Source organism: Arachis ipaensis, chromosome B10 (genome assembly GCF_059453495.1).
Source record: "Arachis ipaensis isolate K30076 ecotype BB chromosome B10, ASM5945349v1, whole genome shotgun sequence".
Taxonomy (NCBI): domain Eukaryota; kingdom Viridiplantae; phylum Streptophyta; class Magnoliopsida; order Fabales; family Fabaceae; genus Arachis; species Arachis ipaensis.
In genome coordinates, this window is record NC_142435.1 from 102000876 (window position 1) to 102058082 (window position 57207).

Genomic DNA, 57207 nt, shown 5'->3' on the forward strand with positions numbered 1-57207 from the left:
GGGATTCGCGTTCTCCACTCCCCTTGTAGGTTTGGCCATGGTGCTTTTGTCAATGGCCTTGCACTCTCCTTTTGGGTTCTCTTCTGTATTGCTTGGGAGAGTACTGGGAGGGATTTCAGTGATCCTTTTACTCAGCTGGTCCACTTGTGCTTCCAAATTTCTAATGGAAGACCTTGTTTCATTCATGAAGCTCACAGTGGCCTAGGATAGATCAGAGACTAGATTTGCTAAATTAGAAGCATTTTATTCAGAGTTCTCTGTCTGTTACTGAGTGGATGATGGAAAAGGTTTATTATTGTTAAACTTGTTTCTTCCACCATTATTAAAGCCTTGTTGAGGCTTTTGATCCTTCCATGAGAAATTTGGGTGATTTCTCCATGATGAGTTATAGGTGTTTCCATAAGGTTCACCTAAGTAATTTACCTCTGCTATTGCAGGGTTCTCAGGATCATAAGCTTCTTCTGCATAAGAAACCTCTTAAGTACTGTTGGATGTAGCTTGCATTCCATTCAGACTCTGAGAATTCATATTGACTTGCTGAGTCAATATTTTGTTCTGAGCCAATATGGCATTCAGAGTATCAACTTCAAGAACTCCCTTCTTCATAGGCGTCCCATTACTCACAGGATTCCTTTCAGAAGTGTACATGAACTGGTTATTTGCGACCATGTCAATGAGTTCTTGAGCTTCTGCAGGCGTTTTCTTTAGGTGAATGGATCCACCTGCAGAAGTGTCTAGTGACATCTTTGATAGCTCAGATAAACCATCATAGAATATATCCAGGATGGTCCATTCTGAAAGCATGTCAGAAGGACACTTTTTGGTCAACTGTTTGTATCTTTCCCAAGCTTCATAGAGGGATTCACCTTCTTTCTATCTGAAGGTTTGAACATCAGCTCTAAGCTTGCTCAGCTTTTGAGGAGGAAAGTACTTGGCTAAGAAAGCCGTGACCAGCTTATCCCAAGAGTTCAGGCTATCTTTGGGTTGAGAATCCAACCATAATCTAGCTCTGTCTCTTACAGCAAAAGGGAAAAGCATGAGCCTGTAGACTTCAAGATCTACTCCATTAGTCTTAACAGTATCACATATCTGCAAGAATTCAGTTAAGAACTGAAAAGGATCTTCAGATGGAAGTCCATGAAACTTGCAGTTCTGCTGCATCAGTGAAACTAATTGAGGTTTCAGCTCAAAGTTGTTTGCTCCAAGGGCAGGAATGGAGATGCTTCTTTCATGTAAATTGGAATTAGGTGCAATAAAGTCACCAAGCATCTTCCTTACATTATTATTATTTTCGGCTGCCATCTCCTCTTCCTGTTCGAAAATTTCTGAAAGGTTATCTCTGGATTGTTGTATTTTAGCTTCTCTTAATTTTTTCTTCAGAGTCCTTTCAGGTTCTGGATCTGCTTCAACAAGAATATTCTTGTCCTTGCTCCTACTCATATGACAAAGAAGAAGGCACAGAAAAATAATAATAATAATAGAGATCCTCTATACCACAGTAAAGGGATCCCTGTGTGAGTAGAAGAAGAGGGGGAGACAAAGAATGTAATATAATGGAAGAAACACAACTGTGAGGAGGGTTGAGATGTGAGATGAGATGTTAGTAGATGAATAAATAAATATAATAAGATGAGAGAGAAGGAACTTTCGAAAATAATTTTTGAAAAAGAGTTAGTGATTTTTGAAAATAGTTTTTGAAAAATGTTAGTAATTTTCGAAAATTAAGATTTAAAAATTAAAATAATTAATAAATTAAAAAGAAATTTTGAAAAAAGGGGAGGGGGGAGATATTTTCGAAAATGAGAGAGAGAGAGTTAGTTAGGTAGTTTTGAAAAAGTTAAGAAACAAACAAAAAGTTAGTTAGTTAGTTGAAACAAATTTGAAAATCAATTTTGAAAAGATAAGAAGTTAGGAAGTTAGAGAAGATATTTTGAAATTAGATTTTTGAAAAAGATAAGATGAGAAGATATTTTTGAAAAGATATGATAGAAATTAGTTTTTGAAAAAGATTTGATTTTTTTAAAATCACAATTAATGACTTGATTCATAAGAAATCACAAGATATGATTCTAGAACTCAAAGTTTGAATCTTTCTTAACATGCAAGTAACAAACTTGAAATTTTTTGAATCAAAACATTAATTGTTATTGTTATTTTCAAAAATTTGGTATAAAAATAAAAAAAAGATTTTTGAAAAATATTTTTGGAATTTTCGAAAATAACTAAGAATTTTGAAAAAGATTTGATTTTTGAAAAAGATTTTGAAAAAGATAAGATTTTCAAATTGAAAATTTGATTTGACTCATAAGAAACAACTTGATTTTAAAAATTCTTGAAAAAGTCAACTCAAATTTTCGAATTTGATGAGAGAAAAGAAGGAAAGATATTTTTTTGATTTTTGAAATTTTTATGAAAAACATGAAAATGATGCAATGCATGAAAATTTTTTGGATCAAAACAATGAATGCATGCAAGAATGCTATAAATGTCAAGATGAACACCAAGAACACTTTGAATGCCAAGATGAACATCATAGACACAATTTTGAAAAACTTTTAATGCAAAGAAAACATGCAAGACACCAAACTTAGAATTCTTTAATGCTTAGACACTAAGAATTCAAGAATGCATATGAAAAACAATAAAAGACACAAAACAAACAATCATCAAGATCAAACAAGAAGACTTACCAAGAACAACTTGAAGATCATGAAGAACACTATGAATGCATGAGAATTTTCGAAAAATGCAGGATGCACATGCAATTGACACCAAACTTATGGTATGACTCAAGACTCAACAAGAAACAGAAAAATATTTTTGATTTTTATGATTTTCTAATTTTTTTTTAGATTTTTCGAAAATTAATTGAAAAAGGAAAATAAGGATTCCAAAATTTTTAATATGAATTCCAGGAATCTTGCATTCTTAGTCTAAAGCTTCAGTCCAGGAATTAGACATGGCTCACTAGCCAGCCAAGCTTTCAAAGAAAGCTCCAGTCCAAAACACTAGACATGGCCAATGGCCAGCCAAGCTTCAGCATTTAACACTAGAGTATATTGCTCTTGATAACAAATTGCAAGCCTCAGTCCAAATAAAGTTAGACATGACTTTACAGCCAGCCAGGCTTCACATGCCTCATGAAACACTAGAATTCATTCTTAAAAATTTTGAATAAAAATATATTTTTGAAAACATTTTTATTTTTTTCGAAAACAGATGACAAAATTTTAGAAATATTTTTGAAAAAAATTTTTGAAAATAAAATAAAAAGAAAATTACCTAATCTGAGCAACAAGATGAACCGTTAGTTGTCCAAACTCAAACAATCCCAGGCAACAGCGCCAAAAACTTGGTGCACGAAATTGTGATGTCCAGGCTCAAACAATCCCTGGCAACGTGAGCAACTTGGTACGCGCAATCGTGATTACACTTTGATTATGTAAAATTCATGGCTCTTTCTTTCCCTGGCAATGGCGCCAAGAACATGGTGCCAATACCATGGTTCACAACTTCGATACAACTAACCAGCAAGTGCACTGGGTCGTCCAAGTAATACCTTACGTGAGTAAGGGTCGAATCCCACGGAGATTGTTGGTATGAAGCAAGCTATGGTCACCTTGCAAATCTCAGTTAGGCGGATATAAATTGATAATGGTGTTTTCGAATTTAATATAATAAAATAGGGATAGAAATACTTATGTAAATCATTGGTAGGAATTTCAGATAAGCGAATAGAGATGCTTTTCGTTCCTCTGAACCTCTGCTTTCCTGCTATCTTCATCCAATCAGTCTTACTCCTTTCCATGGCTGGCTCTATGCAAGGGCATCACCGTTGTCAGTGGCTACATCCCCTCCTCTCAGTGAAAAATATGCTCACATGCTCTGTCACAGCACGGCTAATCATCTGTCGGTTCTCGATCATGCTGGAATAGGATTCACCCTCCTTTTGCGTCTGTCACTAACGCCCAGCACTCGCGAGTTTGAAGCTCGTCACAGTCATTCAATCATTGAATCCTACTCGGAATACCACAGACAAGGTTTAGACTTTCCGGATTCTCTTGAATGCCGCCATCATTCTAGCTTACGCCACGAAGATTCTGGCTAAGAGATCTAAGAGATATTCATTCTAGCTTATTTCATGTAGAACGGAAGTGTTTGTCAGGCACGTGTTCATAGGGGAGAATGGTGATGAGCGTCAGACATAATCATCACCTTCATCACGTTCTTGGCTGCGAATGGATATCTTAGAAGCGAAATAAGATGAATTGAATAAAAAACAGTAGTACTTTGCATTAATCTTTGAGGAACAACAGAGCTCCACACCTTAATCTATGGAGTGTAGAAACTCTACCGTTGAAAATACATAAGTGAGAGTCCAAGCATGGCCGAGATGGCCAGCCCCTCTGATCTAAGAACCAGGCGTCCAAAGATGGTATACAATTGATCAAAGATCTGAAATACAATAGTAAAAGGTCCTATTTATAATAAACTAGCTACTAGGGTTTACATGAGTAAGTAATTGATGCATAAATCCACTTCCGGGGCCCACTTGGTGTGTGCTTGGGCTGAGCCTGAGTGTTGCACGTGTAGAGGTCCTTCTTGGAGCTGAACGCCAGTTTTTGTGTCAGTTTGGGCGTTCAACTCTGGTTTTGGCTCCTTATCTGGCGCTGGACGCCAGGTTTGGGTAGAAAGCTGGCGTTGAACGCCAGTTTACGTCATCTATTCTTGGCCAAAGTATGGACTATTATATATTGCTGGAAAGCCCTGGATGTCTACTTTCCAACGCAATTGGAAGCGCGTCATTTTGAGTTCTGTAGCTCCAGAAAATCCACTTTGAGTGCAGGGAGGTCAGAATTCTAACAGCATCAACAGTCCTTTTTCAACCTCTGAATCTGATTTTTGCTCAAGTCCCTCAATTTTAGCCAGAAAATACCTGAAATCACAGAAAAACACACAAACTCATAGTAAAGTCCAGAAATGTGAATTTAACATAAAAACTAATGAAAATATCCCTAAAAGTAACTAAATCCTACTAAAAACATACTAAAAACAATGCCAAAAAGCGTATAAATTATCCGCTCATCAATACCCCATAGCCAATAATATGCACATTTCATTGCAACTCCTAGGGAAGACGACCTGGGAGTTAAATACTCTCGATTTATATATTTATTTTGTATTGTGACATCTTTAGAGAATTAAAATTTGACTTGAGCATTACTTGTTGCTTGGAGCTATACTTGCAACGCCAATCTTATTTTGAGAAAAATTCCTAGCCGACGGTTATGCTCTTTCAAATTTTTGGCGCTACTGTCGGGGAGTTGCAATGGTGTTGTTGTTGGCTATTGTGCATATTGTGAATATTGTGAATAGCTTCTGAGCATTAAGTCTTTATTTGATTGTCTAGATGAATTTTGAGTTTGATTCATATGTTGTAGCTACCGTATGCATTAGACTATATCCTTTTGTGGCATCTTGAATTGTGCACTTCTACTTTAGTGAATTGAGTTAAAATCACTTGTTCACCATAGTTTTCTTATTAACTTAATCACATAACAAGATACTTGTTTGTTTTTAATGCTTTGCATTTTTTTGAGTGACTTGACTTGATTCTTATCTAGCTTGTCACTTTTTGCAACAAGTACCTTTATTATGTGACTATTGCATTATGTTTAAGGATGAACAAGTAGTTTGCTTTTCATCAATGAATTGGTTATTGTTGATTGTGCCATTTTCTATTCACCTTGAGCTTTCACTTGCACAAATTCAATAACCAATGTCTTATATATTCAATTCACTTTAGTTGTGGCTATCTAGGTTTGTTTGTGTCCTATCTCTTGCTTATTCTTTACTTGCAACCTAGGCCACTTAATTGAGGAACAAATGCTAGTTATTTTGATTATGTGGTTACCTTTTTAACTGACCAATGTGTTGTGTTCTAAACCGTGCGCATTTAGAATACGTACATTACTTTTTTCTCATACCACACACAACTTACTTTTCCTTAATTCTTGTTTATTTGTTTATACAGCAACCCCGAGCCCCGGTGGCCACCAGCTGAAGGTAGAGCCTCACACCTCTTCACCCCCGGATTGAGTGCATGCACGGAGGATCGTACAATGTTTAAGTGTGGGGAAGGATCCACAATTTTTGGGGCGTAAATTCTCTTCTTCTCAACACTTTGCATTAATTTCTAGTTCTTAGTTATTAGGTATTTTGTGAATATTTATTTATTATTTCATTGCATTTCATCACTTTGCGTAGTTGCTTGTATATATCTTAGTTGCTTATAGTTTTATTTGCATGTTACCTAGTATAGGAAATAAGTTTGGTTAAAACAACAAAGAATTTTCAAGAAATCCCTTTTAGGGCATTCCATTGATTAGATTTGAAAACTTATTTTTGAACTTGCATAAAGTATTCTTTTTATGGAACATAGAAAAGAGCTTGAACAAAACACTTAGTGAGATTTGAGCCTTAATTGTGTGGTTGCACATTATCAACCACAAATTTTGTTCTTGTGTGATATACTCCTGTTTGTGATCTTAGATTTGCTCGAATCTTTATTTCCTATATTTGTTATTTTGAATGCATTTAGTATGATTGAGGCCATTTTTTATTAAACTCACTTAACACATATGGTCAACCCTTACGTTTACCTTTGTAAACCACTTTTGAGCCTTGATAATTCCCCTGTTGTTCAATATTGAGCACATTTTTTGCCCTAAGTGAAAAACCATTAATGTCCATGTAGTGTATCTTTGATTAGCTTGGGTTTGAGGAGTGTGCGTTATTCAAGTGTGGGGGGATTTGTGGGACACTTTGGTAGAAGGTTACTTTGGGTGCTCATTGAGAAAATTTTGAAAAAATGGGCAAACACGCATACATTCTATACTTGAAACATATGCTCTCTTTTTTATGTTAAAAAAAAAGAGAGAGAAAAAGAAAAAGAAAAGAAAAAGAAATGATAATAAGAATGTAAATAAAGGAGGCATGTGTGCGTGAATTGGAAAGAGGATGCAAGAGTGAATGTGAGAAAGAGGATAAATGGGTAGTTAGGTTGTTTTGTTATGTATATAGGATGATATAGAATTAGGTGGGATACTTGACCTAATCAAAGATCCAATCTATGAGCCCACTTAACCATATTAATCCTACCTTAACCCTAGCCCCATTACAACCCTCCAAAGACCTCATGATATTTGCATTCATTCATCAAATACTAGGTGATTGTTAGATGACTTGTAAATCTTTGAGAAATATGATTAAAGGAGGATTGAGTGATTAAGCCCTAAACACTGAGTGATTAGAGCGTAAACACATCCGGTGAGAGGTTCGATCGCTCAATTCTATGATTCCATCTCTCATATTGTGTCTTCTTGCAAGTTGTTGAAAGTAATTTTTGAAAACTTCAAATCAATTCTTTGGACATTGAGCATATTGCATTGATTTCCTTGTTTTGGCCTTGAGTTCTATTTTGGATTGATTGAGATTTTTTTGTTTGTTTTTGCCAAACTCAATACGAATTATAGTATATATATAAATAGATAGCATTTTAGTTGCATGCATATAAGTAGTTGCATTTAAAAAATTGCTTGCCCTCCTTATTCATCTCCTTTGACTGTGATTGGCATGAGGACATGCTATTGTTTAAGTGTGGAGGAATTGATGAATCCATATTTGACGATATATTTTGGTTTGATTCAAGTGGATTTCATAACTTAAACCCACATTTATTCATCTAAATAGCATACTTTTGTGTTTTCTCCTTAAATTGAGCTTAATTGTGAAAACATGCTATTTTGTGCTTAATTTAATCACTTTTATCCCATTCGATACCTTAATGGTTTTGATGAGTGATTTCAAGTGTATTAATGGCTTGATAAGAGTGGAAGAAGAGCATGAAATTGGGAGAAAATATGAAGAAAACAAAGGAGAAGCACACATTAGAGTGTGCGTGCGCACAACTACCTGTGCGTACGCACAAGAACTACACAGCCATGGGTGCGTGCGCACAACATCCTGTGCGTGCGTACAAGAAGAAAATCAGCATGTGTGCGTACGCACACACCTGTGCGTACGCACAAGTCTCAGCACGTGACTCACTTAATGCAAATTGCTGGGGGTGATTTCTGGGCCTCCAGAGTCCAGTTTTTGGACTTTCTAAAGTTGATTCTTCCTATATCAAAGGGCCTCACTCCATGTGGAAAAGGGGGGGGGGGGATTAGGGTTAGTTTAGTATTATGTAGGTTATTTTCTAGAGAGAGAAGCTCCCCCTTCTCTCTAGAATTAGGGTTTCTTAGTTCAATCTCCTTGTAATTTCTACTTTTAATTCTTGTTTTCATCTAGTTTCTTCTACATTTCTTTGCTCTATGGTCTTATTTTCCTTAGTTTATCTTGTTAATTTCTCATTTTGTTCACTTTTATGTTTATGCACACTCTTGTTATTTTAATTTACATTTAATGCAATTTATGTTTTCATGTCATTTGTTGCTTTATTGAGTTGCTATCTTTACTTTCCTTGCTTGGTAGTTGTAGCATTTATCATTTCTTGTCATTTTACCATGCTTTCCTTTTATGCCCACCAAGTGTTTAACAAAATGCTTGGTGGGATTTTTACCTAGTTTTTCACACTCTTGGTTGGAAAATTGGGTGATTGCGTGAAATTGAGTTGTGGATGTCCATTCCACATTGTGTGAGGATTGTTAATTGATTTTGTTTTCCTTGACTACAAGTGACCCATTAATAGTATTGACTAGGACTTAGGGATTGGAATCAATTATGCCCTTTTGACTAATTCTCGATGTTAGGATTGACTAATTGAGATTAATTCCACATAATTGCCATGTTTGTGGTCCATAACTAGGATAGGAATCCTTAGTTCCCTATTTCCTACCAAGAGCTCTTTTTAGCATTAAATTTCCATTTTCATTGCTTTTATTCACTTGCTTCTCATTTATTTTCTTGCATGTATGTTTACTTTCTTGCATTTACATTTCTTGCCTCTTCCAACCAAAACTCCAAAAATACCCCATAGCCAATAATATGCACATTTCATTGCAACTCCCAGGGAAGACGATCCGGGAGTTAAATATTCTCGGTTTATATATTTGTTTTGTATTGTGACATCTTTAGATAATTAAAATTTGACTTGAGCATTACTTGTTGGCTTGGAGCTATACTTGCAACGCTAATCTTATTTTGAGAAAAATTCCTAGCCGACGGTTATGCTCTTTCACTGAACAATGACAGAAAAAGCAGTGGCCATAGTGTAACAACTCAGTTTTTCAGTAAACTGACTTTTCGAGCTTTATATATTTGAAATTTGTAAAATTTGTGTGATAGGATTTGTCCCAAATTGACGGGCAGGATCCGAATCTACATAAAAAATAATAATATGATAATATTTTATTATTATCGTGGTCAACAACCACATCAAAAGTAAAAGAAAAGATTTCTATAATCATATAATTACCGAGCCCAAAATTCAATTGGTAAGAACTAATACTGGTACTCTCAGATCAATTTAACTACACTAGAATAATCTATAGGATATTCTAGATAATTTAGTGGATATTCTAGAGTCGAAATAATTATGACACTTGTGTCATTTATAGTGAAAAATTAAATATTTTATTCTAATAAAATAAAAATGTGATCAAATATATTTTGCTTTGGTTATTATCTCTAAACTTGCTTTTTGACCAAAGGTCCTTCCTTATCTTCCCTTTATTGACGTCAGTCATCATCTTTCTCCTTCAAACCACTTTCTTAAAACTTCATGAAACTAAAGAGAGAGAAAAGAGAGAACTTCCAGAGTTGTTAAGCTTAAGCTCGGCCTATAGGATCGAAGAACCAAGGCTCAAATCAAAATTATAAACAATTAATCTCTTTCTCTCATTGTCCTCTTTATCCTTATATAAATTTCTTTGAGATAAGCTCAACCATGGTGCACCCATGAAAGAATTTTCATTTTCTTGACTCTCTTGCATATGAAATCTTACGTAGGAGCCTCAACGACAAGAAACTATCATTTTCAAGCTTAAAATGTGAAAATATTTTCTTCTTTAACACTATTCAGGTTTGACCATATGTGCATCAAAGGTGAAGATCATGTTTGATTTTATTCTATTCATGAATCATATTCTAAGTGTCTCAGGAAGTTCATAGGCACAAGTTTCAAGCTCTAAGGGTAAAAAAATATCTCTCTTTCTCTCTCATTATGGTTCAATCATAATGGCCTTTATCTCTTAAAAGATTGTTTTGATTGAAATATAAGAAGGAGTTGGTACTAAAGATCTTCTAGGAAGTGTTTGACAAGCTTAGAATTGAAGTAATGGTTAGGTTAGTTTTATTCTTAGTTTTATTTTATTCTATTTTCTCTAAGTGTCACTCATCATGTCTGTATTAGCATCTTCATTCTGCATACTGCATATATATATATATATATAAACACTCCACGCGTGCGCATGGGCCACGCGTCGATTTCAAATCGGCGTCACCATCCAACGCCCAGAAAGTTGAGCTGAAATCGTGCAGCTGGTGTGCGTTAGGTACAAATTGGCCCACGCGTTCGCATCAATTACATTCTGGCACATCACGCGTGGGCGTGGACGACGCGCACGCGTTGCCTAAAAATTTTTGTCCCCCCAAATTGAAACAGAGAGTTGTGCCAAAACGATGCTGGAATCGTGCGTTGTGCCAAAACGACGCTGGAATCGTGCGTTTAGCACGATTCTGGTTGACGCGTAGGCGTGCTTCACGCGTTCGCGTCAATGACGCTTTCGCGTCGTTTCAATTTCACCTCATCCACGCGCACGCGTGACCCATGCGTATGCGTGGATTTAAATTCCCTAACCCCTCTCCCTGACGCGATAACCCTAGCCCCAGCATCACTTTTCCCCCCTCCCCCTCAGCACTTCCTCTTCTCCCTCCAACCTCCCAATACCGCCGCCATCACCGCCACACATCCACCGTCACTGACCCTCAAACCCGCCGCCATTTACCCCACCCTCAACCTTCCTTTTTCTCCTCTTCTTCTTCTCCTTCCTCCTCTCGACCCTCACTACCCCCTGCCCAGTTGCCGACCCAGCCCGCCGCACCCAATCGCCGGCCACCACCACCCCAACACCACCATCCCCTCCTCGCCCCTCCCCTTCTTCTCTTCCTCTCTCTATCCCTCCTTCCTCCTTCTCACCCGTTCCCCATCGCCGACCCCAAGCCCACTGCCGTGCTACCACAGTGCCACCATCAACTTCCCCTTCCCTCTTCATTTCAATTTCTTTCACTGCGCACCCTAGGTTCCACTGCACTCCGATTTCTTTTCCATTCAAGTTAGTTAGTTTGTATTTTTCAATTCTGTTCAATTTAGGTTAGTTAGAAATGAATGTTTCGTAGTGGATTCTAGTTGGTTAGATAGCTAAGATGTGGTTAGAGGATTCTAGGCCTGATAATTGCTCCGTACTTGCTGTTTGAATTTTCTGCTTTTCACTATTAGTTGCCTGTTGTTGTTGTTGCTGTTTTACTGTTTCATGGCTATTGATAATGTTCTGCCATATGCCATAATTCTTATATGTTGCATTTGTTACTGCTGCTTGCAATTGTTGCTCTGCATTATCTTGAAATCCATGTGCTGACTAAAATTGATATCCTTCTGCATAATTTTTGTTGCTGCCTTTCTGAATTTTCCTCTGATTCATCAAGTGCTCCATTTCAATATCCATTGTACCTTTAAACTAAAACCAGGCTTGATTGCTGATTGCCTTAATCCTATGCTACTGTTTTGGTTTCCATTCTGCCTCTATTCTATCTTGATTGAGAATTCTGCTCAAATACCATTTTACTTGCTGGTTTGATATAATTTGTTTTGAAATTCTTATAAACTGCTAATTCTGTTTGACAATTGCTGCTACTTGCATTATTATGCTGTTTGATTTTTTGGAAATGTTCCTTTTATAGCCGGAATGCTGCCCAAAATTTTCCAAAAACCGGTTTTACTTCACTGCTATTCATAACTCGCCTTTGGTACTTTCACATTGTGCTTTCCTTGGTTTATACCCAAAGTCGACTCATGACATGCTGGGCTAGCATTCACTATCTCTTTTGGTTTCCTTCCAACTTCAATTGCATTATTGATGATTCATAATCCTTTTCATGCTTCTTTTATTTTCATATTTATCATCAATAATCTGCAGTAGCTACCTGAATGAGAGTTACTTGTCCTTCAAGTTTGTGCATTTCTGTTAACTAGGAACTATAGTACCATGCCACTAACTTTAACCTCACCTTTTAACTCTTGACTTCATTGACTTTCTAACTTCTCTATCAGTTTACACTAACCCCTTTTAACCCCTTTCATCGCATGTTTATTGTTGTTTCCTGACAAACAAGCATTCTGCATTTCAGTTAATAGTTTTTGGATTGTGATTTCTACTTGAATTCTTTGAGTTTTACCTTGCATTCAGTCCAACATTCTATATAATTTTGACTCACTTCATGTATTGGCTTTTATTCCTCTTTTGCACATCTATTGCTTAAATTGCTTGCCTACTATTTGCCTTTTCTGTTTCGGTTTCATAAATCATATCCTGGGAACTCTATTTTTCAGGATGTCTGATCCAAAAGGGAAAGGCAAAGCTAAAGCTGGCACAGGAAAAAGGAAAAGAGGAGAATCATCTGCCACTATTTTAGATATACTACATGATGATTCCTGGCATGAGAAAAACTTTACTCTGCAGGAAAATCAGATCAATTAGTGCCTGTGACTGATCCAATAAAGTTTGCAAATCGCTACTGTGAACTGAAATATGAAGTCTTTGCGACTAAAAGGCACTTGTATTTGGAGAAAACCCTCAGAATTCCAGCTGAACTACAACAGTACACTACAGAGCAAATAAAGCGGAGAGGCTGGTTCTTTCTAGAAAGGAATCTAACTGAGATTAATGCACCCTGGGTCAGGGAATTTTACTGCAACTATTATAAGACGACCCTGGATGCAGTACACCTCAAAGGGAAGCAAATTTTAGTTACTGAGGAAGCTATTGAAGATATCCTGCATTTCCAACCCAAGTCAGATGAACCAGATGGTTACCAAAAAGCTGAGAAAGCTATGTGATTTATGACTTTTGATTGGGAGGCAGTGAAGCGAACCATATCCATTGATCCAGCTGTCCCATGGGTTATGGGTAAGTCGACAGTGAACCCAAAAGGCATAAAAATCATTTATTTAAACGATGAGGCTCGGCTATGGCAACAAATTCTGAGCAACTATGTGATGCCGAGCACTCACGAGACTGAGGTGCTAGCTGCCATGATTACTCTTATCTGGTGCGTGATGGAACGCAAGGACCTGTACCTTCCCCGATTTATATGGTAATACATGTCCAGGGTGCATGTCCGAGGCACTCTGCCCTTCCCATATTTGATTACTCAGTTGGGTCACCGAGCTGAGGTACCTTGGGAGCCTGAGGATGAGAAGCCACCCGCCGCCGACTACAAGAAAATCATCCCACATGGTAGGAAGTTCGAGGCTTTCGGCTACAGACTGCCCTCTCTTACTGCCTCCGCTGATACAGCCACATCTTCTGCTGCCCCTTCAACACCTGCTGCACCACCCACACCCACAGCACGCTCACCTGCTTCCTAGCCCATCTACTACCTTGTGCACCGATTATTCGAGCGCCTAGATTAGGTGGAGCATCACAATAAGCGACACTACGAGCATTTGAAGCTGATGATCCAGTCGGGACACGCTGACATCCCCTCCGAGCCTGACACACCATCAGAGCCATCTGAGGAGGAGGCGGATGAGCATGAGAAGGATACACGAGCAGAGGCTGAGCAGGCAGGACCCGAGCAGGCTGCGCCCCAGCATGAGGAGGCCCAACAGATACAACCAGCAGATCCATAGGCCCCTATACAGACAGAGCCTCCGCTTTAGCAGGCAGATCCCCATGCACCCACACACCCTACAGAGCCAGCAGAGCACCTTTCTGAAGATGACGCTTCTTCACACCCAGCTTTATTGAGCATCGAGGACGATGCTATTATTTAAGTGTGGGGAGGTCACCATCTCTGGCGAATCTTATTTTGGTGAACTACTTTCAGACTCTTTTTAATCCCATTTTATTTTTTTCTGTATTTTTATTTTATTTTATTTTATCTTATTTTCCTTTTAGTACTTGCACATTTTCTTTTGTTGTATTTCTGTTTACTGTCTCACATTTTGCACTTTGCGTTGTATATATCTCAGATATTTAGCTTGATTTGCACTCTTAGTTATTAGTTGTGATATAGAAAAATTGATATTATTAAGTTTAGTTTACCCTTTTTAGCATATGATAATTTGGTTTAATTGAAAAAGAGAGTAAACTAAAAATGTTTTAGATTTTCATAATCACAACAATCCACTTAGCATAGATATATAGTAATAAATGTGTTAAATTGACAACATTTTTCAAAGGATGTATTTATTTCTTTACAAAAGCCATTTGGTGCGTGATGAGCGGATATTTTATACGCTTTTTGGGGTTAATTTCATATAGTTTTTAGTATGTTTTAGTTAGTTTTTAGTTTATTTTCATTAGTTTCTAGGCAAAATTCATATTTCTGAACTTTACTATGAGATTGTGTGTTTTTCTATAATTTCAGGTATTTTCTGGCTGAAATTGAGGGAGCTGAACAAAAATCTGATTCAGGCTGAAAAAGGACTGCTGATGCTGTTGGATCCTGACCTCCCTACCCTCGAAATTGAATTTCTGGACCTACAGGAGTCCAATTGACGCGCTTCCAATTGCGTTGGAAAGTAGACATCCAGGGCTTTCCAGCAATATATAATAGTTCATACTTTGGCTGAGTTTAGACGACGCAAAAGGGCATTCAACGCCAGTTCCATGTTGCTGTCTGGCGTCCAGCGCCAGAAACACGTTACAAGTTGGAGTTCAACGCCAGAATTACGTTACAGCCTGGTGTTGAACGCCCAAAACAGCCCAGGCACGTGAGAAGCTTTAGTCTCAGCCCCAGCACACACCAAGTGGGCCCCAGAAGTGGATTTTTGCACTATCTATCATAGTTTACTCATTTTCTATAAACCTAGGTTACTAGTTTAGTATTTAAACAACTTTTAGAGATTTATTTTGCATCTCATGACATTTTAGATCTGAACTTTGTAATCTCTGACGGAATGAGTTTCTAAACTCCATTGTTGGGGGTGAGGAGCTCTGTTGTGTCCTGATGAATTAATGCAAGTATTTCTGTTTTCTATTCAAACATGTGTGTTCCTATCTAAGATATCCATTCGCACTTCAACATGAATGTGATGAACGTGACAATCATCATCATTCCCCCATGAACGCGTGCCTGACAATCACTTCCGTTCACCGTAGAATGAATGAATATCTCTTGGATCTCTTAATCAGAATCTTTGTGGTATAAGCTAGATTGATGGCAGCATTCAAGAGAATCCGGAAAGTCTAAACCTTGTCTGTGGTATTCCGAGTAGGATTCAAGGATTGAATGACTTTGACAAGATTCAAGCTCGCGAGTGCTGGGCGTAGTGACAGACGCAAAAGGATAGTAAATCCTATTCCTGTACGATCGAGAACCTGCAGATGATTAGCCGTGCGGTGACAGCGCACCTGGACCCTTTTCACTGGAAGGATGGATGGTAGCCATTGACAACGGTGATCCACCAACACACAGCTTGCCATAGGAGGACGCGCGTGCGTGAATCAGAAACAGAGGAAAGCAGAATATCAGAAGGCAAAGCATCTCCAAAACTCCAACATATTCTCCATCATTGCATACAAGTATAATTTGTGTTCTGCCCTTTTATTCCTTGCAATCAAATTTGATAAGTGAATTATTTTATTGTTTTCCTGACTAAGAGTTACAAGATAACCATAGATTGCTTCAAGCCAACAATCTCCGTGGGATCGACCCTTACTCACGTAAGGTATTACTTGGACGACCCAGTGCACTTGCTGGTTAGTTGTGCGAATTTGTGAAGAATTGTGATTTCCAATTTCGTGCACCAAGTTTTTGGCGCCGTTGCCGGGGATTGTTTGAGTTTGAACAACTGACGGTGAATCCTGTTGCTTAGATTAGGAAAATTTTGTCTTTTGGGTCAGAGTCTTTTATATTCTTTTCAAAAAAAAAAATTAAAAATAATATTTTTCCTTAGTTATTAAAAAGATTTTTCAAAACAAGTGTTACATTTACTGCCCATTTGGCTAGAGCGTTAGTCTGTGCTCTTGATAAAGTGGGTACCTTCTTTTTAAAATTCTTTTTCAAAAATAATTTTTACATTAAATCCTGTGCCAAACTTTAAGTTTGGTGTTTTCTTGTTGAGTTTTCTTTGGTTTTCGAAAAATCTTATTTTGGTTTTCTAAAAATTTTAAGTTTGGTGTTCTTTCTTCATGTTCTTGTGTTCTTGTGAATCTTCAAAGTGTTCTTAAGTTTTCCTTGTGTCTTGATCTTAAAATTTTTAAGTTTGGTGTTCCTTGGTGTTTTCCCTCCAAAATTTTCGAAAACAAGGAGCATTAGATCTAAAAATTTTAAATCTTGTGCTATCTTATTATTTTTCTCTCTCCTCTTTAAATTCAAAAATATCTTTTCTCTCTATTTTAAAGCAAATTTTCGAAATTTACCTTAAAATTCAGATTTTTATTTCAAAAATTTAAAACATTTTTCAAAAATCATCATATCCTTTTCAAAACTTCCTAACCACTTTCTCTCTCCTCATTTTTTCGAAAATCTTCACCCATTTTTATTTATTTTATTTTAATTTATTTTATTTTCAAAATAAATAAATAAATAAATAAATAAATAAAAATAATTTTTTTATTACATCATCTCCCTTTCTCCATCATGGATCTAAGTGGAAATGAACAGTCCAGAAGGACTCTGGGGTCATATGCTAACCCCTCGACTGCTTCATATGGGAGTAGTATCTGCATACCCTCCATTGGAGTCAGTAGCTTTGAGTTGAATCCTCATCTCATTATCATGGTGCAGCAAAGCTGCCAGTATTCTGGTCTTCCACAGGAAGAACCTACAGAGTTTCTGGCACAGTTTTTACAAATTGCTAACACAGTACATGATAAGGAAGTAGATCAGGATGTTTACAGATTATTACTGTTTCCATTTGCTGTAAAAGACCAAGCCAAGAGGTGGTTAAATAACCAACCTAAAGCTAGCATAAGGACATGGAAACAGCTGACAGAAAAATTCCTGAATCAATACTTTCCTCCAAAACGGATGACACAGCTAAGGCTGGACATCCAAGGCTTTAAACAAGGAGATAATGAATCTCTTTATGATGCCTGTGAGAGATACAGAGAGATGTTACTTAAATGCCCCTCTGAAATGTTTTCAGAGTGGGTTCAGTTAGATATCTTCTATTATGGGCTTACAGAAAGAGCTCAGATCTCTCTAGATTACTCAGCTGGTGGATCTATCCACATGAGAAAGACAATTGAAGAAGCTCAAGAGCTCATTGATACAGTTGCCAGAAATCAGCATCTGTACCTAAGCAGTGACCCTTCCATGAAAGAAGAGGTTAAAACAGTAACTGCTGAACTCAATCCTGTAGAACAAGCTGCTGAATTCAATCAGCAATTGGACTTTCTAACACAACAGTTAGCCGAATTCAAAGATAGACTACAAGAGACAAGGATGGCTAATATAAATATGGAAGAACAATTGAAGCAAACAAAATAGCAGTTGTCAAAACAAATAACAAAAGAATGCCAAGCAGTTCAATTAAAAAGTGGGAAAACATTAAATACCCCACCTCAAGGCAGCAGGAAGCCAAGGAATGAGCAAACCACCCAAAATCCATCTGAGGACAGTAAGAGCCCAAGAAAAAATAATTCTGGCGTTAAAACGCCAGAAATTGGGTGGCAGGCTGGTGCTGAACGCCCAGACCATGCTCAGGACTGGTGTTCAACGCCAGAAACAAGCAAGGAACTGGCGTTCAACGCCTAAAAGAAGCACAGTTCTGGCGTTCAGACGTCAGGAACAGATAAGGAGTTGGCGTCTAACGTCACTCCAGCTTCTAACTCTAGCACTCAATTGCCAGAGAGGGATCAGACACACACAAGTGCTGATGACAACCCATCTAAAAAGGCTTCTTCAACCTCTTCTGTAGGAAACAAACCTACAGCAACCAAGCTGGAGGAATATAAAGCCAAGATACCTTATCCTCAAAAACTCCGCCAAGAGGAGTAGGATAAGCAATTTTCTCGATTTGCAGATTATTTCAGGACTTTTGAAATTAAGATTCTATTTGCAGAGGCACTTGAGCAAATACCTTCTTATGCCAAGTTCATGAAAGAGATCTTAAGTCATAAGAAGGATTGGAGAGAAACTGAAAGAGTTCTCCTCACTGAAGAATGCAGTGCAGTCATTCTGAAAAGCTTTCCTGAAAAGCTTAAAGATCCCGGAAGCTTTCTAATACCATGTACATTAGAGGGAAATTGCACCAGGACAGCTTTATGCGATCTTGGGGCAAGCATCAACCTAATACCTGCATCTACTATCAGAAAGCTTGGTTTAACTGAAGAAGTTAAACCAACCAGGATATGTCTCCAACTTGCTGATGGCTCCATTAAATACCCATCAGGCGTGATTGAGGACATGATTGTCAGGGTTGGGCCATTTGCCTTTCGCACTGACTTCGTAGTGCTGGAGATGGATGAGCACAAGAGTGCTACTCTCATTCTAGGAAGACCTTTCCTAGCAACTGGACAAACTCTCATTGATGTCGAAAAGGGGGAAGTCACCCTGAGAGTCAATGAAGATGAGTTTAAGTTGAATGTTGTCAATGCCATGCAGCATCCAGACACACCAAAAGACTGCATGAAAGTTGATCTTATTGACTCTTTGGTAGAAGAGATCAACATGGCTGAGAGTCTCGAATCAGAGCTGGAAAACATCTTTAAAGATGTTCCACCTGATATAGAGGATTCAGAGGAATTGAAAGAGTCTCTGAAATTTCCTCAGGAAGAGGAAAAACCTCCTAAACCCGAGCTGAAACCATTACCACCATCCCTGAAATATGCATTTCTGGGAGAAGGTGATACTTTTCTAGTGATCATAAGCTCTGCTTTAAATCCACAGGAAGAGGAAGCACTAATTCAAGTGCTAAGGACACACAAGACAGCTCTTGGGTGGTCCATAAGTGACCTTAAGGGCATAAGCCCAGCTAGATGCATGCACAAGATCTTATTGGAGGACAATGCTAAGCTGGTGGTTCAACCACAGAGGCGGCTAAATCCAACCATGAAGGAAGTGGTGCAGAAAGAGGTCACTAAATTATTGGAGGCTGGGATTATTTATCCTATTTCAGATAGCCCCTGGGTGAGTCCTGTTCAAGTTGTCCCTAAAAAGGGAGGCATGACAGTAGTTCATAATGAAAAAAATGAACTGGTTCCTACAAGAACAGTTACAGGGTGGCGCATGTGTATTGATTACAGAAGGCTCAATACAGCCACCAGAAAGGATCATTTTCCTTTACCATTCATAGACCAGATGCTAGAAAGACTAGCAGGTCATAATTATTACTGCTTTTTGGATGGCTATTCAGGCTACAACCAAATTGCAGTAGATCCCCAGGATCAAGAGAAAACAGCATTCACATGTCCATTTGGAGTATTTGTTTACAGAAGGATGCCTTTTGGGCTGTGTAATGCACCTGCAACCTTTCAGAGATGCATGCTCTCTATTTTCTCTGATATGGCAGAAAAATTTCTGGAAGTCTTAATAGATGACTTCTCAGTATATGGAGACTCATTCAGCTCCTGTCTTGATCACCTGACATTGATTTTGAAAAGATGCCAAGAGACCAACCTGGTTTTAAACTAGGAAAAATGTCACTTTATGGTGACTCAAGGGATTGTCCTTGGGCATAAAATTTCAAACAAGGGAATAAAGGTGGATCAAGCTAAAATAGAGGTAATTGAAAAATTACCACCACCTGCCAATGTTAAGGCAATCAGAAGCTTTTTGGGGCATGCAGGATTCTATAGGAGGTTTATAAAGGATTTTTCAAAAATTGCTAAACCTCTAAGCAACCTGCTATCTGCTGACACGCCATTTGTGTTTGACACAGAGTGTCTGCAGGCGTTTGAAACTCTAAAAGCTAAGCTTGTCACAGCACCAGTTATCTCTGCACCAGACTAGACATTACCGTTCGAATTAATGTGTGATGCCAGTGATCACACCATTGGTGCAGTACTGGGGGCAGAGGCATGACAAGCTTCTGCATGTAATTTATTATGCTAGCCGTGTTTTGAATGATGCCCAGAAAAATTACACAACCACAGAAAAAGAATTGCTTGCAGTGGTTTATGCCATTGATAAGTTTAGATAATACTTAGTAGGATCAAAAGTGATTGTGTACACAGATCATGCTGCTCTTAAATATCTACTCACAAAGCAGGATTCAAAACCCAGACTCATAAGATGGGTGTTGCTTCTGCAAGAGTTTGATATAGAAATAAGAGACAGAAAAGGGACAGAGAACCAAGTGGCTGACCATCTGTCCCGAATAGAACCAATGGAAGGGGCGTCCTCCCCCTCTGTTGAGATCTCTGAAACTTTTCCGGATGAGCATTTGTTCGCCATTCAGGAATTACCATGGTTTGCAGATATTGCAAACTACAAAGCTGCAAGGTTCATTCCCAAGGAGTACAGCAGGCAACAAAAGAAAAAATTAATTACTGATGCAAAGTACTACTTGTGGGATGAACCCTATCTCTTTAAGAGATGTGCAGACGGCATAATCCGTAGGTGTGTGCCTAAGGAAGAAGCACAAAGGATCTTATGGCATTGCCATGGGTCACAATATGGAGGTCATTTTGGAGGTGAGCGAACAGCCACCAAGGTCCTCCAATGTGGTTTCTACTGGCCTATACTTTACAGAGATTCCAGAAAGTTTGTACGTAACTGTGACAGTTGCCAGAGAGCTGGTAATTTGCCTCATAGTTATGCCATGCCTCAACAAGGAATCTTAGAGATTGAGTTGTTTGATGTATGGGGAATTGATTTCATGGGGCCTTTCCCACCATCATACTCAAACACTTATATTCTGGTGACAGTTGACTATGTATCAAAATGGGTAGAGGCCATTGCCACACCCACCAATGATACTAAAACAGTACTAAAGTTCCTCTAGAAACATATATTCAGCAGATTTAGTGTCCCTAGGGTACTAATCAGTGATGGGGGCACTCACTTCTGCAACAAACAGCTTTACTCTGCCATGGTCCGGTATGGGATTCGCCATAAAGTGGCAACTCCATATCATCCGCAGACAAATGGACAAGCTAAAGTCTCTAATAGAGAACTAAAAAGAATCCTGGAACGGACTGTGAATACCCGTAGAAAGGATTGGGCATGAAGCTTGGATGATGCTCTATGGGCTTACAGAACAGCATTCAAGACTCCTATAGGGACCTCTCCATACCAACTTATGTATGGTAAGGCTTGTCACCTGCCTGTGGAACTGGAACATAAGGCCTACTGGGCAACCAGATTCCTTAACTTTGATGCCAAATTAGTTGGGGAGAAAAGATTGCTCCAGCTGAATGAGCTAGAGGAATTCAGATTCACTGCTTTCGAAAATGCCAAGCTTTACAAAGAGAAATCCAAAAGGTGGCATGACAGAAAGCTGTCATCTAGAATCTTTGAACCTGGACAAAAGGTTCTGTTGTTTAACTCTAGGCTCAGGCTATTTCCCGGGAAACTGAAGTCCCGGTGGAGAGGACCATATGTGATTACAAGTGTATAACCATATGGTTATGTGGAGCTTCAAGATATTGATTCCGATAATAAGTTCATTGTTAATGGACAGAGAATCAAGCACTATCTTGAAGGCAATGTTGAGCAAGAGTGCTCAAGGCTGAGGCTAGATTAAGAACTCAGCAAGGTCCAGCTAAAGACAATAAAGAAGCGCTTGCTGGGAGGCAACCCAGCCATGGGGCATCACTTCCTCTAAGCATTTTGTCCTATTCTTGATTTTATTTGTTTATATAAAGTTCATTGATACTAAGGTAAAGAGTAAATTGTATAAGTTTATAGGGTTATAGAAGGATTCTGCACACAAAATAGAGAAAAAGAGCTCATTGGCAAAAAAACGCCAGTAAAAGTCTGTTTTGGGCGTTCAACGCCCAAAAGAAGCATCCACTGGGCGTTGAACGCCAGTAAGGATAGCCATTTGGGCATTAAACGCCAGAAAGAAGCATCTTCTGGGCGTTGAATGCCAGAAAGAAGCTCCTTCTGGGCGTTTAACGCCAGATTGTCAGCGTCCTGGGCGTTCAGAAAAACGCCCAGTGACAAATGAGTTCCTGGCGTTCAACGCCAGAAAGAAGCAACAGCTGGACGTTGAACGCCCAGGAGAAGCAGCAGTTGGGTGTTGAACGCCCAAAACATGCAGCGTTTGGGCGTTCAAACGCCAGGATGGTGGGGAAGAGGTAAATTCGTTTTTTCTTCATATTTTTTCATTTTAATCTTAATTTTCATGTTTCAATTCATGATTTCTTGCATAAACATGTTACAAACCCTGATTTCTAAAATCCCTAATTTCTAAAAACCCTTCTTTAAAAATATTAAATGTATCTTAATCCATAAGCACAAATCCTTTTTTTCAATCCAATTCAACTCTTTTTCAAAATTTTCAAAACAAATCTATCTCTTTTCATTCAAAAATCTTTTCAAGTAATCAATATCTTTTTCAAATCTCCATATTATCTTTTTCAAAAATCCAATTTTATCTTTTTCAAATATCTTTCATATCTTTTCAATTTTAAATCATATCTTTTCTTATCATACTTATCTTTTTTTTAAATCATATCTTCTATCTTATCTTTCCCCCTATTTTCGAAAACCCCCCTCCCTTTTAAAACCCCATTCGGCCTCCTTCCTCTCATCCACCATTCTACACTAGCTCTCCTTCTATCCCTCTCCTTTCTTTTCTTTTGCTTGAGGACAAGCAAACCTCTAAGTTTGGTGTGTTTATCCGTGATCACTAAACCATACCCACTGAGATCATGGCTCCTAAAAGAAAATAACCCACTCCAAGAGACAAGAAAGAGAGTATTCCAAAACCACTTTGGAATCAAGGGAGGTTCTTAACCAAAGAACATTCAGACTATTACTACAAAATAATGGGTCTAAGATCTGTGATCCCAGAAGTCAAGTTCGATCTGAAAGAAGATGAATATCCGGAGATCCAAGAGCAGATTTGAAACAGGAACTAGGAAGTCCTAGCTAATCCTGAAATGAAAGTGGGAAGGAATATGGTTCAAGAATTCTACGCTAATCTGTGGCAAACAGACAGGCAGAGAATATCTGGAGCTGCCCTCTATGACTACAGGACTGTGGTCAGAGGAAAGATTGTTCACATCCTCCCTGACAAAATCAGGGAGATCTTTAAGCTACCTCAGCTGAAAGATAACCCAGACTCCTTCAATAGGAGAATGATGAGAACAAACAAGGGCTTGGATAAGATTCTAAAGGATATATGCATCCCTGGAGCCAGGTGGACCACCAGCACAAAGGGTGCCCCAAGTCAACTCAAGAGAGAAGATCTCAAACCAGTCGCCAGAGGATGGCTGGACTTCATTGGGCGTTCTATATTGCCCACCAGCAACCGTTCTGAAGTCAATATAAGAAGAGCAATGATGATCCATTGTATTATGTTGGGAAAAGAAGTAGAAGTTCATCAACTGATCCCATCTGAATTCTACATACTTGCCAACAAAAACTCCAAGGATGCCAGGTTGGCTTATCCAGGCCTAATCTCTATGCTCTGCAAAGATGCTGGAGTAAAGATGGGAATAACAGAGTATATCTCAATGGAGCAACCAATCACTAAAATCACAATGGAAAAATAACAAATGCAGGATGACCCCATCAAGAGGAGGGCGCAAGAATTCCTACCAGAACTCCCTCAATTTGAATACTGGGAGCATCTTGAGGCATATGTCACTAAGTTGCAAGAAACCATGGACCAATTGAAGGAAGAACAGCAAAATTAAAACAGCATGCTTTGCAAACTGCTCAGAGAACAAGAGGTGCAACGGCGTGAATTAAGAGAACTAAAGCGTCAGAAACTATCTCTTGAAGGGCCAAGCACCCCACAGACTAAAGAGGCATCCGCTTCCCAAAGTCAAGGTTGTTGAGTTCTGATCTTAACCTTAACCCTGTGATAACTTTTTTTTATTATTTGAGTTTCACCTTAGGAGTCATATAATGGCAATAAGTATTTATATTTTGATTTTATCCCCAATTAAGCTATAATTTATTTTTCTCATCATCATTAAACATGAATAAAATAGAAGATTTTCTTTAGAACAAGGAGGCAATAATTTTCGAGTTTTTAATAAAACAAATTCTAATTGTTTGCATGTGGTGGCAATGCTTTCTGCCTTCTGAATGAATGCTTGAACAGTGCATATGTCTTTGGAATTTGATGTTCTTGAATGTTAAATATGTTGGCTCTTGAAAGAATGATAAACATGAGACATGTTATTGGTAATCTGAAAAATCATAAAAATGATTCTTGAAGCAAGAAAAAGCAGTGAATACAAAGCTTGCAAAAAAAAAAAAAGCAAGCAGAAAAAGCCAATAACCCTTAAAACCAAAAGGCAAGGGTAATAAAAAGGATCCAAGGCTTTGAGCATCAGTGGATAGCAGGGCCTAAGGAAATCAAATCCTGGTCTAAGCGGCTAAACCAAGCTGTCCCTAACCATGTGCTTGTGGCGTGAAGGTGTCAAGTGAAAACTTGAGACTGAGCGGTTAAAGTCAAGGTCCAAAGCAAAGAGAAGAGTGTGCTTAAGAACCATGGACACCTCTAATTGGGGGCTTTAGCAAAGCTGAGTCACAATCTGAAAAGGTTCACCCAATTATGTGTCTGTGGCATTTATGTATCCGGTGGTAATACTGGAAAACAAAGTGCTTAGGGCCACGACCAAGACTCATAAAAGTAGCTGTGTTCAAGAATCAACATACTGAACTAGGAGAATCAATAACACTATCTGAAATTTAAGTTCCTATAGATGCCAATCATTCTGAGCTTCAATGGATGAAGTGAGATGCCAAAACTGTTTGGAAGCAAAAAGCTACTAGCCCCGCTCATTTAATTAGAATCTGAGCTTCACTCAAAAACTCTGAGATATTATTATTTCTTGACTCATTTGTATTTTATTTTATTTATCTAGTTGCTTGAGGACAAGCAACAGTTTAAGTTTGGTGTTGTGATGAGCGGATATTTTAAACGCTTTTTGGGGTTAATTTCATATAGTTTTTAGTATGTTTTAGTTAGTTTTTAGTTTATTTTCATTAGTTTCTAGGAAAAATTCATATTTCTGGACTTTACTATGAGTTTGTATGTTTTTCTATAATTTCAGGTATTTTCTGGCTGAAATTGAGGGAGCTGAGCAAAAATTTGATTCAGGCTGAAAAAGGACTGCTGATGCTGTTGGATCCTGACCTCCCTGCACTCAGAATGGAATTTCTGGAGCTACAGGAGTCCAATTGACGCACTTCCAATTGCGTTGGAAAGTAGACATCCAGGGATTTCCAGCAATATATAATAGTCCATACTTTGCTCAAGGATAGACAACGTAAACTGGCGTTCAACGCCAGTTCCATGTTGCTGTTTGGCGTCCAACGCTAGAAACACGTTACAAGTTGGAGTTCAACGCCAGAATTACGTTACAGCCTGGCGTTGAACGCCCAAAACAGCCCAGGCACGTGAGAAGCTTTAGTCTCAGTCCCAGCACACACCAAGTGGGTCCCAAAAGTGGATTTCTGCACTATCTATCATAGTTTACTCATTTTCTGTAAACCTAGGTTACTAGCTTAGTATTTAAACAACTTTTAGAGATTTATTTTGCATCTCATGACATTTTAGATCTGAACTTTGTAATCTCTGACGGCATGAGTCTCTAAACTCCATTGTTGGGGGTGAGGAGCTCTTCTGTGTCCTGATGAATTAATGCAAGTATTTCTGTTTTCTATTCAAACATGTGTGTTCCTATCTAAGATATCCATTCGCACTTCAACATGAATGTGATGAACGTGACAATCATCATCATTCCCCCACGAACGCGTGCCTGACAATCCCTTCCGTTCACCGTAGAATGAATGAATATCTCTTGGATCTCTTAATCAGAATCCTCGTGGTATAAGCTAGATTGATGGCAGCATTCAAGAGAATCCGGAAAGTCTAAACCTTGTCTGTGGTATTCCGAGTAGGATTCAAGGATTGAATGACTGTGACAAGCTTCAAACTCACGAGTGCTGGGCATAGTGACAGACGCAAAAGGATAGTAAATCCTATTCTGGTACGATCGAGAACCTGCAGATGATTAGCCGTGCGGTGACAGCGCACCTGGACCCTTTTCACTGGAAGGATGGATGGTAGCCATTGACAACGGTGATCCACCAACACACAGCTTGCCATAGGAGGACGCGCGTGCGTGAATCAGAAACAGAGGAAAGCAGAATTTCAGAAGGCAAAGCATCTCCAAAACTCCAACATATTCTCCATCATTGCATACAAGTATAATTTGTGTTCTGCCCTTTTATTCCTTGCAATCAAATTTGATAAGTGAATTATTTTATTGTTTTCCTGACTAAGAGTTACAAGATAACCATAGATTGCTTCAAGCCAACAATCTCCGTGGGATCGACCCTTACTCACGTAAGGTATTACTTGGACGATCCAGTGCCCTTGCTGGTTAGTTGTGCGAATTTGTGAAGAATTGTGATTTCCAATTTCGTGCACCAGTGCGCAGAAGTCGTGACGGTTCCATTCCTTGGTAACGGCGCTGAAAACTTTATACGCACGTTCATAATCTTAATTCTTTGTCACCACTTCGCACAATTAACCAGCAAGTGCACTGGGTCGTCCAAGTAATAAATCTTACGTGAGTAAGGGTCGATCCCACGGAGATTGTCGGCCTGAAGCAAGCTATGGTCACCTTGTAAATCTCAGTCAGGCGGATTCAGATAGTTATGGAGATTTAATAATAAAAACATAATTGAAATATAAACTAGGATAGAGATACTTATGTAATTCATTGGTGAGAATTTCAGATAAGCGTATAGAGATGCCTTTCGTTCCTCTGAACCTCTGCTTTCCTGCTGTCTTCATCCAATCATTCCTACTCCTTTCCATGGCAAGCTTTATGTAGTGCATCACCGTTGTCAATGGCTACATCCCATCCTCTCTATGAAAATGGTCCAATGCGTTGTCACTGCATGGCTAATCATCTGTGAATTCTTGATCATACTGGAATAGGATTTACTATCCTTTTGCGTCTGTCACTACGCCCAGCACTCGCGAGTTTGAAGCTCGTCACAGCCATCCCTTCCCAGATCCTACTCGGAATACCACAAACAAGGTTTAGACTTTCCGAATCTCAAGAATGGCCATCCATGGGTTCTAACTTATACCACGAAGATTCTAATATCTCGGACTCGGTCCTCTGTATTAGATATCTAAGAGATATTCATTCTAGCTTGTTTGCATGTAGAACAGAAGTGTTTGTCAGGCACGCGTTCATAAGTGAGAATGATGATGAGCGTCACATAATCATCACATTCATCATGTTCTTGGGTGCGAATAGATATCTTAGAATAGGAATAAGCTTGAATTGAATAGAAAAATAGTAGTACTTTGTATTAATTCATGAGGAATAGTAGAGCTCCACACCTTAATCTATGGTGTGTAGAAACTCTACCGTTTGAAAATACATAAGTGATAATGGTCCAGGCATGGCCGAATGGCCAGTCTCCATGAAAGTATAAGATAGCATAAAACTAATCAAAGATCTGATCCGAAGATAGTAAAAAATCCTATTTATACTAAACTAGTTACTAGGGTTTACAGAAATGAGTAAATGATGCAGAAATCTACTTCTGGGGCCCACTTGGTGTGTGCTTGGGCTGAGCATTGAGCTTTACACGTGTAGAGGTCTTTCTTGGAGTTGAACGCCAGTTTGTAACCTGTTTTTGGCGTTTAACTCCACTTTGCAACCTGTTTCTGGCGTTTGACTCCAGAATGCAGCATGGAACTGGCGTTCAACGCCGGTTTATGTCATCTATCCTTAATCAAAGTATGAACTATTATATATTTCTGGAAAGCCCTAGATGTCTACTTTCCAACGCAATTGAAAGCGCACCATTTGGAGTTTTGTAGCTCCAGAAAATCCACTTTGAGTGCAGGAAGGTCAGAATCCAACAACATCTGCAGTCCTTCTTCAACCTCTGAATCTGATTTTCGCTCAGGTCCCTCAATTTCAGCCAGAAAATACCTGAAATCACAAAAAAACACACAAACTCATAGTAAAGTCCAGAAATGTGATTTTTATTTAAAAACTAATAAAAATATACTAAAAACTAACTAAATCATACTGAAAACTATGTAAAAACAATGCCAAAAAGCGTATAAATTATCCGCTCATCACCATTCAAGGATTCACATTGATTGAGTTGGAACTCTTTATTCTTACTTGCATGATATACATAAATGATATATGGTTTTTGAGCCAAAGAACATACAACCTGTGAGATTTGAGCTTAATTGCATGGTTATATTATTTAACCATAGTTTTTATTCCTGTGTGTTTCTTTACTATGATTGCAACCTTTTGCTTTGTTCCATTCTATATGTCCAATATAGAATATATTTACATGCTTGCATATGATTGAGGCCATTACTTATTTTTGCTCACTTATCCCAAATAAGCCTACCCTTTTATGTCACCCTTGTTAGCCACCTTGAGCCTTTTAATCCCATTTATTCTGAATTTTGCCACATCAATAGCCTTAAGCAGAAAAACAAATTAAATATCCCAAAATAAATCTTTGGTTAGCTTAAGATAGAGATTGCGTATCCATTAAGTGTGGGAAAACTGTGGGAACATGGGTTGATAGAAAAAGTATTAAATTGATAAATTATTGGGAATTTAGGTGCATGCTTATGTGAAACCAAAATAATTAAAATAACATGTGCATTGATATGTTATGCCTAAAAAAAATCCCTATAATTAAATAATTAAATAAGGGGACAAAAATTACCCCAATAATGAGTTTAGTAAAAAGATCAATGCACATGTGAGAAAATTGTAAATAATTTGGTACATGAGTATGTGATACAAAAGTGGGAAAATTTGGGTAGTTAAGCATAAAGTTAGAATTGTATAGAGTATGTATATGTTAGGTGAGATCTTGGACTAATCAAGGATTCAATTTATAGCTCACTTGGCCATATATATATATATATATATATATCCTCTCCCTTGCCTTAACCCCATTACAACCTTGAAAAGACCTCATGATGTTTGCATGTGTACATTAAATATTTGTTGATTGGTTAGATGAAGAACAAAGTCTTAGAAAGCATGACTAGAGAAGAGTAGAGTGATTAACCCCAAACACTGAGTGATTAGAGTGTATACACAAATCTAGTGAGGGTTCAATAGCTCATCTCCATATATCCATGTTTAATCACTGTTTATCTTGCTAGTTTCTGAACTCTTTTGATTAACTCAACTCAATTGTGAATGTAGTTTAATATGATTTAGCCTGGGTTGTGTATATATGATTCCTTGAAAATTTGACTCAATTTAACCACATGTAAGCTTTGTATATCTAGGTGGATAGTAATTAGAATTGCGTGATTCATTTAGGTAGCTTGCATTTAGATAGATTGCATTGCATAGATTCCACCATTCTACCTTCACTCTTTCTCAGTTTCTCTTGAATTTAGCATGAGGACATGCTAATGTTTAAGTGTGGGGAGGTTGATAAACCACTATTTTATGATTTATCTTTGCTCAATTGAGTGGTTTTTATCAATTCTTCACCCACTTATTCATATAATTTGCATGGTTTTACAATTCCGTCCTTATTATGTGATATATGTGAGAACATGTTTCCTAAGCCTTAAAAATGTTAATTTTAATTATCCTTTATACCATTCGATGCCCTGATCTGTGTGTTAAGTATTTTCAGGCTTTATAGGGCAGGAATGGCTTAGAGGACAGAAAGAAAACATGCAAAAGTGGAAGGAACACGCAAAAATGAAGTTTTGAAGAAACTGACAATGACGCGCGCGCATGGACGACGCGGACGCATACCAAGCACAGAGCATAAGAGACGTGTACGCATGACAAGGAAAATCTCTAAATGACGCACACGCGTGACCTACACGTATGCGTGACAGACGCCACATACAGAAAGTTACAGAAGTCGCCCCCAGCGATTTCTGGGCTCCTTTTTGGCCCAAATCCAAGCCCGGAAACACTTAATAGAGGATGGAGAATGAGGGAATCAAATCATTCATCAATCATTCATTCATTAAGGATAATTTTAGGTTTTAGATGTAGTTTTCTAGAGAGAGAGAGGTTCTCTCCTCTCTCTTAGGTTTTAGGAATTAGGATTTCTCTAAGTTTTAGGTTTATCTCTTCTTCATTCCAGGTTCAATGTTCCTTTAATTTATGTTCTCTTCTACTTTTATTTATTATATTACTTTAATTTGTTTATTTTCCTAATATTGGTTTATGAACTCCATGTTAGGATTGATTTTCTTATTTAATACAAATTGAGGTATTTCAGAATTATGATTGCTTTCTTCTATTTATGTTATTGATGCTTCCAATTTAATTTAGATTTCTCCCCTTTGCTTTGGTTGAGTAATTGGTGACACTTGAGTTATTAAACTCAGCTGTTGATTGAAAATTGGAATTCGCTGATTAATTTGGATCCCTCTAAAGCTAGTCTTTCCATAGGAGTTGACTAGGACTTGAGGAATCAAATTAATTAGTCCACTTGACTTTCCTTTATTTAGTAAGGGTTAACTAAGTGGGAGAAATAATAATTCTCATCATACTTGATAATGATAAGTAGGATGGGATTTCCAATTCTCATACCTTGCCAAGAGTTTTTCTAGTTATTAATTTACTTCCTTGCCAATTTATTTCCTTGTTCCCTATTTCAAAAACCCCAAAAAGATACAATTTCATAACCAATAATAAATCATACTTTCCTACAATTCCTTGAGAGATGACCTGAGGTTTGAATACTTCGGTTATCAATTTTATTAGGGGTTTGTTACTTGTGACAACTAAAACTTTTGTACGAAAGGATTCTCTGTTGGTTTAGAAGCTATACTTTCAACGTGGTTATTTTTATGAAATTATTTACTAGAAAAAGTCCTCTCATCAAAATGGCGCCGTTGCCGGGGAATTGCAATTGTGTGCCTTATTATTGGTTATTGTAAATATTTGCTTTTTGCTTGTTTATTTGTTTTTATTTTTGTTTTTAATTTTTATTAGCTACTATGAGTTCTCACCCCTCTGGCTTTAAGTTTGGTTCTAATGTTGTTGTAAGGATTGGAAGCTATAACAGGAACATGCATCAAGGTCAAAACAATCAAAGATGGAAGGAGCCACGAGGATCTGATCAACCCTTTCGGCAACAACACCTTCCAAGATAACATGGACAATGACCATCCTACAATGCATGCCAAGACAATAGTTATGGTGGACCTTTTCGTGACAACCAACCTCCACCAATTTACTATGGTCAAGAGCCATTCCGAGGTGCGTACCAAGATAATAGATATGGTGAACCCCTTGTGGTTACCAGCAAGCTTCATCATATTCCAATGAACCGCCTCCTCAACATAGCTTTGAACCACCATACTCACAAGCCACCTACAACCATTCACTTCCATATGACCCTAACCCTTATCCATCCCAATTCTAATCCAATTACTCCCAAGAACCACCACTTTCATATGCACCATGCCCATATTCATCGACCCAAGAAATACAGGCTCACCTCAAGGAAACAGTAGATCAATTTCATGTAACTCTTCATCAGTTGGAGCAAGCGATAAATCAATTGGCTTCCCGATGTTCGGACACTCAAGGATCTCCCATATCTTCATGTGGAGAATCTAATGAAGAACATAGTATGAAGGAGACACTAGAAACCCCGAAGGACAATACGGAGCATGACTTTGTACTAGAACAAGTAGAGGAAGCTGAAATTATCAAGGAAGAAGAATTAGTTGAAGACTTAGGAGACGCTGAACCTCCATGGGAATCAAGAGTTGTGGAGAATTCTGCCCAGAAATTTACAATTGATGCTGAGGAGGATAGTGCACAATCCCCAAGGCATGTATCTTATGAAGAACTGGACGGAACAGATCAAGAAGCAAGTTTCCTTGGTAATGATGATCATGAATCAAGCTCTCCTAGTGATGAAGTTGCATCCAAATTTGAACTCCTTGAGCTTGAAGAATCTGCCCCAAGTGAATATGAAGATGATGTGGAGGTAGATTTTTCTCAACCTCTAACTTATGACTTGAGTGATGAGGAAGAAATCAAAGACTTTGATCAAGACGTGGTTGCAGTTAAAGAAGTTTGTAAGGAAGTGGCAGAATTCACAGAGGAGTACAAGGAAGTGGAGCTTGAAAGACCACTGGAAACACCTCTCCCATGACCATTACCACCCAATACACACTTCAAGTGGGTAAAATCCTTAGCCTTTATCTTCACCTTTCTGCTTGAATATGGTTTGCTTGAAACCGATGGCCAGCTTAGAGCTCTTTGTGGCTTTAAGAGTAAGAGGGAGATGGTTAGTAATAGGAGTTGGTATCCAAGGTTCAATACGGTTCTACGCTCCAAATGGAAGTGCAAGAATTGGTGTAGAGCTCAATTGTATGGGTCTAGGAAGCTGTTTGGATGCTTCAGTGAGAATTCGGATTGCTTACTGGTGTGGAAAATCATGATTCACACTTTTCACAACTCCGCACAACTAACCAGCAAGTGCACTGGGTCGTCCAAGTAATAAACCTTACGTGAGTAAGGGTTGATCCCATGGAGATTGTTCGCTTGAAGCAAGCTATGGTCATCTTGTAAATCTCAGTCAGGCGGATTCAAATAGTTATGAGGTTTTGATAATTAAAAGATAAATAAAACATAAAATAAAATAGAGATATGATGAACTGATTTCTTGCTAGTAAAGAATTTTATAAAAATAATCGCGTTGTAAGTATAGTCTCTAAACCAACAGAAAATCCTTTCATACAAAAACTTGTTTGTCACTTAAGCAAACCCAATAAAATTGATAACCGAAGTATTGAAACCTCAGGTCGTCTCTCAAGGAATTGCAGGGAGGTATGATTTATTATTGGTTATGAAATTGTATATTTTTCGGTTTTTGAAAATAAGGAACAAGTAATTTAAATAGCAAGGAAAATAAATTAATAATTATAAAGAAAACTCTTGGCAAGGTATAAGAACTGGAAATTCTATCCTAGTTATCCTTATTAGGTGTGATGAGAATTATTTGTTGCTCCCACTTAGTTAACCGTTACTAAATAAAGGAAAGTCAAGTGGACTAATTAAATTGATTCTCAAGTCCTAGTCAACTCCTGTGGAAAGACTAGCTTTAGAGGGATCCAAATCAATCAGCAATCCCAATTTCCAATCAACTGCTGAGTTTGATAACTCAAGTGTTACCAATTACTCAACCAAAACCAAAAGGGAAGAAAATCTACTCGAATGAAAATAATTTGGATTAATTAGAAGCATCAATAACATAAATTAAATAAAGCAATCATAAATCTGAAATACCTCAATATGTATTAATTAAGAAAATCAATCCTAACATGGAGTTCATAAACCAAATTGAAAAGATAAATAACAATTAAAGTAATAGAATAAATAAGAGTAGAAAATAAATTAAAGGAACATTGAACCTGTGATTTAAGAGAAGTAGCCTAATCATAATAGAAATCCTAAATCCTAATCCTAATCCTAAATCCTAAGAGAGAGGAGAGAACCTCTCTCTCTAAAAGCTACATCTAAAACCTAAAATTGCGAATTATGAATGTTCTCTTAATTGTTCTACTTGTTCTCTAACGTTCTCTTTTGATTCTCCCATTCTCTGGCTTATATTCTGTGTTTCTAGCTTGGATTTGGGCCGAAAAAGGGTCCAGAAATCGCTGAGGGCGTTTTCTGCAAATTCCTGCACGTGGCGCCCGTCACTCGTGCGCGTGGGTCACGCATTCACATGGTCTGGAGTTTTTCCTTGTCACGCGTATGCGTCAGTCACGCATATGCGTCATTTGCGTTCTCCTCAAGGCACGCGTCCCCGTCGTCCACGCGTACGCGTCACTGCTATTTTGCGCTAGGCACGCGTTCGCGTCATCCATGAGTTCACGTCGCTGCCTTTGCTTCAAAACTCCATTTTTGTGCTTTCCTTCCATTTTTGTATGTTTCCTTTCTGTCTTCTAAGCCATTCCTGCCTTATGAAGCCTGAAAATACTTAACACACAGATCACTGCATCGAATGGTAATAAAGGATAATTAAAATTAATATTTTTAAAGTATAGGAAACATGTTTTCACATATATTATAAAATAAGGAAGGGAAAGTAAAACCTTGCAATTCATATGAATAAGTGGGTGAAGAATTGATAAAAACACTCAATTGTCCACAAAATACATCATAAAATAGGGGTTTATCAACCTCCCCATACTTAAACAATAGCATGTCCTCATGCTAAATCCAAGAGAAAAGGATAAAGGTGGAATGGTGGAATCTTATGCACGCAATCTATTCTAAATGCAAGCTACCTAAATGAATCATGCAATTCTAATTACTATCTACCTATATATATAGAGCTTACATGTGGTTAATTTGATTCATAATTTCAAGGAATCATATATGCATAGCCAAGCCTAAGTCATGTTAAAGTACTTTCACGATTGAGTTGAGTTAAAGGAATTCACAAACTTGCAAGACAATTAACAATTAAACAGGGATACATGGAGATGAGCTATTGAACCCTCACTGGATTTTTGTGTTTACTCTCTAATCACTCAGTGTTTGGGGTTAATCACTCTATTCTTTTCTATTCATGCTTTCTAAAACTTTGTTCTTCATCTAACCAATCAACAAATATCTAATGCATACATACAAACATCATGAGGTATTTTCAAGGTTGTAATGGGGCCAAGGTAAAGGTGAGGATATATATAAGGCTAAGTGAGCCATAAGTTGAATCCCTGATTAGTCTAAGATCTCACCTAACATATACATTCTCTATAAAAATTTAAAATTATCATGGTCTTCCTAATTTTTCCCACTTTCTTATTACATACTCATGTATCAACTTTATTTTGATTTTACCTCATGTGCATTGATTTCTTCACTAAACTTATTATTGGGGTAATTTTGTCCCCTTATTTATTTATATAATTAAAAAGGATTTTTAAACATAAACACAACATATATCAATGCACATGGTATTTTAATTTAAATTGGTTTCACATGAGCATGCTCCCAAATTTTTGATTATTTTACTAATTTAATCCTTTCCTATCAACCCATGTTCCCACGTTTCCCTACAATTAGTAGATACACAATCTCTATCTTAAGCTAACCAAGGATTCAACTTGGGAATTTTAATTTGTTTTTCTACTTAAGGCTAGTGATGTGGTTATAGAACAAAAGGGGATTAAAAGGCTTAAGGGGGGCTAACAAGGGTGATGTAGGAGGTAGGCTTATTTGGGATAAGTGAGCAAAACAAGCAATGGCCTCAATCACATGCATGTATGTATCTACATTCTATATTGGACATATAAATTGAAACAAAGTTAAGATTACAAGCATAGAAAAGAAGTGCGAAACACACAGGAATGAAATTTATGGTTGAATGTAACCATACAATTAAGCTCAAAAACTCACGGGTTGTGTGTTCTTTGGCTCAAAAACCATATATCAGTTATGTATGTCATGTAAGTAGAAATCAAGAGTTTCCATTCAACTCAATGTGAATCTTAGAATGGCTTTTTATAAAATAAGTATTTTCCTTGAAAAATGTTGTCAATTAACCAACATTTATTGCTATATATAGTGTGTGGACTGTTGTGATTCTGTTAAACTAAAAATTTCTAGTTTACTCTTTTTATTTTCAATTAAACATAGTTATCTTATGCTAAAAGGGTAAACTAAGCTAATTAATCCGTATATTCTATATCACAACTAATAAACTAAAAGTGCAAACTAAACTAAACTAAATATCTAAGATATATATATATATATATAAACCAAAGTGAAAAATGTAGAAATACAGTAAAAGAAAAATGCGCAAGTACTGAAAGATAAAAAAGATAAGATAAACTAAAAATAAAAATAAAAAATACAGAAAATAAACAAAATAGGATAAAAGAGAGTCTGAAAAGTGGTTCACCAAAAATAAAGTTCGCCAGAGATGGCGACCTCCCCACACTTAAATAAAAGCATCGTCCTCGATGCTCAATCAAGCTGGGTGTGAAGAAGGGTCATCTCCGGACAGATGTGCTGCTGGTGTCTCTGTGGTGATCTGAGGCTCTGCAGTCTGTATGAGTGTCGGAGGGTCTGCCTGCTGAAGCGGAGTCTCTGTCCGTAGAGGGATCTCTGGATCAGCCGGCTATATCTAATAGGGCTCTTCATGATGTGGCGCAGCCTGCTCAGGTCCTGCCTGCTCAGCCTCTCCACGTGCCTCCTCCTCATGATCATCCGCCTCCTCCTTAGATGGCTCAGAAGGGGTGTCAGTCTTGGAGGGGATGTCACTGCCGGATCGGATCATCAACTTTAGGTGCTCATAGCGTCGCTTGTTACGACACTCAGATCTCTCATATCGCCGCTAGTTGCGGTGCTCCATCTGGTCCAACCGGTCAAATAGGCGATGCACGAGGTGGTAGATGGGCTCTGAGGTAGGTGAGGGTGCAGTAGTGGTGGCTGGGGCTGTAGGTGCTGAAGGAGCAGCAGAAGATGTGGCTGCCTCAGCAGAGTTAGTGAGAATAGGAGGTCGGTAGCCCAAGGCCTGGAACTTCCTGCTGTGAGGGATAATCTTCTTGCAGTCTGCGGTGGTTGGCTTTTCATCAGCAATCTCCCAGGGCACCTCAGCTCGGCGGCCTAACTGAGTAATGAAGTAGGGAAAGTGGAGAGTGCCTCTAACATGGACCTGGCCATGTAATACCGGACAAAGCGGGGAAGATATAAGTCCTTTCCTTTCATCACACACCAGATGAGGGTGATCATGGCATTTGGCACCTCTGTCTCATGAGTGCTCGGCATTACATAGTTACTCAAAATCTGCTGCCAAAGCCGAGCCTCATTATTCAGATAAATGAGCTTAATTCCCTTTGGGGCCACTATAGACTTGCTCATGACCGATGGGACAGTAGGATCAAGAGCTATAGTTCTCTTGACTGTGTCCCAGTCAAATCTCAAGAATCTCATATCCTCCTCAGCCTTTTGGTAACAGTCTGGCTGATCTGACTTAGGCTGAAGTTGGAGGATTTCTTCAATGGCTTCCTCAGTAATCAGAATTTGCTTTCTTCTAAGCTGTACTACATCCAGGGACGTTTTGAAGTAGTTACAGTAGAATTCTTTGACCCAAGATGAGTTGACTTCAGTCAAGTTTCTTTCCAAGAAGAACTAGCCTCTCTGTTTAATTTGTTTTGAAGTGTATTGTTTGAGTTCTTCTGGAAATTTGAGGGTCCTTTCCAGGTATAGGTTTCTGGAAGTGGCAAAAACTGGATACTTTAGCTCACAGTATCTGTTGGCAAACTTGACAGGGTTTGTGGTAGGTAGTAGCTGATTAGCCTTTTCTTGCGGGGTAAAGTTCTTTTCCTGCCAGGAATCGTCGTGGAGGATATCCAAAATAGAGGTAGAGGATTCTTCTCTTTTTCTTTTGCCAGTGTTTGCTTTGCCCTTTCCTTTGCTTTTAGGGTCAGACATCCTGAAAAGCAAAAATTCCAGGATACAGTTTAAGAACTAAAGCAGGAAAACAGGTAAGCAAATAATAATTTATCAAGAAAAGCATATAGGCAAAAGATGAATAAAAGAGCAATATAAGCATGAATTGAGTTAAATATAAGTAAATTTTTGAATTGTATTCAAGTGAAAAGTTTGAGAATGAAAATCACAATCCAAAATTTATTATATGGGAATTCTTGTTAATCAGGAAAGATAGTAAGCATGCCATGAAGTGGTTTGAAAGTGGTTAGTTGAAAGCTAATAAAAAAGTTAGAAAGTTATACTAGTTAAGAGTTAAGAATGACGTTAAAGTAAGTGGCATGGTGTTTTGGTTCCCAATTAACTTAAATTGTACAAATTTGAAAACAAGTAACTCAAATTCAAGTAAATATTGCAGATTATTGATGATTAATCATATAAAAGAAATGCAAAATTAAAGTGAAATCATCAATAATGTAATATAATGAATAAGGGAATCAGAAAAATAAGAAAGCTAGCCCGTGCATTCATGAATTGTTTTGGTTGAAATGAATTAGTGCAAACTTAAAAATTTCCAAAACTAATTCATAAATGGGAGTTGAGTGAAACATGTTGCTGAAAAAATTGGGCAACATTTCGTCTAAAAATTGGACATTCCCGGGTAATAAACAACAGCAAAAACAGTTCTTATGATAATAAAATAGTGCAGAAAAGAGTAACAAATAGTAATTCGCATGAATTCAAAATAAACAAACTCAATCTACATCAAAGAATAGTAAAGAGTAGCATATGAACAGCATTATCATCACAGGAAATTGAAAATTGCGAAATAGATTAAACAGGTAACAAGAACGGTGCAATTATCAGGCCTAAATCTACTAACCACATCCTAGCTACCTAACCACCTAAAATCCACTACGATCATGCATCTCTAACTATCCTAATTCGAACATAATTTGAAAAAAAATGCAACTAACTAACGGAAAGAGGAATCGCTGTTTGGCGAAACCTGGTGTGCAGAGGAACAAAAATTTGGGCTCAGAGAGATGGTGATGGTGGTGGTGTGGCGGCGCTGGGTGGCGAAGCGGTGGTTTGGTGGAGGTGGGGTGGTTCAGCGGTCTTGGTGAAGAGAGGGGGGTTATGGGTGGGAAAGAGAGGAAGGGGTGAGGGGGGTGAGTGGTATAGGGGTGGTGGTGGTTGGCCTGAGGTCCTGGGCTATGGCGGCGGTGTTGGGGCGGCTCGGTGACGGGGCAGGGGTCGTGGAGGGGGAAGGGTGGTGGGGGAGGAAGAAGGGGAGAGGAAGAGAAGGGGAGGGTGGTTCCGGCGAGGGTGGGCTGGCGGTCTTGGTCGGCGATGGTGGTTGCGGCTCGGTGAGGGTGGGGCGGTGGTAAGGTGGTGGTTGGAGAGAGGAGAAGAGAGAGTGCAGAGGGGGATTGGGGGGGAAGTGACGCGAAATGGGTTAGGGTTTTGCGTGGGTGGGGTTAGTGTATTTGAATCCACGCGGACGCGTGGGTCACGCGAACGCGTGGTTAGGGTGAAAAGGCAATGACGTGAACGCGTCATTGACGCAATCGCGTGATTGAGAGATAATGAAAGTGACGCGTATGCGTGGGGCACGCGTACGCGTCGCTCAGAATTATGCTAATCACATAATTCCAGTGTCGTTTTGGCGCAACTCTCTGTTTCCATTTAGGGGGCCAAGATTTCCACACGATGCGTACGCGTCGCCCACGCTTTCGCGTGGTGTGTGTGAAGTGAAAGTGACGCGTTCGCGTCACCGACGCGAACGCGTGGCCCAATTTATGCCTAACGCACAACAGCCACACGATTCCAGCCCAACTTTCTGGGCGTTGGATGTTTGACGCTGATTTGCAATCGCCGCCCACGCATGTCCCATGCGCACGCGTGTGGTGCAAAAATATTTTTTTTATTATATATATGCAGTATGCAAATGCAAATGCAGGTATGGATGTTACGAATAATTCTAGGTTCAATAAAAATAGAATAAAATAAAACTTAAAAACAAACAAAACGAAATAAAATTAAAAGTGAAAAAGGAATGATCATACCATGGTGGGTTGTTTCTCACCTAGCACTTTTGGTTAAAGTCCTTAAGTTGGACATTTGCTGAGCTCCCTATTATGGTGGCTTGTACTTGAATTCATCTAAAAATCTCCACCACTGTTTGGAATGCCAACAGCCTCTGGGGTCCCAAACTTGGCATATAAAGCCTTTGAGTAAATTCAAACGGGTGTTCAGGTTCCCGGGGTGTTGAATGTCAGAATAGATTCCAGGATCCCAAACCTTGCTTTTGTATCCGCCTTTGTCTTGATCTACATTTTTCTAGCCAGACGGTACAGGATTTGAATTCTCACTAAGATGACCAAACATTTTTCGAGACCCATGCAATCAAACTCGGAACCAATCCTTGTAGCTCAAATTGAAGTGTGGAACTTCATTGGATCTTGCATACCAGCTCTGAGTGCGAACCATTTCTCTTTTACTCTTAAAGCCACAAAGAGCTCTAAGCTGGCTATCTGTTTCAAGCAAACCATATTCAAGTGGAAAAGTAAAGATAAAGGCCAAGGATTTTACCCACTTGAAGTTTGTATTGGATGGTAATGGCCTTGGAAAAGGTGTTTCCAGGGGTTTCGCAAGCTCTACTCCCTTGTATTCTTCTGTGAATTCCTCCACTTCTCTGCAAACTTCTTCAACTGCAACCACATCTTGATCAAAGTCTTTGTTATCTTCCTCATCACTCAAGTTATAATTTGGAGGTTGTGAGAAGTCTACCTCTGCATCATCTTCGTATTCACTTGGGGAAGATTCTTCAGTCTCAAATAATTCACTTGCGGATGCAAGTTCATTACTAGGAGAACTTGACTCGTGATTATTATTATCAAGGAAACTCGCTTCTTGAGTTGTTCCGTCCAGTTCTTCATAAGATACCTGCTTTGGGGGCTGTGCACTATCCTCCTTAGCATCATTTGCAAATTTCTTGACGGAATTCTCTACAATTCTGGATTCCCATGGAGGTTCAGCGTCTCATAAGTCTTCAACCAATTCTTCTTCTTCAATAATTTCAGCTTCCTCCACTTGTTCCAGTACAAAGTCATGCTCCTTATCGTCTATTAGAGTTTCCAGTATCTCCTTCATGCTACGTTCTTCATTAGATTGTCCACATGAAGCAATGGGGGTTCCTTGAGTGTCCGAACGTCGGGAAGGTAATCGATTGATTGCTTGATCCAGTTGGTGAAGGGTTGCATAAATTTTTTCCACTGTTTTCTTGAGACGCTCCCGTGATTTTTGGGTCGATAGATATGGACATGGTGCATAGGGAAGTGGTGGTTTTTGGGAGTAATTGGATTGGAACTGGGGTGAATATGGGTTAGGGTCATATGAAGGTGAATGGTGGTAGGGGGCTTATGAGTATGGTGGTTCAAAACTATGTTGAGGAGGTAGTTCATAGGCATATGATGGGGCTTGTTGGTAACTATAAGGGGGTCCACCATATCTATCATCTTGGTATGCACCTCGGAATGGCTCTTGACTGTAGTAATTTGGTGAGTGTTGGTTGTCACGAAAGGGTCCACCATATCTAATGTCTGGGCATGCATTGTAGGATGGTCGTTGTCCATGGTATCTTGGAAGGTGTTGTTGTCTAAAGAGTTGATCAGATCCTCGTGGCTCCTTCCATCTCTGATTGTTTTGACCTTGATGCATGTTCCTATTAGCTTCCATTTCTTGCAACAATATTAGAACCAAACTCAAAGCGACGGGGGTGAGAACTCATAATAACTAATAAAAATTAAAAACAAAAATAAAAACAAATAAATAAGAAAAATAAAATATTTACAATAACTAATAATAAGGCACACCTTTTGCAATTCCCCGGCAACGGCGCCATTTTGATGAACTGATTTCTTGCTAGTAAAGAATTTTATAAAAATAATTGCGATGTAAGTATAGTCTCTAAACCAACAGAAAATCCTTTCATACAAAAACTTGTTTGTCACTTAAGCAAACCCAATAAAATTGATAACCGAAGTATTGAAACCTCGGGTCGTCTCTCAAGGAATTGCAGGGAGGTATGATTTATTATTGGTTATGAAATTGTATATTTTTCGGTTTTTGAAAATAAGGAACAAGTAATTTAAATAGCAAGGAAAATAAATTAATAATTATAAAGAAAACTCTTGGCAAGGTATAAGAACTGGAAATTCTATCCTAGTTATCCTTATCAGGTGTGATGAGAATTGTTTGTTGCTTGGTGCACGAAATCATAATCACACTTTTGCAATTCCGCACTACTAACCAGCAAGTGCACTGGGTCGTTCAAGTAATACCTTACGTGAGTAAGGGTCGATCCCACGGAGATTGTCGGCTTGAAGCAAGCTATGGTTATCTTGTAATTCTTAGTTAGGATATCAGTAATGATTCTTAGTTTTAATTGTAAAAAGTAAAAGAACATGAAATAAATACTTGTTATGCAGTAATGGAGAACAGGTTGAGGTTTTGGAGATGCTCTGTCTTCTGAATTTCTACTTTCCTACTGTCTTCTTCTTCACGCACGCAAGTCTCCTTCCATGACAAGCTGTATGTTGGTGGATCACCGTTGTCAATGGCTACCAGCCGTCCTCTCAGTAAAAAGGGTCCATGTACATGGCTAATCATCTGTCGGTTCTCAATAATGTTGGAATAGGATTCATTGATCCTTTTGCACACTGTCACTGCGCCCAGCATTCATGAGTTTGAAGCTCGTTACAGTCATCCCTTCCCGGATCCTACTCGGAATACCACAGACAAGGTTTAGACTTTCCGGATCTCAGAAATGCTGCCAATTGATTCTAGCTTATACCATGAAGACTCAGATCTCATGGATTTGAATGCTCTGTTGTCAGGAGAAGTAGACAAACTCGTGAACCAGGTACCCAAGAGATATACATTCAATCTAAGATAGAACGGAAGTGGTTGTCAGGCACGCGTTTATAGGTTGAGAATGGTGATGAGTGTCACAGATCATCACATTCATCATGTTAAAGTGCGAATGAATATCTTAGAATAGAAACAAGCGTGATTGAATGAGAAACAGTAGTAATTGCATTAATCCATCGAAACACAGCAGAGCTCCTCACCCCCAACCATGGAGTTTAGAGACTCAGACCATCAAAGATACAATATAAAACGTGTAAAAATGTCATCTGGTACAAAATAAATCTCTAAAAGTAGTTTTTATACTAAACTAATAACCTAGGTTTACAGAAAATCGGTAAACTAAGATAGATAGTGCAGAAATCCACTTCCGGGTCCCACTTGCTGTGTGCTTGGGCTGAGCATTGAAGCTTTCATGTGTAGAGACTTTTCTTGGAGTTAAACGCCAGGTTGCTGCCTGTTTCTGGCGTTTAACTCCAATTTTTATGCCAGTTCTGGCGTTTAACGCCAGAATAGGGTAGAAAGTTGGCGTTAAACGCCAGTTTGCGTGATTTCAACTCGGACAAAGTATGGACTATTATATATTGCTGGAAAGCCCAGGATGTCTACTTTCCAACGCAATTTAGAGTGTGCTAATTGGGCTTCTGTAGCTCCAGAAAATCCACTTCGAGTGCAGGGAGGTCAGAATCCAATAGCATCTGCAGTCCTTTTTCAGCCTCTGAATCAGATTTTTGCTCAGGTCCCTCAGTTTCAGCCAGAAAATACCTGAAATTACAGAAAACACACAAACTCATAGTAAAGTCCATAAATATGATTTTTGAATAAAAACTAATAAAAATATAATAAAACTAACTAAATCATACTAAAAACTACCTAAAAACAGTGCCAAAAAGCGTATAAATTATCCGCTCATCACAACACCAAACTTAAATTGTTGCTTGTCCCCAAGCAACTGAAAATAAAATAGGATAAAAAGAAGAGAATATACAATGAATTCCAAACTTATCAATGAAGATTAACTTCAATTAGATGAGCGGGACTTGTAGCTTTTTGCTTCTGAACAGTTTTGGCATCTCATTTTATCCTTTGAAGTTTAGAATGACTGGCATCTATAGGAACTCAGGATTCAGATAGTATTATTGATTCTCCTATTTTAGTATGTTGATTCTTGAACACAGCTACTTTATGAGTCTTGGCCGTGACACTAAGCATTTTGTTTTCCAATATTACCACCGGATACATAAATGCCACAGACACATAACTGGGTGAACCTTTTCAGATTGTGACTCAGCTTTGCTAGAGTCCCCAATTAGAGATGTCCAGAGCTCTTAAGCACAATCTTTTTGCTTTGGACCACGACTTTAACCGCTCAATCTCAAGTTCTTCACTTGATACCTTCATGCCACAAGCACATGGTTAGGGACAACTTGATCTAGCCGCTTAGGCCAGGAGTTTATTCTTGTGGGCCCTCCTATCCACTGATGCTCAAAGCCTTGGATCCTTTTTATTTTACCCTTGCCTTTTGGTTTAAAGGGCTATTGGCTTTTTCTGCTTGCTTTTTCTTTTTCTCTCTCTCTTTTTTTTCGCAAGCTTTTCACTGTTTTTTCTTGCTTCAAGAATCAATTTTATGATTTTTCAGATTATCAATAACATTTCTCCTTTTCCATCATTCTTTCAAGAGCCAACAATTTTAACATTCATAAACAACAAATTAAAAAATATGCACTGTTTAAGCATTCATTCAGAAAACAAGAAGTGTTGCCACTACATTAAAATAATTAAACTATTTTCAAGATATAATTTGAAACCATGTACTTCTTGTTCTTTTGTAATTAAAAACATTTTTCATTTAAGAAAGGTGATGGATTCATAAGACATTCATAGCTTTAAGGCATAAACTCTAGATTTTATTAATCATGAAATAAAAATAAGACTTAAAATAATCATAAAAGCAGACCAATAATAATAGGAGACAGAAAATTAAAAACATAAAAATAAATAACTTTTAAAATAGATCTCTACTAACAAAAGTTATCACAGAGTTAGGACTCAACAACCGACAGTGGGAGAGGTAAGTACTCCTTCAAGTTGTGGGACGCTTGGCTCTGCAAGGGGGAGCTTCTGGCGCTTCAGTTCCTGTAACTCATGCCCTTGCTTCTCTTGTTCCTTCAGCAGTTTGCAGAGCATGCTGTTTTAAATCTGTTGTTCTTCTTTCAGTTGATCCATAGCTTCTTGCAGCTTGGTGACAGATGCTTCTAGGCGAGTCCAGTAGTCAATCTGAGGGATTTCTAAAAGGAACTCCTGTGCCCTCCTTTTGATAGAGTTATCTTGCACTTGTTGTCCTTCCATTGACTTTTTGGTGATTGGGTGCTCGACTGAGATATACTCATCCACTCCTATCTTTACCCCAGCATCTTTATATAGCAGAGAGATTAAGATTGGGTAAGCCAATTTGGCGTCAGTGGAGTTCTTGTTTGCAATTGTGTAAAGCTCATAAGAAATCAGATTATGAATCTCCACTTCGTTTCCCAGCATAGTGCAGTGGATCATCACTGCTCTTTTGACAGTGACTTCAGAGCGGTTACTGGTAGGCAGGATAGAACGCCCAATGAAGTCTAGCCAGCCCCTAGCAACTGGTTTGAGATATCCTCTCTTGAGTTGATTCGGGACACCTTTTGTGTTGGTTATCCACTTGGTTCCAGGGATGCATATGTACTCTAGAACTTGGTCCAAACGCTTATCAAATCTCACCATTCTCCTATTAAAGGATTCTGGATCATCTTGTAATTGAGGCAGCTTGAAGACGTCTCTTATTTTGTCCAGGTGGAAGTAAATAATCTTCCCTCTGACCATGGTTCGAAAGGTATAGAAGGCGGTTCCAGTCATTCTCAGCTTATCTGTTTACCACAGATTTGAGTAAAATTCCTGAACTATGTTTTACCCACCTTTGTCTCAGGATTAGCTAGAATTTCCCAGCCCCTGTTTCGAATCTGTTCTTGGATCTCCGGATATTCGTCTTCTTCAGATCAAATTTAACTTCCGGGATCACTGACCTTAGACCCATTATTTTGTGGTAATGGTCTGCCTGTTCTTTGGTTAAGAACCTCTCTTGATTCCAAAGTGGTTTTGGAATGTTCTCTTTCTTGCCTCTTGAAGTAGTTTGTTTTCCCTTAGGAGCCATGATCTTGGTGAATCTTAGCTCAGTGATCACGAAAAACACACCAAACTTAGAGGTTTACTTTTCCCAAGCAAAAAAAAGGAAAGAAGAGGAATAGAAGGAGAGTCAAATTCGAGTTATGGAGGAAAGGGGGAGGCCGATTGTGAACTTATAAGGGAGGGGATAGATTCAAAAATTTTGAAAAAGATATGATAGAAGATATGATTTGTAAAAGATAAATATGATATGAAAAAGATGAAATTTTTAAAATTGAAAAGATATGAGAGATTTGAAAAAGATAAACCTGAATTCGAAAAGATAATAGGATGACTTGAAAAGATTTGAGAAGAAATTAAAAAAGATAGATGAGTTTTGAAAAAGATTTGAAAAGAAATTGAAGAAGATTTGAGAAAGATTTTTAGGATTAAAGAAAAAATTATTTTTAATTTGTTTTATTTTTGAAATTGAAATTGAAAGATGATAATTTGTAACATGTTTTTGCAAGAAATTTTGGATGGAACCATGAAAATTTGAAAATATATTTGAGTTGGAAACAAAACTTCCTCCCCTCCACATTCCTGGCATTAAACGCCCATAATGGTGCCCATTCTAGCGTTTAACGCCCACAATACCCCCTTACTGGAGTTTTTGTGCCAGTGAGCTCCTTTTCTCTGCTTTATGCTCTGAATTCTTCTGTAACTCTGTGAACTCCTGCAATTGATAATTAACCTTAAAGAAAATTTATAATAAACTCATATAATTATTATTTAAATAACAAATAAACTTAGCTAATGGCTGGGTTGCCTCCCAGCAAGTGCTTCTTTATTGTCTTTAGCTGGACCTTACTGAGCTTTAATCCAGTCTCATCTTTGGGCATTCTTGCTCAACATTGCCTTCAAGATAATGTTTGACTCTCTGTCCATTAACAATGAACTTTTTATTAGAGTCAATATCCTGAAGCTCTACATATCCATATGGTGACACACTTGTAATCACATATGGTCCCGTCCACCGGGATTTTAATTTCCCAGGGAATAATCTGAGCCTAGAGTTAAACAGCAGAGCCTTCTGTCCTGGTTCAAAGACTCTGGCTGACAGTTTCTTATCATGCCACCTTTTTGCTTTATCCTTGTAAATTTTTGTATTTTCGAAAGCATTGAGTCTGAATAAGCAAGTTTTGGCCAGTTTTACTGACCTTTTCTTTATTGTTTTTAGGGTAGTTTCATGCATTTTCTTAGGGAATAAGCAAGTTTTGGGTAGAATTTCACTTAGATCTTGATTCAAGCATAGATTGTGAACTTTACATGATTTCATGAGAATTTTGCATGAATTGAATGAAAAATTGGATGATGCATTTCCCATGACTGGGACTAGAGCTTTGATGCACTTTATTGCTTGATTTCAGGACAAAGGAAGCAAGGAAGAACCACGTTAGCAGCCACGTTAGTCTAACTAACGTGACCTCTAACGTGGAATGGGAGCTAACTTGCAAAGTTAATGAGAAAAGTAATCGCCAATAACGCCCTCGAAGCCATAATAGCCCACGTTAAGAGTCACGTTAACTAAGTTAACGTGAACTCTAACGTGGAAGAAAGAAATGAAGCCAACGTTAGTGACACTTAACTTTGTCACTAACATTGGACCAAGCTCACAATTGGCTACGTTAAGAGCCACGTTAACTCAGTTAACATGGACTCTAATGTTGAGAAGCAAAAGAGAAGCCAACGTTAGTGACACTTACCTTTGTCACTAACGTTGAGCTAAGCCACAATGAGCCACGTTAACTCCCACGTTAACTTAGTTAACATGGAAGCTAACGTGGAGGGAGCAAGAATCGCCAATGTTAGTGACACTCACCTTTGTCACTAACGTTGGAATGAGCCAATGTGAGCAACGTTAACTCCCACGTTAACTTAGTTAACGTGGAAGCTAATGTGGATAAGGGAATGATGAGCCAACATTAGTGACACTCGCTTTTGTCACTAATGTTGGAAATGGCTATCATTGCTATGTTAGAAGCCACGTTAACCTAGTTAACGTGGACTCTAACGTGGGAAGTAGGGGCACATTGGAACGTTAGTGACAAAGGTAAGTGTCACTAACATTCTCAAAGGATTGGCAAGCTTACCTTAAGAGCCACGTTAACCTAGTTAATGTGGACTCTAATGTAAGGGGAAGGGAAGACTCTCAATGTTATTGGGAAAGGTGAGTCCCAATAACGTGTGCGAAGGACCAAGAGGCAACGTTAGTGGTCACGTTAGTGCCACTAATTTTGAAGTTAACGTGGATCATCCCTGGGTGAGGAACTTTAGTGAAAAAGGTGATTGTCACTAACGTTCTCGAACCCACACTCTCACTTAACGTTAACGCCACTAACGTCCTGAGCTAAACACCCTGCCTACTTCACACTTTCTCTCTGCAAGTAAAGCTAAGCCCACTGAAGAGTATAACTGCTACAAAACTCAAGATCCAAAGGCCCATATCCAAGACTTGAAGAACCAACTAGAAGATCAGAAGAGTAGTATATATAGGGGTAGTTTTGAATTAGGAAGGAGCTTTTTGGGGGATTGGAAATTGGGAACTATTCTCTGTATAATTTACTTTCTCTGCACTTCTAGTTCCAGTTTTCATGATGTATTCTCCATCTTTGTTTTCTATTTCCAGAGCTATGAACAACTAAACCCCTTTCATTGTGTTAGGGAGCTCTGTTGTAATTTGATGGATCAATACTAATTTTCATTACTCTTCTTCTATCTTTTCTCTTGATTTTACTAGAAAGCTTTCAATCTTCATCCAATTGGGTAGTTATCTTGGAAAAGAAGCTATTCATACTTGGATCTCTTCTGAACCTTGGAAGAGGAATGAAGAGATCATGCTAGAAATGCTTTCTCATGTTGGACCAAATTGGGTTTAGTTGGGTATGGTGACTATAATCCTACCAACACTTGATTTGGGAATGCATGTGGTATAATCAGTGACCATACTTCATCTCTTCTCATGAGCAATTGACCAAGGAATTGGCTATTGATAAAGATTTGAGATATTGAATTACCAAGGAATTGGAATTCGATCACTTAAGATTGCCAAGGAGATCAATGAATGCATTGATTGAGGAAGAGATGAAAATGAACTTGATCCGGAGAATGCAACATCTCCTAAGCCCAATGAATCCCCATTTCTGATCTTACCCATTCTCTTTAATTTCTGCAGTTTACTTTTATGAGCATCTTCCCCATTCCCATTTAAGATTCTGCAATTTACTTTCCGCCATTTACATTCAGCTCTTTATTTCCAGCAATTTACATTTTCTGCTATTTACTTTCCCGCCATTTAATTTCCTGCAACTCTCAAACCAAATTCTGCTTCGCTCAACTAGAACATTCCTCTAATTAAAGTTGCTTGACCAATCAATCCCTGTGGGATTCGACCTCACTCTATTGTGAGTTTTTACTTGACGACAATTCGTTACACTTGCCGAAGAAAATTTGTTGAGAGACAAGTTTCCGTGTGCATCAAGTTTATGGCGCCGTTGCCGGGGATTGATTTTGTATCAACAATGATTAAATTGGAGGATAACTAGATTGAGTATTTTTCTTTTGTTTGATTTAAGTTCATTTGAGTAATTTACTTTTTGTTCAGTTATTTTCTTCCCTTCCCACTACCTATTTTCTAAGTTGTTTACGATTCAGTCCATTAACCCACTAACTATTTGATATATTGCATCACTCACACTAACAACATTTCTAACAAGAATAGTCTCTGCATCTAGTTCCTTGCTTGTGCCTTGTTGGTTGTATGACAGGGAGAAGAAGCGGGGCTTCAACTTCATTTGATTCTGAACCTGAGAGGACCTTCCTTAGATTAAGGAGGGAAGCAAGAGGAAAGAGAGTAGTTGGTGCTGAGGAAGAGGAAGAATATTTTGAACCAGACATGGATGAAAACATGGAGAACCATTATGAAGAAGAGGCCCACAACCAGGGCAGAGAGGGTCTAGCAAATCATGCTGGGCAAGAGAGAAGAGTTCTGGGTTCTTACATCAACCCAAACCCAGAAAATTGTGGGAGTAGCATCCAAAGGACAACCATACATGGCAACAACTTTGAACTAAAGCCACAGCTCATCACCCTTGTTCAGAATAACTGTTCATTCGGAGGGAGTGTCCAAGAAGACCCCAATCAACATCTAACCACCTTCCTGAGGATATGTGATACTGTGAAGTCTAATGGTGTTCATCCTGACACCTATAGACTACTTCTGTTCCCTTTCTCACTCAAGGACAAGGCATCTAAATGGATGGAATCCTTCCCAAAGGAGAGTTTAGCAACCTGGGAAGATGTGGTAAACAAATTCTTGGCAAGATTCTATCCCCCTCAATGGATTAACAGGCTGAGAGCTGAGGTGCAAACATTCAGGCAGCAGGATGGTGAGACTCCATATGAAGCATGGGAGAGGCTTAAGGACCTGACAAGAAGGTGTCCACCAGATATGTTCAATGAATGGGTGTAGCTACATATTTTCTATGAAGGCCTTTCTTATGAATCAAAGAAGGCAGTAGACCATTCATCTGGGGGATCTCTGAACAAGAAGAAGACCATTGAAGAAGCCATAGATGTCATTGAGACTGTAGCGGAGAATGACTACTTCTATGCTTCTGAAAGAGGCAACACTAGAGGAGTGATGGAGCTAAACAATGTGGATGCACTGCTGGCCCAAAACAAGCTTATTACCAAGCAGCTGGCTGACCTCACCAAAAAGATGGAGAGGAACCAAGTGGCAGCAATCACCACCTCATCAGCAACCCAAGAGGGAGAGAATGCTGAGACAGAGGAGGAGCAAGAGCAAGCCAACTACATTGGAAACTCACCCAGGCAAACCTATGATCCATACTCCAAAACCAACAACCCTGGATGGAGGAATGATAAACCCATATTTCATGAGTTCTTTTGTGCTTAATTTGAGTGATTTATACAATCCTTCACCTACTTATTCACATTAATTGCATGGTTTTACTTTCCCTTCCTTATTATGTGATGTAAATGAAAAACATGTTTCCTAAGCTTTAAAATTAATTAATTTAATTACCTTTATTTCCATTCGATACCGTGATTAGTGTGTTGAGTAGTTTCAGATTTTCTAAGGCAGAATGACTTAAAGGATGGAAAAGGAAACATACAAAAATGGAAAGAGAAAGCAAAACGGAGCTTTGAAGGAAACTGGTATTCACGCGATCGCATGGACGACGCGATCGAGTGCCAGAAGCGAAGATGCGGCGACGCGGCCGCATGACTGATGCGACCGCGTGCCATAAGCAAAACACATACGACGCGGACGCGTGACTGACGCGACCGCGTGGCAAGGAAAAGCTCCGAATGACGCGACCGCATGACCCACGCGGACGCGTGACAGAGGCCACGTATCAGAATTTACAGAATACACCCCCAGCAAATTCTGAAGCCCTTTTCGGCCCAGATCCAAGTACAGACAGCATAGACCAGAGGTTATAAAGTGTGGGAATGCATCCATTCAAAAGAGAGCTCGCATATTTTATTTTTCAATGATTTAGATTTAATTGAGAGGGAGATCTTCTCCTCTCTCTCTTAGGATTTAGGATTTCTTCTTGTTTTAAGAGTGACTCTCAATCCAGGTTTTACGTATCTTTGTTTTAGCTTCCTTTTACTTTTATTTATTCTAGCACTTGAATTGATCAGTGAATTTATGAATTTCTTCCATGTTATAGATTGTTATATGAATTAATAATATTTGAGGTATTTTCAGTTTCTGATTGTTCTCTTTGATTTAAGTTACCATTGCTTCCCATCTAAGGATATTTTTATTATTCCAGCAATTTTACTTTTTCCCCTTTTGGCCCTGGTTAAGAATTCAGTAACTCAACAGTTATTAAACTCAACATAACTGATAATCGTTATCTTGCTAATTGAGCTGATTTAAGTAATCCCAACCTTTTCTTAGGAAATAAATAGGATTCAAAGGTCAATTTAATTAGTCCCCTGACTTTCCTTTGCCCTAGTAAAGGCTGACCAAGTGGAGTTTAGATTAAACTTTCATTATAGTTGAGAGAGATAACTACGTTGGACCTCCAACTTCTCTTACTTTGCCAAAAGTCTGCTTTACAGTATTTATTTATTTTAATTGCCATTTACTTTACTTGTCATTTAAATTACTTGCTTCTCATCTTCTAACCCCGATTACAACCTTTATAGCCAATAATAAGAACATACTTCCTCGCAGTTCCTTGAAAAGACGACCCGAGGTTTGAATACTCGGTTAACAATTTCTAGAGGGGTTTGTTACTTGTGACACCCAAAATGTTTGTATGAAAGGACTTTTGAAGGTTTAGAAACTATACTTGCAACGAGGATTTATCCGCAAATTTCTAGACCACGCAAAAGTTCTCTCATCAAAATGGCGCCGTTGCCGGGGAGCTGCTAACGTGTGCCTTATTATTGGTTATTGTAAATATTTTTCTTTTGCTTGTTTATTTATTTTTGTTTTTCCTTTTATCTTTGTTTGCTACTATGAACTCTCACCCCTCTCGCTTTGAGTTTGGTTCTAATATTGTTAAAAGAAATAGAAGTTACAGCAGGAATGTGTACCAAGGTCAGACCAATCAAGGATGGATGAAACCAAGAGGATCTAATCAAACCTTTTGGCAGCAACACCCTCCGAGATATCCTGGACAAAGACCATTCTACAGTGCATACCCAGCTGAAAGACATGGTGGACAACCTTGTAACTACCAACAAGCCCCATCCCGTGCATATAAACCATCCTTTCAACATAACCTCAAACCACCACACTCACAAGCTTCTCTTCACCATTCGCCACCATATGATCCTTCCTTACCCCAATACCAATCCAATCACTCCCAATCACCACCACTTTCCTTTGTATCATGTCCAAGTCCAGCAATCCGAGAAGCAGAGGATCGCCTAAAGGAAACAGTAAGAAAATTTCAAACAACCATTCAACAACTGGAGCAAGTGATAATTCAATGGGCTTCTAGGCGCTCAAATACACAAGGATCAGCCACAGCTCCATGTGGACAGCCCAATGAAGAGCGTAGCATGAAGGAGATACTAGAAACTCTAGTGGACAAGACAGAGAATGAATTTGTACTAGAACAAGTAGAAGAAGCTGTCATTATTCAAAAAGAAGAGTTGGTTGAAGACCTAGGAGATGCTGAACTTCCATGGGAATCCAGAATTGAGAAAAACTCCGTCCAGGATGCTACAGTTGATGCTAAGGAGGATACCGTACAATCTCCAAGGCAAGACGTTTATGAGGAATCAGATGGAATAATCCAAGAAGCAATTTCCCTTGATGATGATAGTCACAAGTCTAGCTCTCTTGGTGATGAACTTGCATCCGCAAGTGAATTCTCTGAGATCGAAGAATCTTCCCCAAGTGAATATGAAGATGATGCGGAGGTAGATTTCTCTCAACCTCCAATCTATGACTCAAGTGATGAGGAAGACATAGAAGACTTTGACCAGGACGCAGATACAATTGAAGATCTTTGCAAAGAAGTGGAAGAATTCACAGAAGAGCACAAGGAAACGGAACTTGCAGAACCACCAAAAACACCTATCCCAAGGCCATTACCACCTAATACAAGCTTCAAGTGGGTACAATCCTTAACTTATAACTTCACTTATTCACTTGAATATGGTTTGCTTGAAACAGATGGCCAGCTTAGAGCTCTCTGCGGCTTTAAGAGTAAGAGGGAAATGGCTAGTACTCAGAGCTGGTGCACAAGGTTCAATAAGGTTCCACGCTTCACCTCGAAGTACACGGATTGGTATCATGCTCAATTACATGGATCACGGAAAACGTTTGGTCACCAAGGTGAGATTCTACTTTTTAACCCGCCCGAATGGAAAAATGTAGATCAAGACGGAGGCGGATTTAAAAGCAAGGCTTGGAATCCTGGGCTCTATCCTGACATTCGTCATCCCGGGAGCCTGAAAATCTGTTTGGAGCTGCTCAGGAGCTTTGCATGCTTGGTTTGGGACCCCGGAGGCTATTGGCATTCCAAGCACTGGTGGAAATTTTTATACGAATTTAAACATAAACCACCATAACAGGATACTCCTCCAATGTCCAACTTAAGGACTTTAACTAAAAGTGCTAGGTGGGAGACAACCTACCATGGTATGGTCGCTTCTTTTTCAATTTATTTCTTGTTAATTGCTTTCATTTTTCCTTTTTTATTTTAATTTATTAAACCTGGAATCATGCGTAGCATTCATGTTAATCATTGCATTCTACATTTTTCATGCATATAAAAAAAAAAACGAGTGCACGACGCGTCCGCATGCCCCATGCGATCGCGTCATATTGCGAAAAACACCACCCGCGCGACCGTGTGACCCACGCGGCCACGTGATATATATATCGGCATAAGGATCCAACGAACAGAAAGTTAGGCTGGAATCGTGCGGCCCTTGTGCGTATCGCACAAATTGGCCCACACGATCGCATGCCCCATGTGATCGCGTCACTTGCACAATACCAATCCCACGCGACCGCGTGAGCGACGCGATCGCGTCGCATGGATTGCACATCACCCCAAAAGGAGACAGAGAGTTGCGCTAAAACGGCTCTAGAGTCATGCGTTTAGCACGAATTCTAACGACGCGATCGCGCGACCCACGCGATCGCGTCACCCCTCTTTTCCCCCTATCAGTCACGCAGCCTTCCACCCCCAACCCTCTTCTCCCTCTCTGCTCCTTCTTCCTCCAACCACCACCCAGCCGCCACCGCGCCACCACCCAGACGCCGCCGCCGTCCAGACACCGCCACCGTACCACCCCCTCCCCTCCCTTCTTCTTCCTTCTTCCTCTCTCCTCCCCTCTCCACCACTGCCCTCCGAACCACCACCCACCACCACCGGCCATCCAGCCGCGCCCCCCCTCTGCCACCCACCCGCAAAACCCCCCTTCTTCTATCACTAACCCTAAACCCTCTCTCTGCCACTGCCCCCCTCAGCCGCCACCACGACACCGTGCCCCGCCACCGCGCCGGACGCCGCCGCAGCCACCTTCTTCCCCGTTCCACCCCTCCCGCCTACCAGGTTCCGCAAAACGCAATCCCCTTTTATCCGTTCGTCATTTTTCTGTACTTTTTTCCGTTTCTGTTCATCATTAGGATAGATAGATATGCATGCTGTAGTGGATTTTTAGGTTATTAGGTAGCTTAGGCTCTGGTTAGTGGATCTAGGTCTGTTTACTTGCACTATTCCTGTTTATGTTTTATCATAACTGCAATTCTGCTGTTCCTGTGACCTCGTTCATATGCTGTGATTTCTTGCAATTGCTGCTTGTTACTCTAAAATTTCCTGTTTCTATGCATTACTGGTAACTGCAGCAAGTTTTTAATTCATATGAACTGCTATGATTGCTGTTTATTTTCTGGGACAATCCTATTTTAGCCAAAATGCTGCCCAAATTTTTTGTAAATTGTTTTCGTTCTTGTTTTGGTTTGACATTTCTGAACTCTGTTTTACTCTGCTTTACCCAAACCATTTCTTGAATGCTATGGCAGACTTTCTTATCCTCTTTGATTTCCTGGTTCATAAACTGCATTTGTGTTTCACTCATTCCAATTTTTGCTTTCTTTATTTCTATTCGAATCAGCATCACCCTGTTTTCCTTGTTCGATTATGAGTACTTCTATTCTTACCTGTGAATCCTTGTTATATGGAATTTTTCTATGCCACTTACTTTAACCCGCACTTTACTAACTCACTAATTTTAATTTACTAATTTCTTTTTCAAATTCTAACCATACTAACCCTTTTGTTCTCTTTTCTGTTTATTTTCACTTTCCTCTAACTTTCTAACCATGGCATATTGTTTATTTTTCCATTTAACATAAATTCAATCACATTTCATTTACTCATTTTCCTTATTCTATTTCTCCCTTGCCGCTTTGAGTTTCCTTTGTTTAATTGCCTAATTGCTTTCCTATTTTTATCCATATCCTGATTTTCTATTTTTCAGGATGTCAGCCTCACAAAGGAAAGGAAAAGGCAAGGCTACTGGCAAGCGCAAGAGAGGAGATTCCTCCCAGTCCATCATTGCTCTAATGCACGATTCTTCATGGCGGGAGAAGAACTTCACACAGCAGGAAAAAGCTGACCAGCTGCTCCCTGCGAATGATCCTATAAAATTTGCAAATCGGTACTGTGAGCTGAAGTACCCGGCTTTTGCAAACTCCAGAAATCTATACCTGGAGCGAACTCTGAAGATTCCAGAAGCACTCCAGCAGTACACCACTGAGCAAATCAAGCAGAGGGGCTAGTTCTTTCTGGAAAGAACACTAACAGAGGTCAATTCATCTTGGGTACGGGAATTCTACTGCAACTACTATCTCACTACCCTAGATGCAGTGAACTTGAGAGGAAAACAAATTCTGGTCACTGAGGAGGCCTTAGAGGACATTCTCCGGTTCCCAGCCAAGTCCGATCAGCCTGATGGTTATTCAAAGGCTGAGGAGGACATGCGTCAGATGCAGTATGATTGGAATGCTGTAAAGGCACGGATAGCTCTCGACCCGACAGTCCCTTGGGAGATGGGTCAGGACACTACCATGCCTAGAGGGATCAAGAGAGCATACTTAAACGATGAGGCTCGGTGATGGCATCAGATCTTGAGTAATTATGTGATGCCGAGTACTCACGAGACGGAGATCACGGCTGCTATGATCACCCTCCTTTGGTGTGTGCTGGAGGGTAAGGACCTTTATCTGCCACGTTTTATTCGGCATTATATGGCCAGGTTCCACGGCCGAGACATCCTCCCTTTTCCATATCTAGTTACACAGCTTGGCCGTCGAGCTGACGTGCCATGGGAGGCTACCGATGAGAGACCACCAGCGGCGGATTGCAGGAAGATCATTCCGCACAGTCGGAACTTCTTAGCCTTGGGCCACAGACCACCACCATTCACTGCTACTGATGAGTCAGCCCCACCGTCTGCTGGACCCTCTTCCTCCACTGCTGCACCACCTACCCCTGCTACCACCACTGCACCTCCACCTGCCACAGAGCCCGTCTATCATCTGGTGCACCGCTTGTTTCGACGACTTGACCAGATGGAGCGTCGCAACAAGCGACGCTATGAGCACCTAAAGCTGATGATACGATCCGGTGACATCCCCTCCGAGCCTGACACACTATCCGAGGCATCTGAGGAGGAGGCGGATGCGCCCGAGGCAGAGACCCATCCCCAAGGAGAGGCAGCGCCGGCTGCACCACAGGCAGCGGTCCCACATCAGATTGAG

General features: G+C 39.2%; 1 non-coding gene and 1 pseudogene across 1 annotated transcript; both read left to right on the forward strand.

Annotated features, from left to right (window-relative positions):
- The first annotated feature begins 798 nt into the window (after positions 1-798).
- On the forward strand, positions 799-906 carry LOC148581106 (small nucleolar RNA R71). The gene has a single exon (XR_015898106.1). It is a non-coding gene; the product is annotated as a small nucleolar RNA R71 (small nucleolar RNA).
- Positions 907-13381: 12475 nt separating this feature from the next.
- Positions 13382-39060, forward strand: LOC148581107 (uncharacterized; annotated as a pseudogene).
- The last annotated feature ends 18147 nt before the right edge of the window (positions 39061-57207 follow it).